The following is a 55,061-nucleotide window of genomic DNA, read 5'->3' on the forward strand; positions in this document are numbered from 1 at the left end:
CACAAATTCAACTATGCTGCTGAATTTTTACAGTGAAAATTCTTCAAACTAAAATTAATGTAGAAGATGTTTATAGCAATGAATGCACTGATATACAAGAACAGTTAAGACAGAATAGTAAACCCAATATTTTTATCCTTAAGTTGTTTAAATCGTTTATACAGAAATGAGGTGCAAGTCAATTAATTTGAAATAAAATAATTAATGTTTAATCTGGTTAACACAATTTTTTAGAACTGAAAATTACTAAGACATTAATAATTAAAAAGACATCATTTTGATATTTTAAAATAGAATGTTACAATATTCTTTTATAGTTAGAAAATTTTGGTATAATATGTATTCCAAATATATATATATATATATTCTTTATTACAATTTGTTCTAGAGTTATAAATTTGTAAAATGAAGTTAGATAAGACACTTGCTCATAAAAAACTCTCTTTTTAACATATAAACACATTAAAATGGTTTCCTAAGTTTGAGCATCCTCTTGCACTACCACTCTACATAATAATTACGAAATTAAAGTAGTGGTACAACTCAAAAATATTAAAAATAAAAATAATTATGATACATGCTGTGTCGCTGCAGTACTGGCACAACAATAGTTTAAAAGAAATCCAAGAAGTGGCACAACATTTAGCGTGTCAAAAGATGCCTGAGTAAGAAAGTCTTGTATTACACAAAGCTACCTATTTTCAAGCGACCTGAAACTACCTTACAATACGTGTTCTTAATCTTGAGCTCCTGAACTTGTTTTATTAAACTGCATTATTAGTTTATTTTTGGTGTTCCTGAGTATCTTTCTGCCACGAATGGAACGTATTTCCATGGTGAAATTATGTGACAAAATCAGAAATAAGTTAAGCGTTTCATTATGTCATATTTAGAAATAAAAAGCTACTTAAAACTCTCTAAGTAATTTTTAACATTTTCTTTAAAATAATTTTTAGTTTATCATAAATTAATAGTGTTTGTACTTACAACAGGTTTTGTTTTCCAGGGCCAACAAGAGTTCTACAGGTATGCCTATTTTGGACAGTAAATTGAAGAATGGTGATACTATGAGAAATGCCTTTGAAACTGATAGTTGAGGATCAGAGCTGTAATAATGGGCCTACTTTGGATAGGACCTTGGACAAATTTGACATGCTCTAAACCTTGGATAATGCTGACCCCATAGAGATAATTGAAAGTAAGTCGCATTAAATTAATTTATAATCGATCTGCAGATTAGTATAAGGTTTTAAGAAAGAATATTAAGAAAATCTGGTGTAGAAGTTCAGCAATTTATAGCAAAGGTTCTTTCTTTGATGCAGTGAATAACAAAAGTAAGGTGCACCCTCTTCACACTGCTGAATATCAAATTCACAAATGCCGATTCTTGGTTTCATAATGATTTTGATTTAACAAGTTCTTCTGAATTGATGGAAAGTAGCACTCAAAAAAAAAAGCAGACTATACTACAGAAAGCCTCAGTCGGTCTTGATCAACAAGTTTGTCGATGATCAAACTTTAGATAAATCTATGAAGAGGCGAGGATATCCTGCAGACTGGAAAAGTAATAAAGTGAAACTGTTAAGAAAACTGGAAAATCTTAAAACACAAAAAGGGGAACTGGAGTGCTGGATCGACAAATGCGTGCACCTTGCGATATATGATGTCGGCTTCAATGCAGCAATAAATTTACCGATGAGACTTTTTTTTAATAAATAAATAAGTAGCATGCTTGAAATTTGCCAATATAAGCACTTTATACAAAAAACTGAACAGAACTTCCGCAAACCTATTAACGCATTTCATTTTATTAATGATACACAACCTTCACAGCTGCATTAAGAATCACAAATAGATGTATTTGTAAAGTTTTAGCTAAGAGCAAAAATGGCTTTTTTGAAATAAAAATTCGTGCCCGTATTTCTAAAATGAGAAATACCGTAAATCTATGAGAAAAGGTGATGGAGAAGAGCTCTGTATCTGAGCCCAGGATACAGGGTCAGTGCCAGTGCCTTGAAGGCTGAGATAATTTTAAAAGTACAATACAAATAGTTGTAAAGTTTGTGGTAATTAGATCAATGAAACTGACCACATTAAGTATTTGGAAATAACTGTAGATCCTGGACTTATATGGCAATTCATATACGAAAATTAAAGAAAGAACTTGTTAATGTGTGTTGAACAATTTTTTCCTCTGCAATAATCTTGATTTCCCCTGATTAGTTTTTCCTTTATTTTGATTTTGTAATGAAATCTCTGTACTATGTTTTAATCAAAAGCAGACTGCAATATGGCATAATGACATGGAATGGTGCTCACCTCAGTGTGATGCATCCCTTGATTGTAGGACAAAAATATATAATCGGGACAATCTCTAAGAAACCTCGTCTAGCGTATTTCATTACAGATTTTTTGATAATGGGACTTTACCCTTAAGATACCTATATTTTTACAAGGTCTTGGAAATTTTTTTTATCAAAAGTGGACAAAACAATAAAATTACTGTTGGTGAGTACACCACCTTCAATCAAAAAAAAGAGATATTTCATAGGTTCTACATAGCTCAACTTTACACCACTATACCTAATGAAATAAAGAACTTTACTTATCGAAAATTGAAATCTAGTATTAAACGTTGGCTTTTGGGAAAAGATAATGTCAATGTTTATTTCTTTAAATTGAGGTGATGTGTCTTCTCTACACAGCCACATATTCTTCTTTATTATTTAAAAACATTTGAACAAATAAAATAAATGATGTTTAATGAAAGTCAGCATCTAGGAGTGTTAAAATACTTGAAATTTCTATTATTATGCAATTCTAATGGTAACAGGGTTTATAGGCATAGATCGGATATTAATTCTTATTGTTAATAATAAGCATCAGTATTATTTCATTTACTTTTTATGGGCAGCACAGTGCCCCCTTATGTCATATTTTTTTATTCGTGTAATGCAATTACAATACGTGATTGTAATTTCCATACAGATTTTTTCTGGGGAGTACCTAATTTCTCTTCACCTTTAAAGAAACTGTAATAAACTGTCAGAACTAGATATATTAGAAACTTTAATAATGTTACAAGTTTTTAAGCAGAATAAAAATTAAGTTGATATAGAATTCTTTTGTATGAAATTAGGTAAAAAAGGAAGAAAGGAGAAATAAAAAGTATAGGGTACGGCAGTCACCAAGAAAATTAAGGGGCCAGATCTATTTACATGCATGGGGCCAAGAGCTCTTCCCAGAGGTCATAGTCCATGAAATCAGGAAGGCAGCTGGAGACGCAGAGCTGGGGAAATCAAAGTGACGTCCCTTGACTAGCAAATGGATGCACTAACAATGCTACAGTCCTGGTCACTGCAAAAGTAGCCAAGCTCCTCACTGAAAAGGAAAGGGTGAAGATTGTCTGGGTCCAGCCCAGGGCAGACAAAATAGATGTTTTGGCTGTTGGGAAACAGGTTACAAGGCAGTCGGCTGCATAGGCCACAATAGGTTGAAACTTATCTTATAACTGTGGACAGCCAGGACATAAAAAGGAGGGTGTCCGGCAGCGCTCATGTGTGTGCTCTGCGGGATGTTTGGGATGGAGGGTCACAGAGCAGGTAGCAGGATTTGTCCTACAAGTCAATGTGAACAGGAGCAGAGGCTCTCATATGATGCTGTAGATCTTTAATATGAATCTACTCTTGATTAGTGAACCCAACTGGGACTAGATCATGACTGAAAGAATTATCATGACCTAAGGAGAGAAAGCGATCACAATAAGTCAAACATCTATTGAACTTACCTTGTCGCCCAAAAGAGTCGGGATGAGGGTTTTGTGTGGGCCAAGGTCAGTGTGTCTTATTTTTTAACATCTATATCTTGCTCAATGCCCCACTAAGGCTTTTATGGAAATGCTGTGGACAAGATGATGACTGAAATCGCAAGAGGGCGCAAGACAGTCATAGCTGGCTTGACTAATGTCAAGAGTTGCAGATGGGGAGGCATCATCACTGATCCCAGGGGAGTTTTATTGGAGGATGTGATGGCTTCCACCCGATCAATGAGGGTGAGACCACAACCTTTGTTAGACGTGATTTTGGTTCTTACCGGAATGTTACTTTTGAGACCTTGCTAATCAGCATGCAGGGCTGGAAAATTCCTTCAGACAAGATGCTCAGTGATCATAGAGTGAGTGTTGTTCCAGTACCCAGGATGAGACCCTTTTACCAGTTGAGAGACCTGATGCAGGTATCCTCCCTGTGTCTCTGCTGAGGAGTTAAGACCTTACTGCAGAATTCTGTGATACATTGGCTAAGAGAAGGGTTTTCCCCAAAGGAGTGTGTATTGGTGGAGCAATGAGATGTCTCAAGCTACATTGATTTGCTTAAAGGCCAGCAGGTAGCTTCTGAGGTCTAACTACCGTAAGGATAAAGAGAACAAGCAGAGGTTAAAGAACCTTTTAGAGTAGGCCAGAAGAGAGCATAGGAGGGAGATATGGAATTCAAAGAAACTTAGATGAAAGAAGCTGTGCAGGGTGTTGGATGAGGATGTGACAACTGTTCCTTGATGGTGGACAGTGTTATAGGGAAGAGATGACCGAAGACATCTCCCCCTCCCTCTTCACACTCAAGAGCTGCATGTAGCATGCATAGCCTAAAATGTGGCAAGATCCTGGTCTTTATAAGCTGCCTGTAGAAGTGGTCAACATCAAACCCTGCGATGTGCTAGATGTCTTTAACTATATGTTACAGTGTTACAACACAAGCACATCCTCAGGAGTTGGAAGGGAGCCCAGCTAGTTACGATCAAGAAGATTCGGTGCTCTGACAGTTTGGCATTCTCATACAGGCTCCTTTGTCTCCTGAACAGCTGCAGCTGTTCAGCACAGCAAACTGTTAATTGCAAAGCACTGTTATCAGCAAACGTTGGCAAGGCTAAAGGAGGAAGATAACATTCGATGAGAATTCAGTGAGGATCAGTACGACTTCAGGCCTAGGCACTCCACAGTGTACATGCTGTCTGATGTACTGTAAATGAAGCTGCAGGTGGCTAGAGGGCAAGTGGAAGGATCCCATGAAGGTGCTTCTGAACATCAGGAATGCTTTTAACAGCCTATCATGGGAAATTATCTTCTGAGAGCTTGGGGCATTAGCCCCTATCTCCAGCATATCATTCAAGTCTACCATATATATCATTCAACGACAGATGGGCTGTTGGGGCCACAGCCAACTGTGAGGTCACTGTCCCCATGGGCTGTATCCCACAAGACTCTGTCGTGGGGCCTACCTTTGGAACTTGGCCTATGACTGCTTACTGAGGCCTGACTTTCTAGAGGGAGTAAGGCCGATTGCTTACGCAGATGACCTGCCTTGACCATAGTTGGAAGAAGTGAGGAAGAGGTTATGGCAAAAGATGATAAAACTGGTAAGAACTTGGCTTGTGCGAAACTGGTTTCAACTGGCGATCCAAAAGACCCAGACAATAGTTCTTGCCAGGAGAAGGCAAGATCCAAGAGGTTGCTGATCCAGGTATGTGTGGGTAAACTGCATTTCTGCACGTAAAATTTAACATAATTCTAATTTCCATTTGAAAACCCTGTCACTTTTGACAATTTAAATTTTCTAGATAATAGTTGAGAATATTTTACAGACAAAATGTTTTTTATTTAATGTCTGACTTTACTTACTTTTAAATACGTAACTGTTATTAATACACAAATTTTAATCATTTATTTTATTTCATTTTAATCTATTCTAGTATTTAAATGCATAACTGTAAATTTTATAATTATATTCCTGATGGACAAAAAATCCTCTTAATATAGGTTGGACAGATAAAATTTATCTGAAGAGAGATAGAAATAGTATGTACTTAACACCAATCAAAACAGATACCCCCACCCATGAGCAAAGGTCCATATTTTTGGTCATTAGAGCTATATGACAACAGTGCTTATACATTATGATGACTGGAAGAGCTATGGTCAACAGCTCTTTCTATAAAGTAATAACTTTACATTTGAATAGTAGAAAGTGTTGCTTCATTCTGATAAAATACCACAGCTTTGTTTGGTGACAAAATAATAGCAACTTAAGCAGCACACTCAGCTTTTGCAACGTAATATTTTTGAGATGTTAACCACTCACGCCAAACGCTGGAATGAATGAAACAAAGCCAAGACAGTTTTGTCAGACGTTACAATCGTTTTATTTCATTATATGTTTTTTTACATACTGATAGCCCCTAATTAAGAATATAAATTTTATTTGTTTACGGACAATAATGCATGCTTTAAATCTTCAGCCTTTAATTAGTACAACAAAGTTAATATAGAAAAACCAATAACCATATTTTTATCTCCAATAAATCACCATCACAATCGCCAGATCGAAGAATGAATGCCGTTATCTACAGCAAACTAGAATGACTTCATCAATTTGATGTAAAACATCTTCAAAAGTTTCATCTCACAAGTATAAGCATTGAAAGTTCAGAAATATTTAAATAAATCCTCATTCCATTTTCACAATTACTGCTATTTACTTCAACATTTTAACTTGTAAAATAATCTTCATAGGCTACATAACCCTTACCAACAAGACCCTTTACACAATAATCATTAACCAATTAACAAAATTGCAGTCGTCTGACATAATCACCGATCTGGAGGTGTTTGAACTTTCAGAACATGTTAAGGATGCAGCAGTCTGTGAGGAAGTAATGTCCTCCATACTGTACTGTGTGGAATGCATAGTCTTGTAGATAATCTTAGCATGCTTGTTATAGGTCAAAGCTGCACCACCTGAAGAATGTTTTCTCTTTCATCATTATGTACCCCTGGAAAGTGTACCATTCTCACCAAGGTTATTAAATATTCTACAAAATATTTTACAGTTTGCATCTACTCATCCAAGATACCTACACTGGTACTCTTCTACTGCAACTGGAGCACTTCATTCGCAAAAGCTGTACACAAAAATCATCAGTGTGTTTTGCATGAGTGAAAAGACGCAACATTTTTTAAGTTCCGATTCAAATAGAAAAATTTAGGTACAATTTAGAGTATAGCAAACACAAAAACATTACCTTAACTTGATTGTCAAAAATAATTAATTAGAATTATGTCAAAAACAACTAATGCTTATTATTAGCATGCAACCACCACAATTTTATGACAACAATGTATAATATTCAAATTAAATTTGAAGCATAGTTAAATGTTGCCAACCTAATCTTTCAAAAATCTAAATTTATTGCACTAAAAACAGCTGCTGCTTTTAATGTTTACAAATTCGTAACATTCATCTGTTAAATTTTGTTTTTAATAATAAAGGAAATTCTTTTTTTGCTTTTCACAGACTTTATTACATCAACAGATTCTCTACACGTTCTGATATACAGTAAAGTTATTATATTTCAGACCTAAAAAAAAAAAAAAACTTGTAACACCTAATTTTTCTGTTTTACATTGGATATCGTAAAAATGACAAAAGATACAGTTTGGGGACCTGTTTTATTTGATTTTTCAAGTCAAAAAACATAAGAAACCATCAAGTTTACCCCTTATATAGTATAGTACCTTAAAAATTTCAATGATATTTCCACCAGGGGAACTGAAATCCAGGCAAAATGTTTTGCTAGCTGTAACTAGATAACAAAGCATTTTTAGACATTATACATTTTTTTCCTTATTTCAATCTCTACAATCAGTTACCAAATTATTTCCCTTTTCTTGTGAATCATTCTTAACTTATTATTCTTAACTTGTGCCGTACAGATCCAAATAAAATTAAATCTGCAATCTATAAAGCCAGAAATGGTGAAATTCAACTCTAAATTAGAAGATACATAATGTGTTTTATCTCTGAATTAATCTTCAATTATTCTAAAACATACAACACAATTTAAACTATTTACAAATATGTAAATAACCTAAAATAAAGGTTTAAAACAGTACCAAAAAAATTTAATATGTCAAATTTTTTACTTAGAATTGTAACCAAAAGGTACATAATCACTTAAGAATGACAAACTATCTGAAAACATCAAGATATATTCTACAAAAGTTATCACAGAACAATTTCTACCTATATAAAAATTTTCCTAAACATTTATTATGTAATGTGTAATATTTACATAAAAAAGCAAATAAGTGATCATATACATTTGTCTTACAATGTGTTCTATCTGCTACAATGACAGATGTAATTTCTTTAGATATTATTGTTGTTAATTATTTTTTTGGAGTTATGCAAAAAAAACGTTTTTTTAATAATTTTGCTTTATCTGAATTAAAATATTTAACCTTTATAATTACAGATAAAAAAACTATAATTTTATAAACCTTCAGTTGTCAAAAAAACTGAATTTTTGAATAGGGTGTCCAATCATTTGGTACATAAGGTCTACATAGTGGGATTTCTTGGAAATAAGTCTGTTTTTGCTGCATCCCTCAATGTTGTTTCATTCCTATTCTTAAGCGAGCATTGAAACTGCAATTTACAGTTGCAGTACTTTTCTGTTATAAACAAAATTAACTCCTCTTGAAAAGCAAAGAAATTATAAAAACTCAAATTATTTTTTAGAAAACCTTAAATGAATAACATATAAATCATATAACATGCTGTCAAATTAATGCTGTATCAGCATTTCAAATCATTTGAACAGTTGTTCAAATTTCAAGATAACATCAACCATTTTTTTGGACCAGAACGGTTTCATGCATAATGAATAAAACCCTTACAGTTATAAAATCAATAAAAAGTTTTTTTTGAAAGTAATTCAGCTTTTGACCGAGAGCCAACAAGAAAGAAGGTGCGAAGTGTGGGGTAAATAATACACAGATATTATACCCCCATGCATCTGGCGTACCGTTTATTTTGGACATAAAATGCTAACAACTAAATGCAACATTTTATACTAGTTCCTGTATTACACGAGAAACTGTTGTGCAGATTTTAGATGCAGTCAAGTTTAACCGCATCAGACTCATACTGACAATGGCTGATTACCATACTAGTTGATGCCACAAAAAAAAAAAATAAAGATATAAATATTATCACTTAGATTACCTATTTTTTCATTTTTTTAACCACATCATGATTATAACAAAAAAGAAAAATATAGCTCTGCGTTATAACACAACTATTCAAAATATATGAGAACAGCGATTATAAACAACATGGCTAACTAAAAAATAAATAAGTTTTTCAATACAACCGACCTGAAAACAATCAAGACTTCAGACAACTTAAAAGTTTGACAGTATTGATTAAAAAAAACATATTCATGTGCAATACCATATAAAGCAGTTTGCTCCCTATTATTACTTTAGATGAAAATACTAGTTTTCAATAATTCTTCTTCAAAAAATTGCAATATTAGTGCAACATTTAAAACATTTTTAAATACTATATTCTGACAACGAACCTCATGTATCAAAAATCTTCAGTATTATTAATAAGTCAAAAATTTAAGTAAGTAACAATAATATTAAAATATATATATATATATATATATATATAATTTTTAATATATTCTATTATTATAAAGTATTGTAGAGTGCAATTCTTAAAAACTATTTATTAGTATAATATATATATATATATATATATATGGTTAAACAACATGACTTTACAACCTAAATGTACAAAAATAAATTCACTTTACCTAAAAAAAAATATCTAAAATATTAATATTGCATATTGTACTAATTATTAGATTATAAACAAATATAAATAAATTAAATTAAATTTCTATACAGAAGTACGTACAAGACTAGAACCCCGTAAAGGTCCGTCTTTCGATTGCGAATGAGCTACCACAACAGATAAGCACTGAACCCACTCTTCTGCATTTTTACCACCTTTTGGTTTTAATATCAATGAATCATCACCAGTAAATATTTCAAATGCTTTCGGTATATTTCTCGCTCCTCGGCTGACTTTAACGCTACGTATTTGGTGAACATCAATTGGCGTAACATCTTTATCATCTTTCTGCAAATTTAAAACAAAAAAATTTATTAAAAAATAAACTATAAAAGTACATCCACTAATTCACTGAATAAAGTAACATTTTAACAAATTCAAGGAAAATCAAATTTAAATACAGCAATCTAAGGGTGCAGGAAAATTTGCTGATGAATGCTAAAGGATCCCCAAAAATCACACGACTTGATGAAATCATCACAAAAGTTCACAGTGCAAAATTAAATTATCACTGACTTAAGATACATGAGCCAGTTGACATAATAAACATCTCTTAGACGTACCCCTTACATTTTGCACAATGTTTTTTGCTTTCTGCTGGGTTTTTGACCTTTTAAAATAGCAGATGAAAAATGTATTCAGCGTTACACACCAGAGACCAAAAAGCAGTCCAAACAGCTGATGGGAACAGGTAAAAGTGAACCAAAGAAAACAGAAACTGTTCTATCCGCAGAAAAAGTCACGGATACAGTTTTACAGTATAGCGCTCACTACCTGGAAAAGGGCAGGACCATTACCGCTAAGTACTACACTTCACTAGTGAACCGATTAAGGATGCTGTTAAGGCTAAATGTCCGCATCTGGCCAAAACAAAAGCGCTGTTTTACCGTTATAATTCGTGTACACACATCAGTCTACACACAGGTATCAGACTGTTATCACAAAACTCAATGACCTACGCTTTGATATGCTTCACATAAACCGAATTTGGCTTCCGATAATTATTTCTTCTTCCCAAACCAGAAGAAACGGTTCACTGGATGAAGATTCATTTCAAATGATAAGGTCAAAACTAAGATGACCACTTATTTTACAAAGTTGGACAAATCAGATTATGTTGAGAATATTAAAAAATGTTATCTGAATGTTATACATTATATAAAGTCATCGGTCTAAATATACTGAATTGCAATATGACAACATTGAAATAAAAAAATTTCTAAAAATCTTCAGTTTTCTTTATCCCGAGAACTTTCCAACAACTCTCATATTTTATAACTGATCATGAATCCAAGGACTTTAAAAGCTTTTTAAACATAACTATGTTTTTACTGATCATCACTTAAAAACAAGAAGTGCTTGGCCAGTCTCGATTAATTCTTTAACCAAAGTTTTTATTGAAATATTTTTGGAATGGCTTTAGGTGAAAATTTACCCGCTAAGTAACTTCATTACTGGGTGAGCAGTATCCCATAAACAAAGGTTACAGTTTATTTATGAATTTTCTCTGATCAAATAAAATTCTGTAAGAGATAGCTATACGACTCCCGAGTGAAATTTAAAAATACAGGGCTATTTGGCTTTTCATTTATCAAAGTTGGCTAATTGTTCTTGAGACATCGAAGGTTTAATAAAAAAAAATTATAGTGTTAGAGAATTTTTATAGGTCAGTGATGTATTTTTTTTTATGGTAAGCATTCATGTACTAAATGATTTTAAAGTAGAAAATTGTAAAAATTAGGAACTTATTAAAAAATCTAAAATAAGATTGTCATTTTAAATGCTAAAAAATTAATCACTAGATATTGAATAAGTAATACACACACGAGTGCATGAGGGAGGGTGCACACATGTGCGCACATATACACACATACACAGCAGTGATTAAACAAAAGTGAATGAGGTCTGAAAGATATTTTATCTAATTAAATAAAAAAACTGGTTTTTCAAAATTAATAGTGTTTATGTGGCTTTAAGTCTAGTGGATGAATAGAAACAAGCTCTTTGTAATTACTGATAAGGTTTTTCTAACCCATTCTATAACTCATTGGTTATATTAATTGATCGCATCATCTTAATTCAACTTTGTTACAGCTGTTCTGTGGTGCTGCAGTTTAAGAGTTACCAACACAATTTTATAGTTGGATTTCAACTTACAGCACCTTCTCAAAAAGCTGACAACACAGTTGTAGGACTTTCCAGTCGTGCGGCTAAAGCCATGTCTTGGAAATTCTTACAAATGTGTGTTGTTTCTGATGCACGGCTTAAACACACAAGTTAATTTACAATATTTATCATTTTATTTAAATATATATTTTTTAATTTATTTAATTCAACGATTCCAACTAAAGCGCGTGCACATAATGTATTTAATTTGTGCGAGTGCGGTGGTACTAGCAGCGACAAGTGGTACTAACTAAACAATGTAATTTCACAACTTATATAGATTAAATTTTGCTTGTACAGACTACTGTAGCTGCAAGGCTTAATACACCAGGTACCAGGCAGTTGACCAGGCAATCGAGTTCCGGACCAAGCCAGGCCAAGTTGCTTATTCACACTTAAATATTATTATTCATTTATTTAATTCATCCGCTCACCTGTGGTGTCACAACGTAGCAGACAACTACTGCAAAAGCATTTTTTAGGGTGGGGGTGCGATTTTGCAAAAATATTTTTTTGCAAATATTGTTATTTTTTAATCGTTAACAAATGCGCATAAGAAAAGTTTACTTTTGCATTTTTTATTAATCAAGAACTTAGAAAGTTCAAATCCTAGTAAAGCAGTTACTTTTATACGGTTTGAATACTAGATCATGGATACTGGTGTTGTTGTTTGGTGATCGAGTTTCAATTAACCACATCCCTCAGGAATGGTCAATCTGAGACTGTTCAAAACTATACTTCATTTACACACACACATTCATACGTATCCTCACTCATCCTCTGAAGTAATACCTTTCGGTGGTTCCGGACCCTAAGAAGAAAAAGAGAAAGATGGGAAAGTAAAAACGGTTAATTTTGAGACTGGCAAAATCAATTACCAGATTGTAAATTCAGTTTATTACTTATCATGAGTTAAGGGTAATCTCAAAATATTGTAGTATTAATGTAATAATGGAAAGATAAAATTACCGATCCTTTGTAAGACAAATGTGCTCCAGATAAAGTGAAATATCTTGTTCTCCACCTTCTAAAAATCTTCCAACGACCTTTCTTCTCTTTTAGCTGTCCTTCGATAACCGGTTGACTATCTTGTAAAAATCCAACGGCACGTTCCGGATGATTACAAAGAAAGCAACCCCAAACATTGGTACCGTTATCGCCAACATGTGAAAACATATCGCAAAATCCACTCTGACGTAGTTCATTTAAAACTGCTTCCTGATCCTAAAACATTAAACAATAACTATACCGTTCGATAATGCTTTTGAAATATGTTATCTATTACCAAAAAAGTATTTCTTTCCTGGTAATCATACATAAGTCACGGTAAAGTACCGGGAAATTCATATAATGAAATATAACAAAAACAAACAATACAGATGCAAAAAAAATTTACCTTAGCGCATGGAAATGCAGATGTAACAAGCGTTAAAAATGTTTTATTTTCACATTTTAAAATATCCCAACAATTTTTCAACGATGATACACTTGAATCTCTTGAACTAAGAGCCGATTGCGATCTTGCTTGTAACGCTAAAAACATTAAATGAATCCAGATTCTTGGATTGCGTGTTCTCATAGTGAAAAATGTTCTAGAATATAAACAATGTTCCCCACGACCTTGGCATGCAAAATGTAATTTTGCTAATTTCTTGGCTCTTCTTTCTGTTAACAAAAAAAAGTTTTTAAGTACATTTATTCATTATTAAACTGCTTTATAAGTCAATATATTCCCTACACCATATTTTACAAAACATATATAAAAAAAAAATGTGTAATAAAATTTAAAACTTCTAATTATTTAAGAGATAAAAATAAATACATACTAAAACAATATATATTTGCAGCACTGTAAATTGGTGATGGTTTTAATTAATTACTAATGATTCAGCTTCTTTAGATTATATTGGAGGTAAATAATTGCCATGAACCTTTTTTTCCTGTTTTAGCCTCTGGGAATCACTGTCAGGTATTACTTCAGAGGATGAATGAGGATGATATGTATGAGTGTAAGTGATGCATAGTCTTGTACAGCCTCAGTTTGAAATCAGTTTAAATGCTTTGCATTTGCTAAAATGCATTCACCACTAGACCCACCAGGTGGGATTGTCATCGACCTGTATCATCTTAAGTATTACGGTGCCATGTGTGATTTATGTTGACAGACTCATCGCATATTTTGTAAACAGTCATCATTAATGCTTTATGTTTTGTTTTCTTGTTCATTAGTATATCTTTTTTAGACAAAAATTACATACAGACATTATCGATACAGTGTGTAAAAATAATCTGTTCTAAGCAAATATTATATTACTGTGGAGTAACTCTACAGGGAAGATATGTATTTTCCTATTGAAGAAATACCTTTTCTCTAAAACGATGAACAGTTATTTACAAAAATTAGAACAAAAAGTAGAAAAATAAAAAATGAACTGAATTTTATAGTTTCTTAAATGCTACATTGTAAAATCAAACAACAATAACAGTTTTTCTGCTTTTACTAATTATCTCTTTCCCACGTTCATCAAATCCATTTAGTTATGCTGTCGGTCATTTAGTCTTGAATCCAATAATCGTATTCAATTATTAGTCATGAAGGAAATTATACAACAACTCAATGTTTCTTTAATTCTTAACCAGCAGTTACCGCACAACTGATGACTACAATAAAATTTACACCATTTAAATTATAAATTACAAGACGCATTTTTAAAGATCCTTTTTTGAATCTGCTGCCTATACAGGATGTAAACAGATGGCACTTGCGTAGCTCAGTTATTTTAATCGATAGTCGACTGTTAGCAACAATAATTTAGGCATTTTGTTGTCTGTAACAATCCATCCATTTATTCCATGGTTTATAACAACAATTCACGATCCTGCCGAGTATGGTCTGAAAAAAATTTTGAGAAAACTGCCTCTTCATTGTGTTACAGTTTTCTCTGATGTTTCACAATCGTTGATTTATAAAGTTTTGACTGAAAAATTGGGCTACAAAAAATTGTCTGATGCCAAATATATTAACAGATACACATACAGAACCAACATCTCGCTGTGGAGCATGAATTTTTGCAGCATTACAAAAGTAAAGGTGATGAATCGTCTGATCACATCGTTACAAGAAATGAGACCTGGATTTCTTATTTAAATATCGAGACAATAAGACCAGCGGTCAATTTAGTGGGGGCATTCATCACCTCCTACAGCAAATAAATTCAAACAAGAACGTTCAGTAAAGAAACTTACACTACTGTTTTTTGGGACAGAAAGGGTGTCTTGGTTGTCAAATCTAATTAGTGATCACAGAACTACTGTGAATGCAGATACATACTGCCAAACATTAATAAATCTTAGAAAAGGTGTAAAAAAAACAAATGACATAGGGTGCTTTGATGCAGGATTTTGTTTTTTGCATGACAATTCTCAACTTCACGTGGCAAATCTGATAGCGAGGTGATTGGAAAATCTTAAATCAGTCACCTTACGGCCCTGACAGTGTCACACACACGCGCATGCATGCACACACACACTTCTTCCATTTCTGGAAGTCCTCTTTTAATATGACTATTGCCTATTGTGCAGTCCTCCAGTTAGTAACTGTTTTAATAAGTCCTCCAGCTGGAACCCTTTAGTACAATTTTCACTTTAGAGAACAACCAGAAATCATTAAAAGGACTGCGAGAACTTGGTAAACCTGAGAGAACCTAGAATAAGTGAAGAATGGGAATGTCAAGTTGCAATTGCCGATTGCATGGTTCCCACAAGTATGGTCTAACTTTTGCACTCGATCACATCTAAAGATGATGAAGAACCTCTCGATAATAATACTTGTTGATAAATGGTTTCAGCTGTCTTTCATATGAAACTGTGCACTTTGTTCAGTAAAACCGGTTTCAATAGACTGTGGTTTTATTGAACAAAGGCTTGTTGAACCCGTGCTGCATACTATCGGCCATTGTTAAATTGCTTATATCAATGAAATTATTATCTGCTTTAGATATCAAGGTTTTGGCAAAACCTGCAGTAGAATTTTTAAATGTGCTCTGCAATTTCATACAAAGTTAAATGAAAATGAGAATATATTGTTACAAAAGAACACGCACACTTACTGCTTGGCAGTAATAAGACTCACCCTATAAGGTTCCAAAGAAAATCAAGCACGAGCACAAGAATCTACTGCCATAACATGCTGTTCTGAAGTTCAAACAGAAATATTTACTAAGAAAAAAGTAATCTACTTTTTGAACAGACCACATAAATTTGTTATTGAAAATTAATAATACATACAAAAATTTATAAAAATAAAGCATACCTTCGATTGTACATTTAGCAGGCGGTGGTATTCTAACAGAAACTTTTTCCATATAAGATTTAATTTTATCTAAATGTTTCTCACAAAAATGTTGTACAGTATCTCTCATTGGATATGGCTCAAAAACACTTATCCTCTGAAAACAGAACAAAAGATTAATTAAAATATTAATACTAATAATATTCTTTAAGCGCTAATTACTAAATTGATTCTTAATTATTAAACATACTTTGATAATTATTTTTTATTTCTTAAACCATTTAGCTAGTATTTTTAGCTAGTTTTGTAACAATGTTTGTATTTTTAATAATTTTAAACAAGTATTGCAAAATAGGTACAATCTAATTCAAGAATATAATTGTTGACTTTTATTACTTGCTTTATTTTAACACACAATGTTTTATCACGTTTGTCCTCAAATCTTGCATCCTTAATTTAACATGACATTGCCGATTGATGAGATTCTGCACCGTTACTAAGGTCGGGTGACAATACACCCCCCACCACAACCAACCAACTGTACAGGGGTAATTTTGTAAAATGTATACAAGCGACAAAAAAAAGTTTTGTTATTTACAATTGCACTTCAATAATCAAAAACATCACTATTTCATTATTTTGTACAGTAAATGTTCCATTGAAAATTTGTTTGATATTTTATAAATATATTAGAAATTTCAATAAATGATGTTATCTTTTGAAATCCAAATTAACTTACTAATTAAACTCATGCAATGTATGATAATAATTTGATTAAAGTATGACTAAAGACTATAAAGCAAGTTTTTACAAAATTTTATAATCTTATTTTATGGGAGACATTTAATAACAAAAAACAAAGGCAACAGAGGAAGAACGATTTAATAGAATCGTTTAAACTGAAACTTCTAATGTTCAATTCGGTACCCCCTGACAGAGAACGTACCAAGCTGTTCAGAAAGAATTTCCATTATTATAACCTTTTGTTTAGTTCAAAATGCTGGCTCTACTTGAAACATGTACCTGGAAGAACAAAATTATGTAATAAGATTTTTATTTTCTGAAGGGGTAAAACGGGCCAAAATTCACTCAAAATTCTAAAATTCACAATCGTGTAGAACTAAAATGATGGTTTTTAGCAAAAGGTAATGCCTTCTAGCTCATATAATAACTCATAATGAAAATGGATTCATCATTTTGAACTGGAATCTGAACAACTGCGTACGGAATGAAAATATCCAACTTCAGCCGCTAGGAAAGTTCAAGATACACAGGTTAACTGGTAAAGTGATGCTACTGGTTTGTTGGTACTATAAAGGCACAATTTATTGGAATTATTTAGAAGTACAATGTACAATCAACAGAGAATTATTATCATTACATGCTAGAAAATAAAACAAAACTAGGAGGAAAAATCCCATTTCTCTCAAAAGGTGAAATTCTTCTCCATGATAGTGACTGCACCCATATCTTTAAAAAAACACAGGAAGCTATTCAAAAATTGGGTCAGAAGGTGTTGAACAACACCAACAATCCTGGTCTCATATCAATTTTTTTTTCTTCTCAAAGAGTTCCTCAAACAGATTTGGTTCAAGAATGGCTCAGACACTGAGGTGAATGAATTAGGTTTATTATTATATATAACTTAATTTTTTGTTGTTAGTTTAAAAAACAACTTTATAGTTCTTTGATTTTTTTTAATTTTTACATTTCAGGGCAATATAATTTAAGGAATGTAGTAAAGCTTAAATTTTTGTCTCTTAATATTACAAATTCATTAATTTTATTTTTGTTTTAACTGACAATTTAAAAACAACAATCAACTAACAAAATTTGAATATGATGACTGGCTTATGAAAATAATATTTTTAATTTAAATTATTCAAAAGTTTATAATTTAAAATAGATGCAAATATTTCAGTTTATAAAAGTGAATTTTTTTATTCCTTATCTACAAATGTATATCAGCAGCTAATGTGTAATGATTATTATATAAAGAAAGAAATAGCAACAAATATATTAAATAATCCACAGTTTACAACTGTTTTAGATAAATAAGGATAAACATTAAGGATTAGTTAACTATTAACAGAACGTAGACAAACAAAGAGACTTACTTAGTGGACCGTTCCTAATTTTTATTTTTACAGTCTACTTTACCAAACAGTATAAGTGTATGAAAGACTGTATTTAGACTAGGAAATGGTATATATAGCATGAACAAAAGATGAAAGACACCCAAACAAATCCTGAAAGCCAACCTTAATACGAAGGATAGCTGAAATGTAATCCATAGTAGTTCATAACTCATTGATGAAAAAAATACGGCATAAAACTACATTTCATTTGCTGCAAAAAATAACATTATTTTTCCACAGTTACCATTTACCGCTACACAGAAACAGGATAAATTAGTTTTCTCATCTGTTAATCAGAGTACAGAAAGTCTGGAATAGGTTCAAATATCAATTTCACAAGAGCTTGATGGTTACACATGATGAGTGTGTGGCCAAGCATAATTGTGTTGGAGGATTACAACTATGTGGACTGTCAAACACACACACACCACAGATGTTGTAGTGCCTCTATTTATCATACAAAATCTACAGTCAACCTGGCTACCAGGTAATCGAGTCAAGCGCAAGTGTTTAGAATCCTGAAGAGAATCTGTTCGCGTGTTTTAATATTTTTTTGATTATGAACTGTAGTGCCTATATTTCTAAAACCGTAAGGTGGCAGCACTTGTCGCTTTCTGTATAATTTTGTTCTCCTGTTATGTTTTAGCGTGCATTACATTTCAGCCCCTCCTTGTTTATAATAAAATACATTTTTCTCCACATTTCATACAATCACACACTAATAAAATATAGCTTTGACGTACCTGAGATGCAGCAACTATTGCTGCATTACTGTTGTTATTACTGCTATTGGTATTATTGTTATTAATTATCGTCACACTAGTATTATTATTATTACTATTATTATTGTTGTTATGCGGCCTTCTTGGTGTAACCAGTACTTGACTTCCAACTCCAACATTGCCGCTGTTATTGCTCGTATTATTATTGCTATTACTACTATTATTGTTATTACTGTTATTATTACTGCTAATATTGCTGCTGTTATTGCTATTATTAATATTATTATTTATATTGTTAGTGTTATTGCTTCCTGCACTGCTAGCGCTAACACTTGTCGTAGTGCTACTATTAATATTTGACGATGTAATATTTGTAACACCTGAAGATGGACTTATAACTGAAACACACAAAAAACAACTTTAATCGGTATAATTAAAACTAACATGATTAAGTAATTCATCTACAGTGATTTCAAATTAATGTAATCGCTTTTAAATATAAAAAAAATTTTTTATGAGTTTATACCGTACAATCTTGTTAGTACAAAAATACATCTGTGTTTGTATTTCATTATCTTCTTTGGAGTAAAATGAATTTATTTTCCATATTCTTTAAATCTTTCCCTCTGAAATCATATATAGACTGCGCTATTAATAATTTTCTCCCTTGTATAATCTAGCTTTCATCTTTCATATGGCCCCTAAGTTTTCAACAGGGATGAGATCAGGAAACTTTCCTGTCTGATCTAACAAACTACAGTACTATTATTGTCATTCATAAAATCGTTTGCTGCTTTAGAAAGATAATAAGGGGGCAAGATCTTATTTTTTAAGAACAAGAGGAACTGTTTTTCAAAACCGCTATGCATTTTTCAGTATTTATCACACTTTCAAGAGGAATAAATAAATAAACAGAAAAACACCTTTTTTGATCAGATCTTTCAGATTGGAGAATGTGTTTGTTTGAAAGAAATAAGTTCTGTCTGCCCTTCAAATGAGCTGCAGTGATTTTTCCTTAAACAATGTAATGCATTTTATCCCAAAAAATGTATTTTCTTCCAGACAGATATATCTGTAAAAGTCCAATCTGCACATTTCTTAGACAGTTTCATAATACAAGCTGCTTTTTCTACAAATGTCCAGCCACTTCTTTGAAAATCATGGACTGATTTTTGAAGATTGGCTTTAGAAAACTTAACATTCATGTCATCATCCTTTTGATAGTCTTCACTTTCTGTCACACTTCTTTGCGATTCTTTCTTTGACTTAACAGAACAGATTTGTTTTTCAGACAAATAATGGAATCGACAGCTTTTCAGCTCGCCCGCACATCGTGCTGGAGTTTGTCAATGAGTCGTTAAATAATAATGTTCAGGGGAGTTATGATTTTAATTAAATTTTTTTGGATTGAAATCCACGTAAAGAATTAAATCGAGTATTGCAATAAAAATTACACGATATGTAGCAAAAACCAAATGCACAAACTACAAAAATTAAACAAATCTAATAACTAATTTTATAAACCATTCCACAAGTAACTTCACACTCTATTGTACAAAACAAACAACAAATGTGAATACAACTGACTTACAAAATAATCAACAAAGTGGCCTTGAAGAACAATGTCATATGACTGCGACACCTTAAATGTAACTTAATCCCAGTTAAGAAGGCAATCAACTTAAATGAAATTTCCTTCTGTAGAGCAATATTTTCATTAATTTGCTAAACAGACTATATAAATTGTTTTAGAGAAGATAGGAAATTACTGCAATAAAAGAAAGAAATTATTGAATTTCATTTTTAAATTCAACGTCTATATGTTTTTTTCTATTAATTGGGCTTTCTAAAGACGCCAAAAATATAATTCAATTTCTCTTTTCTTTCCTTCTATATTTCCTTCATTACTTTTCTGTAGCTTTCTTTTCTCTCTCTGAACAAATTATGTTTCTGGTCTTTCTCTTCTACTACAGGAAACTTGTGTTGTTTCTCTAAATATCTATTTATCGAGGCAGTATTTTTCTGATACATTATACTTCTTCAGTTATTTTATTTGTTTAATACATCTAGCTGAACTTTTGAGAAGTCAAAATTTATAATAATGTTTTTTGTTTATTTTGGGAACATTCAACCAAGGAAATTAATTTTCTGTTGGAAGTGGTTTTTCTATATATTCTTGATTTTTATTTTAATGTTTAATTTTAATAGATAACTTTTTACTGTCTTATTTGGTTCATGTATTTTTCTCAAAATCCTTTTTTATATTTTTGTTCTCAATTTTAATTTTATTAGCCGTTTTAATCCCATACGATATTATTGATTTATCATTGTTATATCTCACAGTTTTGCAATGACTGAAAGATTCTTTTTGTATTAGATGTCCTTCGAGATATAATTTTCTACACTAAAACAGGTACCAAAATCGAACTATTTTTAATGTAAGGAAATAAATTTTATGAGCACAACAAAATCTCCAGAACCAAAAGCAGAGATGCTACCACAATGAATATTAAATCAGAGGATGTGGGAACTAAGATGCTTTGATGGATAAAATTATAACTAATTCAGTTTTACACACGTGTAAAAGTATATCAAACTGCTACAACCACATGCAATCATTTAGATTCTATAAAAGAAAATCTTAAAGATTGTATAAAAAAAAAATGCGCACAAATTCATACCTGAAGACGTGTTATCACGCATTACAGTAGAATTAGATGACATATTGTTACCGGCACTACTACTATTACTACTGCAAAACCCAGATGTTGTGGGATCATCTCTAAGTACAGAATTATTCACGCTGAAACAATAATATAAAATTATGATAGATCAATGGCTAACAACAAAAGAATTTTTTAGATTATAACAAATTATGAATATACAAAAGGAATATGTTACACAAGATATTTGAAAAGTAACACCTGTTTTCAATTTTAAATACTTGATAATAAATATAAAAAATCAATGGAAAAGAAACGCACGCTTTTTTTAATGTCGGTACTGAATGTTTTGCAAAGTATTAATTTATAAATAAATAGTACAAAGGGCGGTTGAGATGTAACATGCACTCGAACGTAACAGGAGAACAAAATTTCACACAAAATGACAGGTGTTGCCATCTTGTACCTTCATTCCCCTACTTCTAATATTCCACCAAAACTTGCCTCATTTTCTATCAGGCATCACTTTTATAGTCAAGAACTCCTGCTAAACCGACACGCGTCGATTACATTTTTTACAGTGAAAAAGTAAACTCTAGTGACTTTCATTGTTGTCTAAAGCCATTTGCGGTGATGAAATTATTGATCAAAGTATTGCAAGTAGATTGGACAAAATTTTACTTCCTCGAAGCTGATTAAGCAAATATTGAGGATGAACCTCGCAGCAACGGTTCATCCTTCAGATCAGCTGGCGACTGGTTTCTGTAACTGATAGAAGAAACAAAAAGATGGATAAATTGATTCAAATGACTTTGCATCACACAACACGTACCACCCAGACAAAATATTAGACGACTGGGCTATCGGAAAATTTGATCTTGTAGAAAAGAACAAACAATAATGAAAGGAATGTTGTTACAGCTTATGAGACTTTAACATGTCACGGAAGATGAGACTTCCTTTTCAATAATGCGACAGACGATGAAACTTGGGTCCATCATTAAGACCCAGAAAAAAATGAAGAGCATGAAATAATTTAGAATATTAATAATAAATATTTTAATAAATTTTGTAATATAATAAATAATAATAATAATTGATAAAATACAAAAAATATTTTCTCGACAGTGTTCTGGGATTCCAAACATATACTTAACCGACCACCTAGAAGCACAGTGAACAATGAATTCCTAAGATGTATCAGCTTAGGAGATATTTTTATTGCGTTCAACAATCCATGGAGCCAATAATTCTGCAGCACAATAATGTTTGCCCTAGAGTACAACTGAGGTTTTATGTAGTTCCTGTGAAGTTGAAATTTGAACTTGTTCCACACATCCTTCATAGTCACCAGATTTGGCGCCCTGTGATTTTCACAAAATATTTTTAACAGTAGTTTTTATTCTTAGATAACTTACAAGAAAGACGATTTGAATAGGAACGTAAAAAAATTGAATAACTGTAATTGTAACAGAGTCCCAACCCAAAACTCTTTTATAATTTCGATAGTTAAACATTCTCTAAAGAAAAATAAAGATAGTATGAGACTTAAAACCTATCAAAGAAATATTAAAGGGAGAGGACAACTGTTCAATATATAATGACTGAAGTTTCACAAAATGATTTTTAAATTTGTAAAGGCTATTAGATATCGGTTCATTATCATTTTTTAACAATGTAGTCTCAGCTTTCCTGTTAATAAAAGTAGAATTCACTAATCGCAGATTAAAAATATATAAATGCACATGTAAATTCAAACACTTAAATGTGCAAAATCAAGTCTGAAGTTAACCTAAAATTCAAAAAAATGCTTCTCAATAGTAGAATTATAATTATTAATGCTGTTGTTCTACACATACAGATAAATTCTAATTCTTTCTTACAAATAAATCAGTTTTTTTATAATAACGATCAGTCAAATATAAACCGGACTTTTGTCTTTCAGGCTTGTGTATGAACATGAGTTCATACACCGGTGAGGAGATATTGTTGGCTGAGATGAGAGGAAGGGATGGACCCTTCAGCCGGCTCAGCTTATGCGTCTCTAGTCAGTAGCATCATGTTAGAACAAGAGATTCCATCAGTCGCACGTGTATTATTGTGAAGATTCCCACGAATGAGGGCATCAAACCCTATGAAATTTTGACATGTCTGTGCGCGCAGTTTGTAGATATGATACATGTACCCGAGTCTACAACCGGGCCAACAAATTCAAAGGTGTGAAACTGTAGAAATGAGTCGTGATAAGTGTTCAAAGACAGATGTGACAGATGACAATGTTTGATCAACAAGTGACCTCATTGAAAATGATCAGCACCTTACGGTTGAGAAAACTACTTTGGAAACAACAGGTATCAGCCGTAAAGTATTTTCGGTACAGAAGATGATTCCATGTCAGAAACAAGGCTGAAAGAAAATTTGTGATAGGCTCAATTTCAATGAGAGGAAATAACCACTAGTCACACGTGGTAAGGCATGGATCCATCACCGCACTCCTAAGTCAAAATCAGCAAGTATGGAGCGGTTCAGGAGTGGAGAATACCTTACTTTCTAAGGGAAAAAACAAGTGTAACAGCCGGGAACTCACAACCATCGCTTGAGTCTGGAAAGGCACATTGCCGTCCAATTTACTTCACAAACAACAAATGTGAATGCTGCATATACTACCTTCCAACTTTTGGACAAGGTGAAAACAACCTACAAAAACAAATGACACCATCAGCTAATCAGAAATGTGGTTCTCCATGACACTGCCAGACCTCACCGTAGCCACTTGTGCTTGGAATGAACTGGACAAAATTTCCTAGGAAACCTTTCAATACCTTCTGTTCAGTCTATGCAGAAACGTAATAGACTGTATTGTATTTTTATTCTGTACCAATAAATTAAAAAAAAACAAAAGTTCAGTTTATACTTTACTGAGCCTGATACATAAACATTCAAAATAATAAACTTACTTTGAGGATTTTGTTGTGACAGTTACTCCACCACTTGAAACCTTATTCTAAACAAAAAAAAAAAACATTATTTAAATTATCATAATTAAATTTATTATTACTTATAATTTGTTGAAAAGTATTACTTTTCAAGTAATAAATAGATGTCTTTTTATAATTTTTTTTACGGTTTTTTGACATCCATCATTTATATTACAGAAATGTTTACAGATAAGCCATAATATACACACTCAAAAGACTTCTTTATATTAAATATCATTTTTTTTTTTAATTTTGTCTAATTCAGGTAATATAATTTGCCTTGCTCTCATCCACTGAAAATGGACTATTACATCAACAAAACATTCCAATCTTGACAATCTAAAAGAAATGAATTAAAATGTAAGGAAAGAAGTTCTTAAAAAAAAAAGTATGTATTTTTGGTGAAAAATATAAAAAAAGAGTTTAACTTTAAAAAATAATACAGTTAGTGGAAATGATTAAAATAAACTTCTTAAAATCATTTGTTATGTAATATTTCTGTAGTGAAAGTAAATTAGCAACAAACTTATAAATTCACTTCTAAGCTGGAACCGACTCGTCTGGAATGTGAATCTTGGCAGAAATGGGGGTAGGAAGAAACAGATGTATACAATATATATAAAAGGTACTTAATTTTATAAAAGAAACAAGAAAGGATGGCCATCACCAATGTTAAGGTACACTTTTTAATAATAATGTCACTAACAAACTTACAAATTTTACATCATTACACAAAACGTCTCCAGTTTTCTTGGCTGGAAAATAAAAAAATCCAATTTTGATATCTTCAACAGACAGAGACTTAGGTGTTGTTAATGTATTAAGAAAATTTTTTCCCAATTTTATGACAAAAAAAATTCATGTAAAAAATGGTCATGTCGATCATATTAATAGTGGATATTCGCACACAAAGAATAGCATAACTTTCTCTGGAGAAAATGGTTGGTTAGGAGGAAATTTAATGGAAATTACTGTAACTAGGATTAGGAAAAACAATTATTCTACTCCTTAATAAAATTCTCAAATACAGATCCACAGTGACTGTATCTCTTATCCCTTTAACTGATTCTAACCAACATTAAATATCAAAAAACTACATTCAAAAATTTTCAAGACAAAATTTGATAAAAATAACCCTGTATAAAAAAAAGCAACATCCAGAATTAAAAAATTGTTTTTTTTTTCATATCTCATAAAACAAATTCACACAAATCCGTTGTCATTATTTTTCCCTCTAATCAGATTTTTTCTCTTTAAATAATTTTCATAGTATTTCCCTCCCAACACCACCAAAAAATTTCTTATTTAATGTAAATGTAATCAAATCACATTTTAAAACAAAATTATGCAATCATGAAAAAAAATATATATATATAAATAATATAAATCAACTTAATTTACCCTAGTATAGAAATAAGAAAACTCTTACCTTATTTTTAATTATTCTTATTTTTCTTTTCTGTATAATTTTTATGATCGTACTTTCGAGAGATCCCGCATCATTAGTCATATATAAAACTTTATATACAATTACATATTAAACACAAAATATTAAAAGATTAAGTTAGAATTATATTAAGAGTGGATTAAGTTGATTTATATTTTAAATTAGTGCAGATGTGATGGTCTTGAAAGGATTGATTTTAGATAAATTATAATATATATTTTTTTTTAAATCAATTCTTTTACAAATCATATTCCTCTGTATCATATTAACAGAAGTTTGAAAGTAAAGTTGTTTATGGGATAAACATCTTTGTTTGTTTGTTTGTTGTTTGTGCGTGATATTTTATTATGGACTACATATGTTGACCATATTTTTATAGTCTATAGTCTAGTTATGTAACAAGCATTTAATCATTTTGAACATATTAAAATCCTACTATAATGGACTGAAATTTACCTTTGAAAGTTATAATAAAAAAAAAAAAAAATTATTTAGGTGTGAATATTGAAATTAATAATGAAACTAATCAACATATAACTTCAGTATATAGGAAACCCAATCTAATAAAACCATTATACTTAGATCTTCAAATCACCCGTGGTCATACAAAATCAGTAGAGCAATTAATTATACAAAGTAAAATGAGAATAAAAGTAAATTAAACTAAGAAATAGGTATTATAAATCAAATAGCCTTGCATAATGGTTACGATAATTCTTTAGTAGATAAAATACATAATAAACAAATGTCAAAAATTAAAAATACGCATTAAACAGCACACAAAAAATTGCCAGTGTATATTTGAAATATGTAAGAGGTGGATCAAAAAATTAGTTACACCCTTGCCTTGCTCTTTAACTGAAAGGGATATATTAATGTATTGTTGTCTTCATACTCCCCCACAACATTCAGTACATGTGTAGTGTCATTGTCAGTATGGTGCGTCCTATAGAGGTTTCGTCCAGCATAGAAGTGCATTCAATAGTCGAAATTTTGTGGGCAAAAATTATAATTGTGAAATTCATCATCAAATTGCTGACGTATACGGTGAGAATGCAATGTCATGCCTATCTCAAAATGGAGCTAAATGTTCAGAAACATAGAACAAATTTGAGTGACAAACTGCTTGCTGGGCGTCTTTCAACTGGAAACACAAGGGTAATGTGAAATGTGTGAATGAAATGATCTTGAGTAACCGGCGCATTAAAATTAGAGAGATTGCACTTAACATCAGTTACGGTAGTGTGTTTGTGATCATTCACAATCAGCTTGGTTACTGTAAGATATGTGCACAATGGGTGCATATCAATTGACCGACAACCACAAATATCAATGTATTGCATCTGCTCTTTCTTTTTTCAACATTATTTTAGGAATGATCCCCAGTTTTTTAAACAAATCATCACAGGGGATGAGAGCTGGGCGCTTCATTACACTCCTACTAAACAAGCGTCACATGAATGAAGACACAAAAATTCACCGTAGCCAAAAAAAAGTAAAAAAACATCCCCACATGTTCAAAGGTTATGCTGACAGTCTTTTTCGATTCTGAGGAAAAACAACAATCAATGCCGAATCTTACTGTGAGACTTTAAAAAAAATTGTATAGAGCTTTTAACGATCGAATACCCGCAAGATTGAGCAATGGGGTCGTTTTTCTTCACAACGCTAATCCTCATTCAGCTCATGTAACAAAGGAGTTACTGCAAAAATTCAAATGGGAAATGTCTCATTCACATTACAGCCCTGACCTAGCACCCTGCGACTACTACCTGTTTGGTCCTCTCAAGCGAGACCTGGAAGATGAAGGAGCGTTTTGTTAATGGTGATGAACTGAAGGAAGCAGGTCCTTATAGGGTTGAAGGAAATTTGACAAAATTTTCATGAGAGTGTTATCGAAAAACATGTCTCAAGGTATGAAAAGTGTATAAAAAACTTTATAACTATATCGAAAAATAAATAAAAATATGTAGTTTTTTGTTCAATAAAAAAAAAAGATTGCCTTATAAATATGTTTGTTTCATAAAGGGGATGTAACTTACTTTCTGATTGTCTCTCATATATACTGATAAAGTAGTTGAACATTTAACAAAGGTTTATGAAAATAATAAATTTAAACCTGCTTACCAGACAAATAACCACATAATAAAACACCTAATACGTCATAAACATGATTCATCTTATTTATATAATTTTAGTAGTATTTATAAAATTGAATGTAATGATAGTGACCATATTTATATAGGAAATATTACTAGTTTATTTAAGGCTAGATTCTTTTAACATTTTAGAAATTATAAAAAAAGATAAACTTGGTTTCTCTAGTGTATCTGAAGAATAAACATACAATATCTGACACTATGACAAACTTAAAAATACTGAAAATTAAAAAATAAAATATGAATACAAATAGTAAGCGATTAGACATTTTATAAAGATACTACGAGGGCCGTTCGAAAAGTAACCTCTATTTGGTTATAAATAAAACACGGTTGTAGATAAATACATTTTATTATTCACGTCTTAAGACTACATCTTTCCTCTACTTTTCAACATAATTACCATTTAAATTTAGGCGCTTATCGTACCTTGTCACTAAATTAGAAATTCCGGCTGCAAAAAAATCTCCCACCTGTTCCTTGAGCCAGCCAGTGACTGCATCTTCAAGCCACTACTTCATCATGTGCATGAAGATATGGAAATCACTGGGAGCCAAATCTGAACTGGATGGTGGATGCTTGAACGAGTTCCGTTTGAATTTAACCGGAAGATCTTCGGTTAGTCGAGCAAAGTGAGGCCGGGCATTGTTGAGCATGAGCATGACAATGGATGTCAATAATCCATGGCAGTTGTTCTACATGACCTTTCTTAAGTTTTTTAATGTTTGACAATAGACTTCTGAGTTAATGGTTGTCCCACGTTCCATAAATTCCACCAGCAATGCACCTTTCACGTCCCGAAGCACTGATGCCCTTCCTGCCACAAAAATGTTACCGGGCTTTGGTGGTTTGTTAAGCAATGCCATATGACCCCACATCAATGAATATTGTTTTGTCTTAGGATTCTTGTACTTAATCCAAGTTTCATCACCGGTTATGATTCTACCCAGGAATGATTCTCCTTCTTGGCTGTAATGCATGAGAAAGTCCACAGTAGAAGCAATTCGTTGAGTTTTGTGATCCTCAGTAAGAATTTGTGGGACCAATCAAGCACAACCTAACTTTTCTGCCACTACCTTGAACAAAACAGTCCTGGAAATTTGCAGGAATTCATTGGAAAGCTCTGAGATGGTAAAACGTCAGTTTTCATGCATGTTGGCATTAATTTTTTTAATCGGTTCATGATTGATCACAGATGGACTGCCACCCATTTCTTTGTCCATTTTTGAATGAACAAACCCAATCGTGTACAACTCCTTCGCTCATAATCTTTGGTCCATACTCAGCACAAAGTTCACGATGAATATCTGCTGCTGAATATTGTTTTTCCATGAGAAATCTTATAACAGCGTGCACTTCACACTTTGCGAGGTTTTCTATTGCAGCGCACATTTTAACAAGCCACAGAAAATCAACGAGTGATCGCATGACCTTGCTACTGCCACAGCTGGATGACAAATGGCCTCCACACATGTCTGTACAAAAATGGTAGTGCTACCCCCACTCCTTCCCACATAGTGAGCAAACACAGGTTACTTTCTGAACTGCCTTCATATATAGTTAAACATAAGAATAAATTTAATATGATCAACCTTCAGACAGAATATGAGGATGACAGTATTTTGAAAGCTGCAGTAGATAGACCCACCACCTATTTTGTTAGTGATGTATAATTTAATATATTTCAATCTGCTAAACTAACTGCCTATCCGCAGAAAATCAAAAGATCCCGCGCGCCTAACTATTACCATTAAGCCATATGTACTAGTATACTAGTCAGCATAGCTATACAGTATAATTATACAAATAGATACATTCTAATAAAAAACAAATTTTTAAATACCTGAGCCGTAATAATATATTGCCTGCAACCAGAAAGTATCGCATTACTTGGTGTATTCAGTGGTATTGAGGACGGATTAATAGAAATCGGTACAGTTGATGTGGAATTTGGTGCTGCTGTAGACTGATTAATATGTTGACTAGAGGTTAATCTTGTCATACTTTTATGTAATCCACCGACTGAACCTAACCTACTGTTACTAGCTGCAAAAAAATAAGTAGCTTAGCAATTGCACTTAGTAGTAAAATTTCATTATTTTATTAAATTAATGTTTTTCACTTTCATTAGCCTGATTAGATACTTGGCTAAAACTATGGAAATATGATTATTATTAGTCACTTAAGTAAAATCAACTACCGGTATAACAATATATCTGTAGGTAGATAATGAAATTATTGTTTCGGTTTTACATTTGAATATTTAAAAAAATAAAAATTATTAAGTTTTGATTAGTTTAAATTAAACATCCTAACATAATTGTTATGTTCAAGTTTTACTAGTTCATTTTCTTCGAGTGTTGAAGACCCCGATCGAATTGACTATCTGTTAATCACAGTTTCTAAAAAGATCCTTTGATAAGTAATTATATCACTCTCAAGTTCTGAAACCACAATAATGTCTTCTGCCTGTACTCCTTTTCCCCACTACTTTGCTTTGAATTGTTATATGTAACCGATACCTCAAGTCATATCATAACATGACCTAAATATGACAATTTTCTTGCTTTAAGTTAGGTGACCGACTCGATTTCCTTGTGAAGTCTACACAAAAGCTCTTCATTGTGATCTTACAGATGTATAATATTCAAAACATTCTTCTACATAACCGCATCTCAAATACATTTTCATTATCACTTCAGTCAGGGTCTATACATCATATAGGAAGAGAGAAGATGTAACACCTTAACGTGGACAGTTTAACATCAATGTTTAACTGCTTATTGGAAAAGAATTATCAGAAGTAAAACAGATTGTTTTATTTTTGGTAATCATTATGACTGGATACTAATGATATTAATGTTGCAATTGGCAATGAATTTTTGTTCAGAGAAAAATGTACACAAACTAATTTATGTGTTATCATCGATGAAAATTTCAGATGAGATTGTGAAATTCAAAATAAAATTTACAATTTTTACATTATCAAGACTAAGCTTATGTTTGCTTCAATTCTTGGTAGATGAAATATGTAAATGCTCAATTTTTACAAATAAAGTAGTTGCATAAAAGCAAAGTAAACTTTACAATTAAGAATTATTAACAGAAAAAATGTTAAAAAATATATATATATTTTTTTAATTAAAAAACTACTACATATCAGAAATATAAAAGAACATTAAGAAGATATGTGAAAAATAAAATACACTAGAACAGATTATATAACAATAATTATTACTACAAACTAGTAAATATAACTGAAAAAAGTCTATTTTTAATTTGTTCCATAAAAAAAGGAACCAATAGAAAATTGAACATACTGAATACTGAGTATGCATTCTTGGAATGCAACTGAGGATAATTTTTTCCAAGTTTGGTTGAACAATCTAACATGCATTCATTTGAGCTTAAACACTTTCAGAATCCTATTAATAAATAATAAAACCTAATTTAAGTATTAAAACCTGATATTAATATCCTAAAAATTAGAAAATTACTAACTCCAATAAAAGTTAACACATCAGGACGATAAGTATATCAGTTTCTAAGTTAGAATGCGGTGGAACAACATGTGGACATGGGAAAACATGCAAAATGAGAGTGCCATACGGAATCAGTAACTTACAAATTAAATGTAGTTGATCTCATGGCCTGATGGTATTACATGAAACCCAAATCGGGACCTCATGGCCGATTAAAAAGAACACAAAAATCAGCATAGCAGTCAAATTGTTAATTATTTAAAATATAGACATGAAATAATGTTAAGGTAATAGATAAAAGATAATAGATATAAAAAAATAACTACACAATAATTCAAATTCAAAAGGCGTTATATGAAAATTATTTCAGCAGATACTTATGTATATGCTGAATGCAGATAGAAAATATTTTTGTCTTTTTTTTGTATTTTCATATTATGTTATTTAATATATCCAAAACAAGAATTTGATTACTTACTAAAAGAATGTAACAGCACTGAAAGAGTTAATTTCATTTTAACGGCTGACATAATAAATACATATATCCATAACGTTCTATACACAATGAATTATTTTCAATATTGGCTTTAGAGTAATGAATAATTCTGTAGTAATTTGTTTAGTAGTATTTTGTTTTATATTTAATATATTATTTACCATAACATTATTTCATGTGTTCGGATTTAAATAATTAATATGGATTTTAAATCACATCTACTTTTTTTTATCTAATAATTGATTTTTATATTTATTTGACGTAATCTATAATGTATTACTAACTTCCAATCAGACTAAAGATTTATTTATTTAAACATTTAAATGTTCTTAACAATTTTTTATAACAATTCATTATGAATAAGCAAAGATGTCCCTAAAAAAACAAGGTAAGAAAAAAGTTATAAATGAAACAATTAACTTTAACAAAATGAAATATAATAATCTTTCTATAAATCCGTTCTGTTAATTATTTCAAATTAACATCTATGTACTTCCTTCTTAAAATTATTTTTGTCATATATATATGAGTATAACCAAATTCTGATCGGCCTCTGAAAATAAACTCGCGTTACCAAAATAATACGTACTCAGAATCCAACAGTTTTCTTTGATCTTACTACACGACCGTCTGGCAATTGATTTGTTCACAGCTAGTAATGTAGTTTTCAATGAATCATGAAACCTTTCGGTATCACTTCCACTTAGATCTATAGATAAGCAGGTCATGTATCGGTGTGCTGTAAATTCAAAGTTAGTTTACCAAATGTGTACAGTGAAAAGTTAAAAAGTCAATACTAAATTGTTAACTGATGAATACCTTCAAAAAGCTGAACTAATTATGCACTGTTACACATTTATTTTTTTATTTTAAAGACAATGCTTGTACGGGTGCTTTAGTGTGGAAGATGTTGTGAATGAAATGACAGGTGAAGAAATACCGTACCACAAATTAAATCCAAAAAACAGTTTTTTTAGTAACATGCTAACTGCTACAACTGACCAGGTGATCGCTTCACGAGTTCTGAATTGTTACCTGTCAACTGGATGCAACTCGGAAATAGCTCTCAAAATACTAGTCAAAATTTAACAAAATAATTTTATAACAATTTTACTACCCCCCCTCAGTAGTAGTACTATTTGATGACCCCTAACTAACTTCATTTATTCTACATTGGCCATAGTATCGAACAATGTATATGGTAAATGCATTTAAAAATTATACACGATTTTGTGCATTACATTTTGCATCCTTAAATTGTTATGTTCTCAAAAATTGGTAAATGAGTATTAACACAACCGGTAAGTCATTAAAAAATTATAACTATTATATATATATATATAATTATGCTTTTCATTAGTAAAAATAAATTATCATAATTATACAATCAACCGACCTATATTTAATTTGGTCATACTACGATGGGCAGCAGATGCATGTAATCGTCCGGTACTACGGCTATCAGCAATTAAACGCGGTCTTGGCGTTATTACAATTCTATTTGCTTCTTGCCGATTTAATCCTGAACCGTCATGATGATGCCTGAATAAAACAATAAAAAAAATAACTGATGTAAAATTCCATATTTAACTCAGGAATGTATTTCAAATATTTTTAAAAAATGAAGAGAAAAAAGGAAAAAATTGATAAGGAAGGGGGCGTGCAGATATAATATCAAATTAGACCTACAAAAGAGAGGCAGCTCTAAATAAATGAATATAGAGGGCAGAACAGTGTAATGATTGATACTGTTGTAGTCGACACTTAACTGTGCTGAAAAAAGAAATGCATGATACACAGAAGAAACGTATGTATGAATTGAAGACAAGTCAAACTTGTGGCTGAAAAACGGTAAAAAAAAAAAAAAAAAAAAGAAAGAAAAAATGGAAGTAGTAGAATGATGAGACGGTTACTGAAATAAACTCAATATCAAGGATTTGTTTAGTGCAATTACCGATGATTGTTCCCAGACCTAAAAATTAAATTCTGAGTGCCAAATAAGAGGAATTCAACTGTAATAATACATTATTACATCTGTCACGTTACATATGTCGGGAATGATTTTGACAATACAGATTACTACATATGCCACCCTTAGGTTATGTCATGTGTAGTATTATTTATCTAAAATAGTGATAAGAGTAACATATTGACGGGAGAAATTTATTACGATATTCATATCAGTCAAAAGCTACACTTAAGTAATAAGAGTATATAATAAGCATGTCATGTGGAGTTACACGAGACAGATTTTTTAAATGGATAACTATAAAAAAAGTATTTAATGAAATATATTCACCGACCCCAAATAGGGAGGAGGTAAATCCCAGAAGATGTAAGTCAGGTAAACAGGGTATTATTAGGAAGGTAGAGATAAACAGCAATTACTTACCTAATAACATTATTTAGCTGATGATGATGGTGATAGGTAGGCGCATTAGTTGTTATGAATGATGTCATACCGGTCGATGCCGTTAACTGTTTTGAAATAGTACTATGTAAATTGCTACCGACAATAGTATTATTTATACTACTAGTATCAACCGATGTCGATACAGTATTACTATTACTGTGATTAGAAGATGTAACAATACTATTTATATTTGATCCGGCATTTGCAACCGTATTATTTGCCGATGTTGATGTCGAGACTGTACTAGAAGTTGTACTAGTTGAATTAGTATTTGTTGTATTCGTATTATTGTTTTGTCCGACTGAATTACCGCCGACTTTAACTATAGTAACACCACTAAGAGTCTGATTAACTTGATTGTTATTTCCGCCACTGAAATATAAAAATAGCATTTATATAAGATCTTCGGAAAAAACAACAATAAAACAATCAGTAAAAAACAAAAAAAAATACAGCAAGTATTCAATAAATACCAGGTGTAAGTAATTACAACTTTTAAATTCTGCGTGCTATGTCTTTTTGACTGTCTTTTTTTTCCCCACACAATGGCAATACCATCTGTATATCGATATCTTCAGCCGTATCAGACTTGTAGTTCAAACCTAGGCGGGCAAATATGTATTTTATTATGAGCAACAATTTATTTTGTTTGAAAGTAAGTGAACAAAGGATTTGGATTAAATTATGTGTTTAAAATGTAATAAAGCGCCATGAAAATGTTAGATCCTTTTGGCAAGGATGATTTGTAAATACTTATGAAGGTTTACCGATGATAAAACAGTTTAAACAAGCCATGAAGATAACAGAACGATGAGATATTGATTATCTATGAAAATATCGACATTAGAGAAATATCTAATCACAATTAGAGAGGTTAATGAAGAAGTGGAATCTCTTACAGCTCAAAAGAAACAATTTTGACCGATTTTTTTAATAAAACGAGTATCAGCAAAATTTGTTACAAAGTATTGTACTTTGCAACAAATAAAAACTGTACTGGTAAAAGTTATTAACTGAAATCATTGAAGACACAGAATTTTCAAACATGCCATAACAGGTACAGTTATGATATCAAAATGAAGATCCGATCATCCTGAAGAACCAAGATTTGAAAAAGATCTATCATAAGATTCTCCTTACTTTTTTCTATTGCAATAGGCTTTGTTCATTATGAATTCTTATTACCAGGTTGTACAGTCAACAAACAGCATTACTTAATAGTATTAAGCCATCTACACGAGTCAATCTGACAAAAACAATAAAAAATATGAGCAAACACAATTCTTGGATTTTGCACCACAATCTTCCAGCTAACACTTTCACTATTAATTCATAATTATTTAGCCAAAAACAACATCATACTGATGCCACAGACTGCATATTCGCACCCTGCAACTTTTCTCATTCCTATCGATTAAGAGAACATTAAAAGGACAATAATTTGTGACAACAGATGAAATACAGAAATACTGCTAAGTGAACTTGAAGATTTTATTAAAAAATGGTTTCCATAAATATTCTGAGGATCAGAAAAAATACTGGCAAAAGTGTATCGCAACTCAAGAGACTGAGAGCAAGGATCTGGTGTGCGAGACCAGACATCAGTGGTGACTGGAAACTTCACAATGACAATACGCCAGAGCTCACACTGCCTTTGCTGTGACCAGCTACCTGGCCAAATCTAATGTGGCAATGCTGCCCCAGCCCCAGAGAGATAGAGATATAGGGATATAGAGATAAAGAGATATAGGGATATAGAGATATAGAGATATAGATAGAGAGATAGATATAGAGATATAGATATAGAGATATAGATAGAGATATAGAGGGATAGAGAGAGATAGATATAGAGATAGAGAGAGATATATAGAGATATAGAGAGAGATAGAGATATAGAGAGAGATAGATATAGAGATAGAGAGAGATATAGAGAGATAGATATAGAGATATAGAGAGATAGATATAGAGATATAGAGAGAGATATAGAGATATAGAGAGAGATATAGAGATAGAGATAGAGATATAGAGATAGAGATATAGAGATAGATAGAGATAGAGAGAGAGAGAGAGAGAGAGAGAGAGAGAGAGAGAGATGCATACTTTTATTCTGATAATTAAATAATTCATTAACATACTGACTATGGTTAATAGAATTTAATATATAAATACAAACCACAAAAAACAGTAATTTGATAAGTAAACTTAGCATATTAATTTCCAATAATTGATTTTCGTGATATCCCATATCTTCAGTTAGTATTAAATTCTATATCTATTACATTAAAATATCCGTTTAATAATTTGTAATTTTATTCAAAATTATGTTTTCTGTTTTGAATTGTGAATGATATGTGCGTATATGTAAATTTTAAATATATATACACATACACTTTTAACATTCAAAATTTCAAAATAGAAAACATAATTTTGAATAAAATGACAAATTATTAAAAGGACATGTACATACAAACTGAAAATGCAGAATATCACAAAACCAATTTTATTAGAGATTAATACGGTAAGTTTAACTTGTATAATTACTGTGTTTTGGTGGTTTATTTTATATATACATACACACAACAGAACATAAAAAATTCAAAATATATATAGCACTTGAAAAAATGTTTAAAAAAAGATGTAGATTATATTAATGTGTAGTTCAAATAAATAAATCTTTATTCTGATCTGAACAGAAAAATTCAATTACCAGATCACATCAGTATAAGATAAATTACAAAATAAAAATTGATGCATTTAAAAGTCCATATTAATTAATTAATATTTAAGTACATTTTGAACAGGATACAGTTAAGTTGTATTATTTTGAATTAGTATTATTTAGAAGGTCACTTGACAAATACTGTTTCTGTAAAAGAAAACTTCTTCATCGTATTTTAAACAAATATATGAGATCTTTCAAACGGTTCGGCAATTTATTAAAAATACCATCATAATTAGACACTTTCTTAGAATCGAAATGACTGTGGTAAGTTATAAGAAAACATGGATTGTTTGTTTGGTAAATGTAGATATTGTTATGTTTTAATAATAAGAGACCGTTCACTTTAGCAAAGATTACACATTCATAAATATAAACATACAAATGAGTTAACATATTTAATTTTCCAAATATATGTCTATGCGATTCATACTTGGAGCCAGATAATAATCTGACAGCCCATGAAAAAATTCATTCTGACATTTTGAGATGTCAATAAGCTTCGCACAAAAATATAAACAGGCATAATAAATAAATATCTAATACTGATGACAATCTTAGTGTGTTTTTTTAAGACACTTCAGAGCAAAACAGAGTTTCATTTTGTTACAAATGAAATTAATTTGACCATCCCACGAGTCCAACTCATCAAGTAAAACAACCAGAAATTTCAGATTACGGGCAACAGAAACAATGTAGTTATTAATGAGAATTCTATCCGTGCAATCGGCAATGTTACGTCTACTCGACGCAACAGTTTTATCCATATTTCAAGTTAGGTGGTTATAATGCATCCAATGAGTAATTTTTTAAGCTGCTACCATACAATTTTCAATTCTTCTTAAATAATTATCTTCATATATAGATATGGTTGTGTTGTCTGCAAAAAGGGCTACAATAAATGGATCAAGATTTTAAGCAGTCATTAATAAATAATAAAAGCAAGGGGCTGAGAACACTTCCCTCAGACACTCTGAATTCTACATCTCAAGACAAAATATATTAAAGTGAAATATTTCAAATGCAGCCAAAAAAAGTGTTGGCTGACACAGGGGTAACTTACTTCACATCAGTAGTGAGAAGCAGACTAGATGTTAATAGCTTGACAATGAAATCTTCCTCTCCTCTGCAACTCACAGACAAACTAACACCTTTTGTCATAGAAAAATATCGCTTATTAAAATCAGAAAGAAAATTTTACAAAAAAAAATCATTACCTACACATCAATTTCCCTGATAAGATATCTTACTGCTAAACTTCCTAAAAATGGTAAAACACATTCAGCTCTAAATGTGTACAAACCTATCAATGAAATTCCATAATGCAAAGTCAAAACAAAAGCTTGCTTGGGGGTTAGTCAACTGAAATCTAACATTCACGATTTTAAAAACTAGTTAAATTAACAGGTCACATTCTATCAGATAACCTGTTAAAACCTGTAGAAGATTGGATCTTCTACACGTGATTTAGCAAACCCTGAGATACACTATGGAAATAACATAAATTAGTGTTGCATTGAGATAAATTACCTTATGGCATTAGAATTAGACATTCTATTTTTTCGTACTTGAGCAATCATCTTCTCGGTAAACAAAACCGGATAACTTGAACACAACAACGTGGCTTCTCTAATTAATGTACCGTGGCTACCACGATCTGCTTTTGGTAAATGTTCTAAAACAAAATTTAATGCCTCTTGAGCTCTATCCTGAAAATAAAAACAAAAATATTATTTTTTTGTTGGCAACTCATTAATAAAGCTAATTTGAATGACAATAAAATGTAAATTAATAGATGAAAGATAAGAACAGAAATATAAAAAGGAAAGAGACAAGGATGTAGATTATTCCCGCAGGTTTTCAACTTATTCATAAGGACTGGCTAAACGTAATGCACAGTCGCTTATAAGTAGCAAATGAAAAAAGGATTACACATTTACAGCTACACAATTCAACAATGGTGAATCAGTTTTCTCATTCCATCAATAAAGAATGCTGGCAGTCTTCTTTTGATTTACAACTACACTGTCCTTCAGTTCATCAGCTAATTGCCAAAAAAATTAAAATCACAGGATGCCAAATCTGGTAAGTTATGGGGATGTGGAATAGGTTAAAATTTCATTTCAAATTTCCTCAGCAGTTACAAGCAATGCGTGTGTCTGCATTATCATGTTGCAGAATTATTGGCTCTCTGGATTGTCAAATGCGACACACATCTCCTAAACCTCCGCATGAATGGAATTCATGTCTCATGGATAGAATTTAGTCAACCTTGCTTCAATCACATACACACAAAATCTCTGTTAAGAAAATTTTTTTGTAGAATTTTTGAATGTGGTGAACCGTAGTGTCAGTATTCCATATTCTGTCATTTTTCTTCTAGGTTGTAATGCTGAGTTTCGACACTAATCACAATACTGAAAAGCAAGTGAACTTCAATGTAACATTTCAGAAGCTGTTATCAACACTCTTTTCATTCGTGTTTGTTCTTTACTGTGAGTTCGCATGGTACCCACAGCGAACAGATTAAATGGTAGCCTCGTGGTACATTAATGTATTTGTACTTTTCAAATCTGGATGGTGGTGTGTTGTGATGCCAAGGTCATTTTGTCCTATTCATTACCTCTTTCTAGTGTTTCTCATCAATCATAAAAACTGATCCATCAGTGTAAGGTTCATCCTCAACATTCACTTTTCTGGCTTCTGATGCACTATATTTTATTACCAGTCTACTTATAGTAATTTGATCAACAGTTTCATCACCATAAACCACTTTTAGGCGACAATGAATCTCCCCTAACATTCACCATTTTATCTTCTTTAAACGTTCCAATAACTGATACTACACTGTTTTAAATGTACTGACAAGTAGACGTTCTCTACTTCATAACAATGGCAAATGACACAAAACAAGAAGGCACGGGTCAACAGGTTTTGAAATGTTAGTAGTTCGGAAATGAAACTAGAAGATGGCAGGTACTTGTTACTTTATATAACTTAATTCAAGTACTTCGAAAAGAATTATAAAAAAGAAAATATTAAATTTTCAAATGTTACTCAACATCTTTTAAAGAATAAACATAAGATTACCAATATTTATAATTTAGAAATATTAGAAATAAATAATAAATAATGATGAAATTTATGCGCTGGAAAAATAATATATTAGGAAATATAAACTTCAAATTGATAGATTCATTGATTTAAATTTAAATTGACAGAGCTGACAATGTCTAAATGACTTAATATAAACCCATCATTCCATGGTGTATAAGAGGTTTTAATCTATTGAAATAGTATACACATATAGGTCTATTTTACTTTAATTTTTTTTAATTAATGTGAATAAAATTTATATTTCTGACTGCTGATAATGGAATGACAGTCTGAAAGCACTACAGTTAGGCAAGTGTTCTTACCTTTTTATTCTGGCTGTATCTGGTGGTTATAATATTACAATTGTTTAAATTATTTTATTTGAAGCAATGGTAAATATAATATTTTTAATACATATATAATTAAAAATGGAAACACACCTTACTGAGCTTACCGACAGCAGCAATAACTTGAGCAGCAAGACACAATGTATTCGGATGACAATCTGCAGCTTGTTTAATTTTAGGAACATAATCGGCCAATAACTGTGGCCGTTTTTCTGCTAAATGTAACAGAACAATCATAGTGGCATTCGCTGTAACAGCCGTACCAAGGTACTCACACAACTGTGGCAAACTCGGTTCCAACAACTAAAAAAAAATTTAAAACAAAATTTCAAAACCAAAATAAATATTCTTTACAGGAAAGAAAACTTAAATTAGGATATGACACACACATCTGCTCCACTCATGAAATATTAAAACCAATTAGGATTTAAATAAATGTTTCAAATCAGTGCAAATAGAACAGATAGTAAATTATTCTACACATCAGTTCTGCTTCATAATTATTATAAATAAATAATATTTTGATAGTTTTTTTTAATTCTGAGTTGTTATTCATAGAATTGGTTTGATGTTAACATCCATTACTTTCTATTATATGCTATCATTTATTACATCCTGCAACCACAATTATCTGATTTATGAATTCCGACTTTCATCTTCCTTTACAGTTTTAGAACCGCACCACAAAGATCAAGATATACAAAACTTTATGACAAATAGCTCAGAGACTTGGACCCTGATTACAACAGATAAGGAATGCTTGAGAATTTTTGAAAGGAAAATAATTTGAATAAACATCAGCCAGAGATAATTTTTGTCAATAATCTACCTGTCAATGAGGGAGGAATATAGCAAATCCAACAAAACAAAGAGATAGAGAGTATTCTTCAGAGACAGAAATATCAAAAATAAATGAAAATACAGAACAACTCTGTTATGAAATTACTATCCAACTAATTGTGTCGGCCTCTATCCTAACTATATATTCAAGTGTGTAAACTACATAAAATTAAAAATACTACTGCACAATGACAGACAGACTGGAATAAATATATTAATTTATTGTTTTTATTGTATGCATCAACTCATTCCAATTCCACACTTAAACCAATAACATGCTTAGGAACTGCATTTTTCCCCTTCATACTCATTTTCCCAATTTTCTATAGTTATGCAATAACTACAGATTTTTACAACCAAATGTACATCCCGATATGAAGCTATTACAAAGAATGAAGTAAGAAAAATATCATGCCTATATTATAGACACTTGCATTCAGAACCTTCAAGATTAGAAATGACACTACCATTCTGCAACAGGGGTCTGTAGCTTGTTAAAAAATACTAACAAGAAAACCAGTATAGGTTATCAAAGTAACTTCCACATAAAAGGTAAAATTAATCATAAATAATTAAAATTTTTTAAATTAATATAGTTACTTATCAATATATTAAACAAAAAGCAGCCACTCGCATAAAACTAAAAGACATAAATAAACATTGAATTAAATTACAAAAACCAAAAAAAATGGAATCATATAACTCACAGCTGGTTTATTATCTGCAATAAGTGCAAATAATTGTAACAACGCAAGTTTCTCTTGATGATCACAAAGCGGTAATAGCGATACAAGTGCCATCGCATGATCATGAACCGGTTCTTTTGTTACAACATAAATTTGTGGTAAGACACGACATAATGGATAATTACCTAAAACATAAATATTAATCGCAATTTGAATATTCAAATATGACAACAAAATGACATTTTAAAAAATATATTGTATACAGTTGTAACAAATTAACAGAAAGATCCATTAATACAAACACACACACAACACACACTTCAACAAGACAACTGAAGTAAACAAATATAAACGAACTATAAAATAATTACGTGACATTTTTGTATGCAAAGCCTCATGAAGATATACTAACATCTCATTTTATCTGCATTAAGACCAAATCTCAGTCAAGCTACAAGGGCAGGCGCACAGCTTACAATTGAAAAAGAAGGAATACCTACTTTAAATCCAAAATCGCATCTTTCAACTTTGCTCCATTTTGTAGTAACCATTTAAAGATTTTTGAGAGGTTCAAGTAGCTTATTTGTGTAATATACAGAAACGGCAATGACAACAGCTGAATGGCAAGCGGTCCAGTCTCGAGAGGTATAGTGCTTGGAGTCTGTTGTTTTTTATTTAACTTTTACCTTTTTCTTATATGTAGAAATGCAGATGACTTGTTTCAAAGCGGCCTACTAGGGACACCACACCAATTGAGTAATTTCTTTTTCGTTTTCTTTTCCTTATTTTAATTTTCTCAAAAGGTACCCGTTTTTCTTCTTTTATAAAGTATTTATAAAAATAATATTTATAAGAATCTAGACGATGACTCAAGAAAACACAGTAAGTCCAAAGAGAAGCAAAGTGAATATCTGTTGTGTCGTTTAACATCAAGGATATTACTTACTGAGAATTTCATTCTAATGATATGTTGAAGTGCAATTTTTACAATAAAAATTTCAGGTAGTCGAATAAAAATACACTACATAACAAAATTGGAAAATACATCATAATATGACAAATTGGAAAAACCAAAGTCGGCTGTTGTACTGTAATAACATCGTTCGCATCTCACCCTCAAAGCAATATGATGCGTCACCTCACACCCCACTGTACTCTTTTTTTTGACTGTAACCCACCAAGGCTGCCTTTTTTCCCAAAATATACCTTATGAAAAAACACTGTTGCTGGGCAGCCTTTTGTAGAAGGACTATCAATACTACAATATTTTTATAATCAGAAACAATTTAAGTCCTTATAAATAAACTAAAAAGCGAAAAAAAAAAATAATTACCTGAAATAATTGAATCTATGATTAGCTGTATATGTTTAGATAATAAATCAGCATTTTCTATAGCTGCTAAAGAGAGATATGAAGTTATGTTCCTAGATAACTCCCGGTTACCTTTATGTAAAAATTTAACTGCTACTGGTAACACTCTTCTCATAACATCCTTTTTCCCATAATTCTGTGAAACAAAATACACTTAAAATTTATAATACATTTCACATAACAGTAGTTTCAAATAAGTTTTTATTCCTTAAGGTTCTATGCTAGTATTTTAACACAAGAAGAAGAGGTTAAAATTCTTGTAACAGCATGCTATTTTTATACGTAAAGCGTGCAACTTACTGGTCACTTTTCCCAGAATATTGACCGATTCATGTAGCGTTCCACAAGTTTCCAGACATTAAGTATAGCTTTGTTGAATAGGAACCTAGAGGTAAGCTACATCCCTTGTTCAACAGTGCATGAACTATTAGCGATATACTGCTTCATCACAAGGCCAATTAATTAAAACCCGACAAAATGATGACTGGAATATGGTATTGACAACCTGTTAGCATCAAAATGTAAATACTTTGGCAAAACCTCAAATGATCACATGCAGGAAGACAGGCGCTAATAGTCGCACCAATCATATACAGCCTACAAATTGATAACAAAATGCAGGGCATCCGTAGAAAATCTTAAACAATTTCACAGACTGCATTCTCAGCCATGTGGAAGTGATACGTGCTGCCATCTAATAGGCAAGTCAGAAGTGATTATCTCACTCAGTAGTAACTGTGAATGCTCAAGAGAAGGCCCAGTGTGATGAGTGGTTCACAGAAATGAAATTGGACGCAGCGGTTCAAGTATAAGCTTAGAATGGAAAATAACAGATCACAATTGTCACGGCTACTATTCATGAATAGTATGAAAAGTTTAAAACCACAGAGTGTTGAATTGCCTTATATAACAACAATCTTCTGTTATATCTAATTTTACATCTTAAGAAGAATTTCAGACATCTACTCTGTATTGTGTACATCTATGAATATTATACTTTCATATTTTTATCAAACTTACAATCATTGCAAGATTTTTTCTTACAACTACCTTTTTTTCAGACGGGTAACATATTTTATATGAGCAATAAGTCTAAATTTTAAATAAAAAGAAAATGTAAAACTATTTTTTTCCTCTGAATTTTGACCTTTTTGAAGCATGCACTAAATTAGGGATAGTCAGCTGCAGTAGCTCTTTGTTTTCAATTTGGCATCGATATCAAAATGCTGATGTTAAAAATTGAAAAAGCACTTTTTAGTTTGTAGTGCAGTTTTTTAATTCAATCTTTAACAAAAAAAGTCCCTTATTCAAGATATGTTATTCAATCAGACAAAAGATTTAGAATTGAAATAGAGATATAGTAAGCTAATTAGATAAATTCAAGATAAAATCTACTTATTATAGCGTAAGTCTTCATTCTTTGTAAATTTGTGTTGTGGGTGCAAGTTATATTGCTGACTACGCACTTCAATGATATTACTATTAGATGGTATAATAAAACTTGTCAGATAAAAAGTATTTTGTACTTTTGTACATGCCTTGTCGCCTTGTAGCGGAACCGATGTAAGGGACTGAACTACAATTCTTATGGTAATTACCCAAAGATGAGTTGGAAAATACAAAAGAGGTGGGCAGAGAAAGAACAATCGACCCTTGGAACAAGCTAATTCTCCACTTATCCAGAGTGATAACCACACTGTAATAAAAACAAAGTTACTTACCAAAAAAATGCAAGAAATAATATCTGATGAAATTTTAGCGTGCGGTGGATCTTCATCTTTGGTAGAAGGTTTCAAATTATGATTTAGACAACTTTCAAGTAATGCTACCAAAGCATCAGCATGCTGTTCAATTGAACCAGTTTCTCTGTAAATTAAAATAAATTGTCAACAATAAACATCACTTTTTATATGATAAAAGTTTATATTTCTATATAACAAAAACCTTAAAATTCAGTTTGAAAAAAAATTCAGTACTTTAAATCGTAAACTAATTTAAGAAGAAAACTTTTAGAAGACAGAAAAACAGTTGTTTGTAAACTACGTGTTATTTTTAGGATATGAAGCGTATTGATACACAACACATGACCTCAAAATAAGAAAATATTATAATATAGCATGAAAATGAATACTGTATGAACAAAAATAATGAAAATCAGAGAAAACAAATCGACAAAACATCTTCACAAAAGAAGAAAGAATTGAATAAATATAACAGTAAAGGTTAATAAAAAATTGAAAAACTGAGCGCAAAATAAAAATCAGAATTGCAATAGCTAAGCGTGCAATCGAGTTAAAGAAACAGATTCTTCAAAGTAAGACGCTTAAGGCAGTTTCAGAGGCATCGCTTATCTGCAGATGGGAAGAGAAATGGTATCAGTCAATGCAAAGCAGATGGACCTACAGACTAATCCTGGTTCCTAATGACCTTAAATGTCTTACGGCATATCTATGGACATGGACGCTGAGACTCTTAGTGGAATATAACAGCAAGGAGGAGGACAGAACACATGATGTTCATGCGTGATTGGAGGATAGGGAAGCACACTGGAGAAAATTTGATACAGAACATCAACAAGACTACACTGCAGACTGTGGACATGATTTCCACGATTTTGGTTAAGATCATCAGAACAAAGATACGGAAGAAGTCCAGGATTGAATAATCCCCTCTGAGTCGCACTTGGGGTTACATTCATATTAAGCAAGCTCGGCCAACCCCATGGTCGAGTATGTCAGTGACACATGGGGTGCTGTGATAATAATATAAAGTGGGCCCAGCATTGCACATGTAGAAGAAGAGGAGTTTCAGTGATGTACTTTTAGGGGTGTATGAGTGTACTTTTAAAATGCTGCACGAAGGAATGCACTGTATTGTAAACAGTATAATTATTTCAAATTAGATAGAAAAACGAACTGACTACGATGAAAAATAAAGACGTCTATCGAATACTGATAGTAGTTACACTATTATGCTGTTTACTTATGTCTGCAAAGGCTCAGAAGAAGCAGGGAGAAGTTAATTTCTTGATTTACTGAAACTAAACACACAGATTATTTCATTGTTGTAAATTTTTTACCACGGCTGCTGACAAAAAGGGGAAAAAAGAAAAAATGTTTCATACTGTTTATCGCACGAGTTAATACACATGTGTGCCGTAATGATGTGAAAAACAATTATTACAGTACATGGGAAAATCATTGCTACAAGTACAAAACAAGTTTTTCTTAAACAAGAAAATCTATCTGCAAAAGGATGACAATCATTAATAATCTGCGATTTCAAGCTGTCAACAAACAATCTCATTTGGTAATAATGCAACATACGAAGGGATTGTGAGAATCGGTTAAATTCATGGATCCCTTTATGCATTATTCCTTACTGATAAATTTTCAGCTCGGCTTCCGACTTGATTCTATAGGACTTTTATTGATTAAAGAACAGAAAACATAAGATTAACTTTTACAGACCGCTTTTTTCAATCCAAAGAATTACAAATAATTCTCTCTTTGAAATGTACGCTATCTACAAACACGATTTCAGGATGGATTATAACAGTAAATAAAATAAAATTACTATACAGCAGTTGATTGACAATACAGGGTAAACTTTTGAAAGAGAAAAGCCTGATAAGATTGCAACTTAAAATAAATTTTTATTAAAGAAATTTTCTTTTATATTTCGGCTGAATTATTTCATTTACCAATGTTTTTTTTTTTGCAAAAACTTTATAGTTACTAAGATTGCAGGGGCCTTTTTTCAATTTTCACAAGTACTTTTCATTTTTTTGTTATTTCTGTTTTTCTAAAAATAAACATCTGGAAAGTAAAAGTGAGAAATTGATATGTGAACAGTGTAAAATCAAAAATAGATACTAAGAAACAGTTTGTTTCAAAACGTTTCACACTTTTTGTTTTGATTTGCAATAAGTGAAAACTTACTGTACTTAAACCGTTTTTCTAACTTTTCAAAATAACATCTTGAAAAGTATACCTATGAGAAATTAAGAATTGGATAACTTTGTTTGTGATTCTGGTTTCGGTTAAACAACACAGCAAACAAAGTTAAAACAGTTTCTTTCAAAAAAATAAGATATAGCACCCTGAGATTCTGAGGTAATTTCCAAAGAGACAAACATTTTATTGTTAAAATTTCAATTGAGCATATCCCAAGATATGAAACATTAAGTCATGATTTTCTACAAAACATATTTAACTTCAGATAATTAAAAATATAATGTTAGAAGGTCGACTGCAAATACAAAGTACGCTTTACCAAATAATGAGCAGAGTTGCACAATAAACATGAAAAGTTTTCCAACTTATGTTATAAAAATAAAATGAAAAATCATGAGCACATTCTTCAAATTTTAACATTTGTCTCTGCTACTTTTCAAAAATGTATAAGATAAAATACACAAACTAACTTTTTTTTTTTAAACTAAACACACTTCACTTTACAAATTAAGCAGAATGAAAAGTGAGAAGATAAAAAGTCAAAAAAGTATTTTCAAAAAATAGACCTCTGATATTATCCTGATAGGCAGAATAAGCTTAGCCAAAAAATGTCAGTTCAAAAAAAAACACAAAGTAATCATTCAATATGTGTCTTTGTTACATTGAAAGTTAGATATGTTACACAGACTAGAATAAAAAAAAACAAACACAAAATTGTCACATTTTCAACACCATCGAAGAAAAAATAAATTGTTGCAAAATTTTAATTATTCTTCAATGAAATAGCCTGTTTTTATAGCAATGAAGTTTATTATTTCATGTGGTTAACCAACAGCTATGATAACTCTATCTATAACCTGTCCCTGTAGTTAGTTCAAGTGATGTCAACTTTCACAGGACTTGCAGATCGGTACCCACACTGGAAAAATCAACCTGCTCATCCTCATTTTTTGAGTTTCTGATCCAAATTTTCTCATTAAATCACGTGTCAGACCTGCAACATGTGGATGTGCATTATCATGCAGCAGGACAACGCCGTCGGTCAGCCACCCATGTCACTGATGTTTGAATGGCACGCCGTAACTTACATAGGCTTCTGCATTTATAGTCGTTCCATGAGGTATATAATCGATCAACAGTACGCCAAACCAATCTAAAAGACAGTGAACATCAGTTTACATCTAAATGGCTGTGGCTTGACCTTTATCGGTCTGGCTAGTGATTGAGCATGACACCATTCATTTGACTGCCATTTTCTCTCTGGCAAGTAACATGAAATTTGTGTTTCATCGTCAGTAATAATTGAATTAAGGAACTTATCACTTTTTCTGTGTAGCACATCAAACATTCCAAAGCAGATCCTATTCAAATTTTTTTATGACGTTCCGTTAAAGACGTGTGGCACTCAACAAGCACAAAACATTCTGAAGCGTAAATGGTCGTGAACTGTGTGACCGATAAAAGCCGTGAAACATCAGGAAAAAGTAGGACCAGATTGGACATTTCTGAGCAACAATCTTTTCTGATATCATCATTGACAAGTTTCACGTCTTTGGTGATTATAGAGGGGCCTCCCCAAACGTTCTTCTTCATGCACATTAATTCTGTTATTTTTAAACCTTTTACACCATTTTCGGACATTTCTTTCATTTATTAAATCATCACCATATATAGCAACCAACTGCCTTTTGAATTTCAGCCGGCTTAAAATTTTGATGATTTAAAAAACTTATGACTCCCATGTATTTCACAGTCGGCTGCAATATCAATTTCCCTATTCATTTTATAATAACTCACACATAATCAAACATACTACAACACAACAACTTACAGACAACAATGCGGTGTATATATCAATAGCGTGGCCATGAACGGAAACAGGTTCACCAATCTTAAGGACAGGAATTTCCTCTCCTTAACCTCAGGCACAAGTACACTTCTAGGTACAGTATACCAAACTGTATAATAACATATCCATACAAGATTATGTTTTTTCTGCAGTTCAATATTTTAAACAAAAAATTAAAATGTGAAATATGCATTACATACTTCACCGTTTAAAAAAATTAAAATAATACCTGATCGCTGATGTAACTCTAGTGATACAAATTTCAACAACACTTTGATCGTTATCATTATGAACATAATCTGGTAAACTAGTTATCTCAGCAATTGTGTTTACAACTTCAGTTAAATCATTTACAATTTCTTGATCAGCAACCGAGAATAAATCACCTGCCTGATAACATAAAAAAAATAAAAAAACATCATATTTTTTCAAATTTTTCTAAATAAGTTGTATCACAGTACTGCAAATTATGTCCTGCACTAATTTTTTTAACAACTACACAATTATTATCCTCATCTCTCTCTCTCTCTCTCTATAATATATATATATATATAAAATGTAAAACTGTCATTTTAATGACAGTTTAATTGTTAAATCGAACCGCCAAAACCTTAAATGAGCACAGATTCTAAAATGTTAGTTTATAATAATAATAAAGAACGTACATGACTTTTTAAAGAATCAACTACATCTTTTCTTTTTAATTTAAAATCAATCAATGAAAGTATTCAATAATTTTTATAACCAAAAATGTATGTCTTACTTACTTTCGATAGATCCTTTTTGCTTAAAACTTGTGTAAAAAGTTCATGCATAATGATTTAGTGTATAAGCAAACATCAAATAAAAGTTATTGTATTAAAATGAACCTGTAAAGAAAAACACAAAAAGTAAATAAACCGTTAAAAAACAATAATCTTATATTATGTAAATAAATAAACTAAATTATATTATGTTTTAAAACTATGAGCCTGATAAAGCAATGTTATAAAATAAATGGAAAGGAAGATAATGGTCAAGAAAATCAATGGTAAAGAAGAAGAAAAGAGTGAAAGAACAGTAAGTAAATGAAAAACAAACAAAAAAATAACAAGAATGATCATATAACATGGAAAATAAGATTGTATGAATGAAATAAATAAGAGGAGAAAATAACATAAGTAAAAGAGAATAAAAAGATTTAGAAAAGGAAGTAATAATAATAGAAAAACAAAAAATACACCCACGTGTCTTTTGTAATTTATAACAATAAATACCGAATATTTAAATAAGCCCATATTATTTTATAAAAACATTAAACTAACATAATTCATAATATTCATTAAATTAAAAATGGACTGTTTAGATCTAAACAAATCTATAGAAGTACAAATGTAACAGTAATGATAATAATAAAAAGGTAAACAACTCATTATCTGATAACATATTAATAGACAATAACAAATTTAAAAACTATACGTTATTAATTATTATTGGGAGTATTATTATTTTATACCTGTTGAAAAATCAATTAATGAAACAGATAATTATAAAAAACAAAACTAAATTAAAGATCAGCATGACAAAATGAAGTACAAGCTTTTAGATGGTGCAAAAAAAGTCTGTCTGTTTCATCTAAGAACTGGCTATCTCTAATAACTACATTACAGTTCTGAAAAGATCCTCTGAAAACATACAGGTGTCCATAAAGTCTTTCCACAATTACAAAAAAACTATTACAGTTAGAACTGTGTGGTTTGTGGCAAACAAAAGAAAAATTATCAATTTTTTTTTACCATGTTAATAAACGTCAGTCAACATGTACACCTTCAGTCGCTCATATCCAAATATCCAAATGATAATTTTATGCCACATGTCGGTCAACATTTCTTCAGTAACACTAGCAGCAGCTTCACTTATTCTCAATCTCAATGTGGCCAGATCAGGTACGGGTGTTCCATAGACTCTGAACCCATATACCCGTAACATAATCCCAGAGGAAAAAATCTAAGGGAATAATGTTTTGCGATCGTGGTGGCCAGGGAGTGGGACCATCATGCCCAATCCATCTGCCATGAAATGATTCATTCAGAAAATCTTGAACTAGTAAACCCCAATGTAATGGTGCGCCATCCTGCTGGAAAACCACCCTAGGTTGCAAGTCATTTTGTTGAGGTATAGCAGTGCTGCAGCATATAGAGGTAAATATTAGCTGTTGATTGCTTAATGAAAAAGTAGGGACCAATATTCTGTTGCGTATCAAATCACACCGTGCATTCATTTTCAGGGAATCTCTAATTTTTTCCCTGGTAAAATAAGAATTTTCTGAGCTCCATATTCTCACACTATGCCTGTTTACTATCCCTGAGGCATGGAAAGTAATCTCGTCTGAAAAATACGATGCAGGTACTCATTGTCGTTATCAATCCGTTGCAAGATCTTAGCCGCAATAGCAGCACAAGGGCCATCATGTGGCTGTACATGTTGCAATAACTGAACTTTATATGCATGCAGCCTTAGTTTCTTGTGTAAAATTTTGTACACAATTGTACACAAAAGTGTATCCCTAGTTCACGAGATACACGACAGGTATATTTGGAAGGGTTATGTATGTATATGTAATGCTTGCTGCACAACCTCAACCTCCTCTTCACTAATGGATGGCCGCCCTGTTCGCAGAAGATCGACTACACTCGCTGTCTATCAGGTGCTGGTCGTCCACATTCCCTTCAAAAGTTTTGCTGCACAGTAATCAGTGATTTCAACTTCTTTTCTTTCTTTTGTCATAAACCATACAGCTGTAACTATAATTTTTTTTTTTGTAATCATGGAAAGACTCTATGGACTTAGTTTTTGTTTAATCAACATTAATAGTCTAATAACCTGCCTAATTTTTTTTTTTATATCTAAAAAACTCATTTTTCTTTTCAAAGGAAACGCAAGAAATACTATACAACAGACAAGAATATACACAGGCATAATAAATATACATAACAACAACCTTAGAATTTCATTAAGATAATTCAAAACTAATCAATCCAGTTTGATTTTGTTGTATACAAAATCGCTGATTACCTCTCATGAAATTAATCATTTAATAATAAATTAAATGGATCATAATGATGCATCTGAATTTTATCTCCTGTAACGATATTGAAAATGAAGTCTTCTTCTGCTGTTAAAAATTCAATCAATCATCATTTTAAATGCACCGATTTACTAAACTACATAACAATAACTAACAAAAAATGAGCAGGCACGGATAAATGAGTTTTCAAATGTCAGTGGCATACACACTGATACACAAAGTTTAATTTAGCATGTCAGTAGAATGCTAGTGTTCCTTGTGGTGACAGTGTACTATTGACGCAGTATACCCACTTAACCACTAGTTTAGAGCATTTTTGGGGGTGGGGGTGCAGATTTTGAAAATTCTAAATATTGCTATTTTTTAATTGTTAACAAATGTGCCTAAGAAAAATAATACCTTAATTGGGAGGAATCTTGAGATACTGAGGGTGACCTTGCTCTACAGCCTCACCCCCTTGACCTTTTAAGTTGAAATTTTAATGGCATCAATGCCCCGTATATAGAAGTAATTTGACCAAGTCTGGTCAAAATCAGTCCAGTAGTTCCAGAGATATAAGGTGATTTTAGAAGCAAACACCAAACACATCAAACAAATAACATCCAGAAAATTTCCATCTGGTTTTTTGGACTTCTTAGGTGTCCAATTGGCAAGATCTGTTGAAAATCAGATATGCCAAAATTGGACCGATAGAATACTTTCTCTTCTATAGCTACAGTTTGCTAGATGGGAAAGTAAAAATTATGTTATATTCAGCTTTTCTGTAAAATTAAATATTTTGATTTATTTGTAATTCACAAGAATTCTGGAAAATATCTTTCTGTAAAAAAAACGTTTTCTGTAAAGTTTTGTACATTTGATCTGCCAATTAATTTATGAAATTTTTTTTAAAATTAATTGAAATTCATATTGGAATATATAGTCAAAACTTTCAATGTGGTAGTAGGAAAAATTCATCTCTTTATTAGTGATAAGGATCACAAAAACTATTTTTATTTGCAAAAAAAAAATCATCATACAATTATAAATAAACTTAATTTATAAATGCCTAAAGCAATAACATTTGAAAACTTGATAATTTTACTCATTATTTTATTACAACAGGGATTGTTAATGTATGAATATTAAAACAAAAATAACCCAGAAATAAAAACAGAATAAGTTAGCTGCAGTGTAGAATATGTATAAGATAAGATCTAATTTACTTTTTCTGTTTAAAATTTAATACTCTTTAAAGTTTGAAGTATTATTTACATTTTGACCAATGTGAAAACATCTTTTCAGAAATCAAAAATGCATAGCTGACAGTAGTTTACAATAAGCCAGGAACTACAACAGATTATAAAATGCAAAATCTTTATATTTAAGCTATAAAAATAAAATAAACAAAGATCAGAACCTCTTATTTTGCAAGCGAAGTTATCTTATCTCATTGAACACATCATTAAAAAGAAGAATTACCAAAATAAGATAAAAGAATTTGGTGCATAACAAAATGAATAAAACAATAAACATAAAATCAACATTAAATACTTTGATTCACATAAAATTATCATGCTCCAGATAACCAATTATTAATTTCAAGGCAAAACAATATGGCTTATAATAAAATAATAAGTTAAACTGCATGAATAATAACTAACAATATGTTCATGATTAAACATACAAAACAGCATCCTTCAGACATTATAAATCAAAATACATATAATCTTATAAATTAAAACTGTATTTTAAATAATCTTATAGCAGACATATTTTATGGATAAATTACAAAAAACAATAATCAAAATAGGGAACGTTAACACACTGTATACGAAGGTAAATCAGTCATAAAGATTTATCATTAACGCAGTATTTTAAATACCTACAGAAATAAACAATTTATGGGTCAATACAGGATCTGAAATATGAAATTAATATAATGACATTACGTTGTATAAAATAATTATGACGTTAACATAACAGTTAAAATACGTCGGATTAAACATTAATTCTAGAATAAATTATGAAATCAAACCTTTTTACGGTCCAGAAAGGAAGCAATATTATTTACGCTAGCAATACACATTCCAGTGTACACACCTTTCGCATAACATAAACAAATCCAAAAAAATTAAAAATACTTAATGAAATTAACGTACTTATCGCACTTATTATACGAAAAAAGCTAACATAGAATGATAATTAATTGTAAATCAAAACAGTCAGATAAGACTTATCTACAAAAAAATAACAACTGTAAAATAAATAACATTTCAAGCATAAACTAAAACATAGCCAACAATATAACTTTCTACTCAAAGAGATATAACAATTCGACACACATACCTGCCATAGAGATGGAAATAAAAATTTTCTCAAAAATTATTTCATGGATTGTGTTTTAGACAAAATATTCCGTAACGATTTTACTTTTGTAAAATACATGTTCTATTTTTAAAAAAAAAAAGTACATAATAGTATTCATTTTAGAAAATCA

The 55,061-nt window shown here is 31.2% G+C and overlaps 1 protein-coding gene across 1 annotated transcript; it reads right to left on the minus strand.

Moving 5' to 3' along the window:
* Nucleotides 1-351: 351 nt before the first annotated feature.
* On the minus strand, nt 352-54,796 carry melt (ventricular zone expressed PH domain-containing protein melted). The gene is made up of 19 exons (XM_075381327.1): nt 54,600-54,796; nt 50,283-50,384; nt 49,745-49,905; nt 45,432-45,576; nt 43,672-43,846; nt 42,360-42,523; nt 40,906-41,115; nt 38,900-39,078; nt 34,630-35,022; nt 33,634-33,779; nt 30,103-30,305; nt 24,633-24,679; nt 21,694-21,815; nt 19,034-19,410; nt 16,174-16,309; nt 13,258-13,526; nt 12,831-13,085; nt 9,759-9,983; nt 352-6,951 (listed from the first exon to the last, which is right to left on the minus strand). Exons 2-19 carry the CDS (start codon nt 50,328-50,330, stop codon nt 6,904-6,906), a joined length of 3,303 nt encoding a protein of 1,100 aa, XP_075237442.1. The 5' UTR covers nt 50,331-50,384; nt 54,600-54,796; the 3' UTR covers nt 352-6,903.
* Nucleotides 54,797-55,061: the final 265 nt, after the last annotated feature.

The sequence above is a fragment of the Lycorma delicatula genome, chromosome 13 (assembly GCF_047948215.1).
Source record: "Lycorma delicatula isolate Av1 chromosome 13, ASM4794821v1, whole genome shotgun sequence".
NCBI classification, from domain to species: domain Eukaryota; kingdom Metazoa; phylum Arthropoda; class Insecta; order Hemiptera; family Fulgoridae; genus Lycorma; species Lycorma delicatula.

Coding starts and splice junctions, on each gene's coding strand:
- melt (XM_075381327.1), bottom strand. CDS start 50,330: ATGCATGAACTTTTTACACAAGTTTTAAGCAAAAAGGATCTATCGAAA. Junction 33,780..34,629: donor CAGCTAAATAATGTTATTAG/GTAAGTAATTGC, acceptor TGTTTTATTCAG/GCATCATCATGACGGTTCAG. Junction 16,310..19,033: donor CAATAGTTGCTGCATCTCAG/GTACGTCAAAGC, acceptor TTCTGTTTTCAG/AGGATAAGTGTTTTTGAGCC.